Here is a 72,089-nt window from a genome sequence, read left to right on the forward strand (position 1 = left end):
AGGGAGTAGAGGAATCCAAGGGAGGTGATGGATGACCCCATAGTCCTTGGTCATCTAAAAGTCTTGAGGCTTTCACCTTGTGATCCCTGGCTCTACTATAGCTCTGTATGAAGCAAAAATGGAAAGTGCAGTGCCTCAGAGCCCCACAGTAGCACTTCTTAGGCTATCTAATGTGAGGGACCAGTGGGGGAGTTTCTCCCAATAATGGATGGGGTTTGGCACCATATATTTACCCATTGACTACAGAAATACAATTGCATAGGGTATGACTTTCAAATAAACCCTCCCCCAAAGTCTAACAAAGGAAGAAAATGCATATTTTTCAAGGCAGTGTTTTCACCTTGAGATTCCTCATCATTACCCTGAGGACTGGGGGAGAGAAACCAGGCCCTGAAATCTGGCAATCCTACTGTGATTGAGTATTTCTCATAGTTGTATTTTACATGCATATTTCTCCCTGCTAAGTGACCCCTACAGAATCCTGTAAAATCATCCCTTCCACATGCAAAAGGAAACTCCCTACTTCCAAAACTTATTGTGTATGTGTGAAATTTTATCTTTGTTATTAATACCTGACGTGCTTTCCAGTGATGCATTTGGTATCTTATCTAGTTTAGCCAGAAAGATAAAAAAGATATGAAAACAGTGGAACTTGGTTCTTGAATTCACAAGAACTAGGGGAATACAAGGTGGGGGGGGGAGCCTTCCAAAAATAGCTACATTGGCCATAATTAAAATGTGATGATCCATATTCAGTTAACTACCTTTATTAGACCAATTGATAGTGTACAAAATGTTTGCAAGGTTTTGAGACCTCCAGATCACTTCATCAGCTAATATGTTACAAAATTAAAACAGGGTATAGGATTGACTTGATGTTACTGTTAAGTTATCTGCATGGTAACCTGAGATGTGACAGATGAGAGAAGGTCTGCAGGTGTTCACATCAGACTTTCTATTTGTTTCTAACTGTTGACATGATGCCTAAAGGAGGCCCTCCCTCAGCATGCTAGGAGGAAGGAAAGGAGAAAACTCTGAACCTCCATTTTTGAAAATATAAAGTCCTACTGTTAATTCAGAACTCTTTGCAACTTGAGTGAAGCACACACTCCTTCACTAGTAGAAAACAGAGAACAACTGGGGAGTCTTTACAGGTAAAGTTTGCATTGACAAATTTGTAGATAATTGTAGATTTTGGATGTCATGGTCATCATGAGCCTGTGTCTGAAGCAGGGGTGGGAACATGTGGTGCTGTGGATGCTGTTGGACTGTAACTCCCAGCAGCTCTAGCCAGGAGAACTAGTGGTAAGAAATGTTGGGAGCTGCAGTTCATCTTCGTCTGGACAGTTTCATGATTCCCATTGGTGACTAAGGCTCAAATTTCCCAATGTGAAGCAGCTTTAAGAAACCAAATCAATCAAAGGAGGAGGTAAAAAATTAAATCATATATAGAGAAATGTATAGAAATATATATTTGGGCTGAATTTCAAGTAAAACTAAGTTTTACATTTCTGTATACCTGAGGTAAGAGTCAATTTAATCAAATTTAAGTGTCAATTTGATCGATCAAGCCACTTTTTCTGGAACAAAAAATACTTTCAAAAGTTAATAAACTCTCTTTAGATCAAAACAATAGACACAATCTGGTATTTTTCCTCTATGGAACAGTATGTGGTATACTGAAATAGAGAAAATCCTTTGATTTGATGATGTTTGGCAGAAACAAAATCTTTAGAAGTAAGAGACATCCAAGTAATTAGCTGGAAAGAAGCCTGAGGCCTAAGCTGAATTACAACACTTGCTTTGTAGGTACAAGAGTTCCGATTAAAGTTCTCTGAGTTGTCTGAGGCATAATGTCAATAACCTTCTGATTTCCTGCAGTACTAAGTGTATCATTTATCATGAAACACGTTACTGTTAGAAAGGTTAATGGTGTATTTATCACTATGTTCATTTTGATTTCATAGACTAAACATACATTTTTGCAAAATGGTCTTATTTTGAGATGGAGAATATCATTGATAGAAAATCTTATCAAATTTTCACTCATGGAGATAACATGGCACAAACTGTTTATGGAAGGGATGGTTCATTGCCAGTCCTGCCATGTTGCAGAATGTAGTCAGCATGTGAGGACGGGGAGCAGGGAAGATTTTTTAAAACATGGGTGGCGAAGCTCTGGCTCATGGACTGATTTTGGGCAGTTCTCAGAGCCTAATTCTGACTTCTGTTCTTTTACTTCCCTATTGCAGAGTTCTTCCCAGTCTTCATATCATTAGACTCAGTCTTCATGAATCAGCTCTATGTGTGTACAACTGTGCATGATGTGAATGTGGAGGTGGATGAATGGGTAGGTACTGATGCTACTGCTTTTTTAAAAAATGATACTAAGACAGCTTGAAACATGTAGTGAAAAGAAAGTATTTCATTTTTTAAAAGTACAGTGGACCCTTGTTATATGCTGGGATTTGGTTCCAAGATCCCCCGTGTTTAACAAAATCTGTGTATGCTCAAGTCCCATTAAATATAATGGCATAGCAAAATGGTGTCCCTTATAAAAAATGAAAAATCAAGGTTTGATGTTTGAAATGTATACTTTTTTTGAACATGTTCAAACCATGGATGCTTGAATCAATGTATTAAAAAACCATGTATAAGAAGGGCCAACTCACTGTATAGTGAGAGACAACTTTAGTAGCAGTAGGGCATTTTCATCTGGGATTCTCCAATTTATTACCACCATTGCAAATACATGGAGTAGTATCCAGCCTTCTTTTTTCATTCACAGAATCCACAATCCTAGATAAAGAGGTGAATTTCCTTATTGCTGTTGTTATAGTCTCTGATATTCAGATACACCATAAACTCATTCATTCTTTACCCCCATCCATGAAAATGATGTAGAAATGTATGGTAATGATAGTTGAAAGTCTGAGCTGTCAGAACATCCCTGGTTAATCTTGTTTCTGCCATAAACTCATTAAGTTGCCCCTTTTCTCAGCCATTTCCCCCACCCCACCCATCTGCAATATAGGGATAAATTAAAAACACTGACTTATTTTGCAGGAGTGTTGTAAGGAGCTGTACTAAATTCATGTGAGAGCATTTGCAGTATATGAATACTCCCCCCATTCTTCTTCCTCCTTTGACAAAATGTATAATAAAGCAGTGATCCTAGAACTTACTGTTAAGTGCTGAATAAACCTTCCATCTGCTTGTAACACACAATTGAATCTGAATGAGGAGCTGCCTAATTTGAGAAATAATCTACACAAACATAAAGTCAATATGCTTTTATTAAATAATTCCCATTAGAACCAGGTACATGAATACTGAATACACTGAAAAAGTATGTCACATATTTCCTTCAGTGGATGTGCATTAAAATGTGGCTGTTGATTACTGTTAGCAACAGTTGAAACTCTTCTGTGATATTCTGCATGTTAAGGAATCACTGGTGGTTAGAGCAGAAGAAATTAAAATATTATGCTTGGAACAGGAACATTAAGATCGCCTCTGGAAGAATTAAAAGTTTACATCTGGAATAATGAAAGTGTTGATATTGTCTATCTAATTAATTTAGATACAAATCTTAAAACAGTCAGCACATTGATTTATGGACATGGGTATGTAATATAAACAGCTAGATCTCTTTGTTTTTTTTAAATAGTCTTACAACAACATGAACACTAACATAACATTTCAAATAAAATGTACAACATCGTTGTAATAAAAACAAAGGCATTTTGAACACCATTGTCTAATTTTTCTATGTCTTACATATAATTTGTTGAGGGCATAAGTAAATGATATTAAAATGGATATTACCAGCACATCAGATTCTCTGATTGCCATGTGAAGACAATTCTTTTTCAGGAAACACAATAAAGCAGTACCTAAAAATAAGAAAAATCAATAATTCAGTTATAGACATGTAAGATTCAAAATTATATGTGACACATAGTCTGCAATCCTGCATTGCTCTGCATAGCTCGTATACATGGCTCATAAACAGATCCATTTTCCAAATCCTTGGACCTACCATGGAATCTCTGTAGCTCCCTGCTCCATGGCCTTCTGTCCCTGTTGACAAACAGAGGAGATTACCAAAGTCTCTATACCCCTGAAGCCAATCATAAAGTGATTACATCAGACACTGAGGTCTGCTGTGGTTCTTGGGAGGTTTTTAATGGCTGCTATAATCATTGCATGGCTGGCTTTAAGAACATAGCCCAATGCTTCTCCAGCCCCTTTTCTTTCCACTTGGCACAGAACGGTGGGTAGGGGGCTTCGGTGGCTGCACGGTAGGTTAAGATGGTGGTTTCACCACTGTAGATGAAGGAAAGAAATCTCCTTCTCCTCATTAATCAAAAATAGGGACACACAGTTGCAAGATTGACTTACACTTGCATGCGGTACTAATGAAAGCCAGTGTGGTGTAGTGGTTTGAGTGTTGGACTACGACTCTGGAAACCAGGGTTCAATTCCTTCCTCAGGAATGGAAATGCCACTGGGTAAATTTGACTGAGTCATACACTCTCAGCACCAGAAAACCATGTGGCAGGTTTGCCTTGGGTCACCATAAGTCAGAAACGACTTGAAGACACACAACAATGACACTAACATGATGACAGCCATATTTCTTCAAATTTTGTAATCAGTCTAAGGGATCTCAACTTTTCCAAAAATCAAGTTTTGTTGCCAAATTTAATACCTAATAAATATATATTTGGTGAACCTCTCTGAAACAAATCAAGAATAGTGTGGATTCTTATAAACTTGTCATTCTCAAATTGTTCTCCCTTGTCCACAAAAGAGAACTCTGGATGATTAATAAAGAGGCATATGGGAGAAAGATGTGGTGACAGTTTTTCAGCCCAGCATTTCCATATCTTCAGAGTAGCTAATGCATTATCAATTGTTTACTTGTGCAGTGAACAGAAGGGCACTGAATCATTATAATTTGTCTCACTGCAAATGTCCTTATTTACCCATTGCAGCAAGTCATGTGTACCATATGTAAAAGCATCAACATTTAATTTTAAATTTGGAATTGCCAGCCATCCACTGTCCTTAATACTGTGTTGGACCTTTTTGTAGGGAGGAGGAAATCTACCTTTTCCCCAACAAAAACAAAGGCGGGATACAGACCGCCCCTTTGGGACAGCCTGCAGGCGCCGCAATCCACGCCGGAACAGGGCCTGGGCAGCCACAGTGGCAGCCCTGGAGGTCCCAATCCGCTGCTTTTCCAGGTCTCGTGGAAGTGGCAAAACACAGCTTCCCTGCAGCCTGGAAAGGGGTGTTCTTGGGGCTTCATGCCCCAAGGACACCCCGACAGCTGTGGGGAAAGAGAGAAAGGGGCTGCTCAGCCCCTTTCTCTTCTGCATTGCTGGCGTGGCTGTTTAAAGGCCACGCCAGTGATCTCTCTGGCTTTGCTTTGCAAACGAAGATTCAGGAAAGACCCATCCCGCGCTGGTGACTGAAAAGGCCAATTCGGGATAAACAGGTCCAGTTGCAGAAAGCACAGCAGAAAGTCTCCTTGGGTGATGTTTCCAGGTTGCGGTTCTTTCTGCGTTGTTGTTTCTCTTCAAGGCTCGTTCAGCGTGAGCTTTCGAAGAAGGCTGCAGCGTCATGGATAGTGTGTCTCCATGCCTCCCGATGCGAGTCCAGGGTTGGTGATCTATCTGGCCAAGCTTGAGATATTGTTTCAGGGAGTCCTTTTATCTCTTCTTTGAGGTGCCCCTTTTACGCTGACCCTTGGTGAGTTCACCGTAGAATACTATTTTGGGGAGGCGATGGTCCTGCATCCTAGAAACGTGTTCTGCCCAGCGCAGCTGCGTCCTCAATAGCATGGCCTCAATGCTGGTGATCCCTGCTTGCTCAAGGACAGCAACATTTGTCACATAGTCAGTCCAGTGTATATTTAGAATTGTGTGTAAACAGCGCTGATGAAAGCGTTCAAGGAGTCATAGGTGTTGGCGATAGGTGACCCATGTTTCAGACCCATAGAGGAGAATAGCCCCTTTCTCTTCTGCATTGCTGGCGTGGCTGCTTAAAGGCCACGCCAGTGGCATGGCAAAAAGGAGCTCCGTTTAGGAGCTCTTTTGCGTGCCGCTGCCAGGCCGCCATAAGCAGCCTGAGGTGGTGTGCATACATCACACCTCCGCCACATTGTTTGAACGTGGTGCAGTTGTGACATCCTAATGGTGATGCCCGTGTATACAGGGCACTGTCATTGTGCTGCCGCAGTTATATGCTAGGGTTGCAGGACATCAGGATGCCCCGAGGCAACCCTAGCACGTATTCAGGCTGGCGCAAAGCGCTGGTCTGTATCCCACCAAAAATCACTGACCATTTTTGCCACTTAGTAAATTTGGCCTGGTATTAATGGAATTATCTGGGGGGAAAAAGACTGGACAGAAGCTGCATCTTGATAGTTGCAATTTCTCTTACCAATGGCAGTTTTGTATTTGACTATTTAGATGTTCTACATCTAATTCCTTTAATTATTGGTAAATAATTGTAGTGGAGATATTGGCCAATATCCTTGGTCAAAATGGCCCCCAAATAGCTAGTTCTCATGTGGGATACTTACCTGTAAGGGTGATAAAATGCTGAAAATGAATAAACACAAGGACTAATTAATGGCCCCTTTATTTCCTCATGTTGGGTTTCCTCTTACTTTGCATTGATCAACAACTGCTGCACCAGCTCACTACTAAACAATGTTTAACCCTGTATTATCCTGGCTTCTGTGTCTGATTTTTAGTTTACCACTTTCATGCTAGTGGTACTTGAGCAATTCAGTCTATGTCCTCAACATTAAAATTAGATGAATCAGACATCAGGGTATCCTCTTCAATCTGTATAACATTGCTCTTCTACAAAAGTACTTAATTTTGGCTTTAGGGATTCTAAGCCTCTCTTCAGCACCACAACTCGAATATTTAGGTGGGTCAACCTCCCTTATGGAATCCCACAGTTGCATAACCTGACCAACCATTGTCACATGTTTCATAGTGCAGGTATTCAAGCAGATATTTGTATATATGTGGTCATTTTTTTCATATTCCCTCTGGAGAGTCCACTGTAGGAATGGAAAAAAATGTTTGAAGATTCAGTGGGGAAAATAAAAAAAGGGGTTCCTCAAGTTTCAGGATAAAGAAAATCCTAGCCAAAGCCCCCATCCCCACAAGAAGCCCACACCTTGAGATTTTGCATTGAGAAGATGTAGTATCACATTCCCTCTCTCACATTCTCCAGAGGCCCCCCATTTTGCTGCACTCCTCACCATGGCCATGTAGTGGCCGAGGTAGAGTAGGGCTAGTTGACGATCATCTGTCTAGGTTCTGATATCTGGCTATAAAACACCACCAATGTCATCATCAACTATGTCATCAAGAGGAGCCTCGGGAGTTTAAAGTGGATGCCTGAAGTATTGTGAGTCCAGTTCTCTGAACATAGCTGGATGAACCTTGGCTGAACCCAAGGGTGATATGATCACACTCTTTAAATACTTCAAAGTCTGTCACAAAGAGGATGATGTAGGCTTGTTCTGTCCTGCCTCTGAGAATAGAACTAGATCTAATGTTTTTATGTTACAGGAGGGTAGATTTCAATTGAACATTAGCAGGAACTTCTTGACAGTGGGGTTTATCACACGGGAGGAATTTCTCTTAATTTTGAATGAAAGGAAAGTGGGGCCAGAACACATTCATGTGAATTCACTAGCTCAGCGAATTTATGTGAATTCAAATTGCGTTCGAACTGACTTCCCATTGCCCGAAATTGTGTGTGGTAGTCTATCACACAATAACGTTAAACCCCATGATTGTGTTCGGATTGCCATTGGATTATACTTCCAATTTCCCTTGTCTGATAACATCCAGTGAGAACAGTTTGGGAATGGAAGCAATTGCTGAGAGAAGTGGTGAGGTTTCCGTTTCTGGATGTCTTCAAAATGAGGCTGTACAGCTACCCATCAGCTGAAGAACCACTCTGTGGTTCTGTGATTCAGTGATCCCCCCGCCCCTTGCCACTATATGGCCATGATGAGAAATGAGGAGAAGCATAGGAAAACAATGTTTGTCTGGGGGAGAGACTTGGCTAATTTGCCAACCAATTTTATTCCTGCTATGCTAACCATAGAATCATTACAGAATTGGAAGGGGCTTCATAACCCATCTAGTCCACCATCATACTCAACGAAGGAACTCTAGCTTGAGTAGCTGCACAGTTTTCAAAGGGAGAGAAAGCTGAATAAATTATTTTTTCCTCCACAGTGTGAACAAAATTATTGAAGAATTGCATCCCAGTCTATACTAACTGCTCCAAAGCAGCCAGCAGCAGTGGAGGACACCAGGGCATAGCAAGATACCTCTGTCTACATGCACATACATGCTCACTTGCAGTGTCACAGTGCTCATGCTCTCTTTTTCAAGGCACTGGCCTCACCCTGACATTCCTCCAGCTTGATATGAGGAATGGAGAAAGGGGTTCAGGCATTCAGGTCTGGGAATCACCTTGCAACCTTGTGAAGTCTGGTTTAATGGTAGTGGACCTTTTCCAATTAAGATGGACACCCCCAGAGAATTATGGAATCTAAAAGATCCCTGAATACCCTGGGACATTTTCTGATGTTTGTAATTTAGTTTGCCATATTTGTCAGGTACTTAATTGACTTCTGGTGTGATGGCCAAAATCAATGTTGTAGCATCCTTAGTTCAATGCCAACTATGAAAAATCAGATAATAGTTCTCCTGGGAGAAGGAAGCAAATGAATAAGAGATCTTATTTCCCTTATGAAAAAGCAGCAGCTGGACAGTACTTGATTTCTGCTGTATAAATGTTCCAAGTAGTTTATATATACATATTGGAATTATTATAAAGTGTTGAGACTATTAATTGCCATTAGATGAACTGATCAGATACTTTTTATGATGATAATATTTCTCTACATGGATAGGACCCCAAGGATTAAATCAACCTCCTGCATTACTGACATTTCACATATATTTACTCCACGCTTTACTGCTACAGTTCTAAAGCAGCTGGAGGATAATGATTGCCTTACAAAACAGTATCAAAACAAACAATATTTAAGAAACTGAACTACTGCTCCAAAAAACATGGAGCATAAGCAGAGGCCATTCTATTCTATTTTAGAGAGACTTTTCACCTTCTTCCAACTTCATTCATCTCGCAGGTATTATGCCAAAAAGTACTCAAAATGTGGCAGAAGCTATCCATTGTATTATTTATGTGTTCTGAAGGACACCTGAGGACTCAAAGTGGGGATATGGCCCAGAAAAAAAACAACACAGGAAAAACATGGTGGGGCATTGAAAAACTGAAAAAAAAAGAAGAAAAATAATTGTGGAATATTTTCTTTTGGAATGATAAAATATTTAAGACAAGGTGTTCATATATTTACTCTCACAAAATTATTTCTAAAAGCTTTTAGAGAAAGATTTTAAGTAAAATTGTGTATAATATCATGTAATTGCATTTCTTGGACTTGGTTTCATTTTTATCAGTTTATGTAAACAAGTGCTTTATGTCTCCCTGATGTTATGGAGAACTATGGGAGACAAAATAGTTTTCTTTGTTTTACAGATGTTGATAGTTTTTTCTGCTTTATTGAGGCTTAGTGCTTGCTCCTTATAAACTGTAAAAATCAAAGAGGTTCCTTATAACTCAGGTGCTCCTTTCAGTTCTATACTTTATAGCTCTATTTGTAACAACAAAAATAAAAAAAATTGAAAAGGAAATTCAATTTGTAATTACTGTTTGAACAGACTATGCTTTTAATATTCCAGATATGATATTTTTATGCCAACCCAATGTATACACATTGTATTTTATGTTCCTAAAGTAACAAAATTATAGTAATATCACATTTTCCCAATTTTCTAAAATTTTATGGTTTTCTTAAAACACACATGGCTCTGGGGAGAAAAACAGAGTAGATTTCTCTTGGCTTCAAAGTTTTGACAATTTTCCATTTCTAGATAAGGCTCTTCCCCAAAGGTTTCTATGTGTATTACACCCTACTTCATCAGCTTTAGACCTCTCCAAATGGATCAAAGATGTCTGAAGTGGAGTCTTCTTTGTGCTCAAGTTCTCTGTGACTGATGAAACTAATAAACCAGACTCTTTGAAAGGGACTCTAAACTTATTTCATTTTCATGTGCAAAATAAAAATGTGCTAAAAAATCTAATTGGCATATTCCCCCCCCCCCCCTTTTAAAAGATGGCAGTGAATTGCTTGGTCCATCTGGAAGACTATTGCCATCCTGCATGATAGATTTTTGCATCTTTCTTTAAGTCCACAAAATAGAAAATGATCATGACTCCTGCTTTGTGCATGGAATATTAAAAAGTGGAAGTGTTGGATGGATTGTTTCCATCTTAGTGGATGAATAACCGATTTATTCTGTTATTTGGCTGGATGAAGTTTTCAGTAAATGAAAACTTTTAGAAAACAATTCAACTTGCATTCCCCTTGTGACACAGCTCCTTGATGAGATGTTCAGTAAATGCAGACTTGTAGAAAACAGTGTTCGATGCATCCCTCCCTCTTATTCTACTCTGACCTCTGCTTCTGTTCTACTTGTGCACACATAGCTATAAGATTTGGATGAGCAATGCATACAAAATCTCTTTTGGCTCTCTTGAGAAATCTTTCACTTTTTAAAACTATGAAGATTGAAATGTGTTTCTATTCTTTGTTGGATATACTTGATGGGATGGAGCAAAATTACCTTAGGGGAAACTAAACATTCTAATGAGGGGAAACCGATTGCACAAATTAATATTAAAGCATTGCAATATGGAATAGTGAGAGAGATGTGGTTGTGCACTTACTAGGTCTCTGGGATACTATTGAAAAACAGTCAGCCCTCCACATTTCCTGTTTTGGCTTTTGCAGATTTGATTATTCACAGATTTGATTAATATCTCTCTAGGAATCTCTAGGTCCTCCATTGTGATTCTATTGTCAGCTTCTGCCAAAGGTCATGCAGGAGGTTAGGTGTAGGAGATTCCTGGAGCAAACACTTCTCTAGGCATTTGTAGGTTCTCCAGTGCAATTCATGGTCAACTTCTTGCAGATCTTTATGACGGAATTGCTCTGGACGACCTAGAGATTCCTAGAAAGGTGTTCTCTCAGATAAAAAATAGTGGTTTTTAATTTGCAGTTTTCCCACTTTTACGGGGGTCCTGTGCCCCTAACTCCAGCGAATGTGGAGGGTCCATTGTACATCTTATGACCCTAACCTTTGGAATAGCTAGTGTGCTACTCCTGTACTACCCCAAAACTGTGTAGCAGAATAAAAAAGCACATGGTGAGAATCAAGCTTTATTAAAAAAAAAATCTGTACATGATACAAAGTTCCAAAAGGGAACCAGTAATTTTTAGAAACTACTGCAGTACTCAAAAGGTGTTCAGTAGATGGAAGGCTTCATCCACCCAGCCCCCTTCCAGTTATGTTTTCCTGCTTCTGGTTCACATCCCATAAATCTCAAAAGGCAAGAAAATTCAGCCAATACTTGCAGTTTCTGCCACTGTGTCAACATACTGTTCTTGTATGCACTGCACTATGGTAGCCAAGTTGGGACCTTCACTGTTTCATATGTATATCCCAGGTAGCTGAGGGCAGTGCTATAACCCAACATCTGGATCACAGCACCCCATGCTGAGATTTGTGGCCAACCAGTGAGGCATGTAATCCTCTGGTCCCACAGCCGTCTCTACTACCTGAGCTCTCCTGCTTCAGGTTCATATCCAATAATTCTCATAAGGCAGTCAAGAAAATTCAGCCCTTCCACCCCAGTGGGGAGAGTAGGGTAACAAGACTGGTGTGGTTTAAATTATGTTCAAAGCTTTGCTCTTAATGCCTACTTTATGCAGTGTTAAATGCAGGGATATAGTTCCCTTACTGCCACAATGACTTTTAACAGAGTGCCTACAAATCCTCCACCACCTTCTCTCTTCATGACATTATCTTTTATGATAATGTCAAAGAAATGTGTAATTTTAAAAGTAAAAAAGAAAAGAAAAGTTCTGAGCTGCCACCCAAACCTGGCAGAAGGCAAAATAGAATTCTAAAATATGATAATATGATGAAAAACTGTATGGATAGAGGGCAGGATGCCCCAGAATATGCTCAGGCAGAAAAGCCACCTAATAGAAAACTCAAATGTGTAACTTGAATTTTTAAAATAAGTGAAATATAACGTGAAATGAAAATTAATTAAATTAAGCAAACTAAAATCTCAGGGCTCTTCCAGACAGGATCATTTTGAGTGAATTGTGTTACATTGTTTAAATAAATAAAAATAAAATAAATGTAACTTCTTGACATGTCATGTCACCTCTTGTCACTTCCCCTGCCAAGTGCTCATCTCACTTTCTCAAAAACTTCAATAAAAAGATGGCACATATTGGTTCATTTGTGGATGCTTGTGATATTTGTTGTGACATTAGTTGTAGGTATGAACGATTCCTCTCCTGCCCATCCCATTTTGCCTCCAGATGTATTTCTGCTTTGCATTCCACACACGGTCCTTTCATCCCCCCCAATGCCAATTCACATTTAAAAAATGATTTTTAAATCTCTCTAGAATTTAATCTCTCAGTGTGTGTATGTGGGAGAGGTCAGTGGGGTGATTTTGCTTTGAGGAAAAATTACAAAGATACTACCGTAGCAGCTTGAAGAATTATCCTTAGTCTTGCAGAGATTTGCTTTTGAAAAAATGAGTTCAAAATGAGAGTTAAAATTAGAGCAATGCATTGCAGCAGATGGCTACTCTTTCTGTAAGGGCAGGTTGTGCTGAGCTGACGTAGTTTGAACTGGGAGGCTGGATGTGGAGAACCCATAATGTGATCTTATTTTGGGAGGCACGTCCCATGGTCCAATTTACATACACCCCTGGACAAAAAAAACAACAACCCCTAAGACAGAATCCTCAGTGAACTGCAGTGCTGTGCAACTACTGTAGTTACATAGCTATGTAATGAATCCCAGATCAACCCCCAAGCCCCTCTTATCAGGCAATAGCTGTTATGATGGATGGGGTCTCTATCCCTTTTACTCAGGAAGCAGATGAATACCGTTCCCATCCATTTTTGTGAACGATTTTCATTGCAACAGGCAGAAACAGCATCACCCTTGCAATCCCCCCCTTGCACCCAAGATTGTTCACATGAGAGGGGAGCATTGAGAATGTCAGTCAGCCATTTCCTCAGCAACAGGGAAAGAGGTCCCCACCAATCACAATGGCTGGGAATTGGGGGCCTTTTTTGTTCCTATATATCTACAGTAGTGTTGTGTAGTGGTTTTGAGCATTGGAGTACAACTCTGGAAATCAGGGTTCAATTTCTGCTCGAGCATAGAAACCCACTGGGTGATCTTGATCAAGTCACACTCTCTGAACTTCAAAGGATGGCAGTGGCCATCCTTTGTGTAACTCCCAGTTATGCCTCCATAACTATCTAATAGGATTCCAGCCATGTATTGTTTTTATGAGCAAAAATGTATGCAAATAATTAATCAGGGGATTTCATGGAGGAAAGCAATTGATAGCAGAATGTAGTCCCTTATCTCCATGATACCTGTAGCAGTGGTTGCAGAGTGTGGGCTGCCATTTGCCATCTTGGAAGAAGGCAAGAGGCAGAATTCAGATGGAGAGGGAAGAGTACTATAATGCTCAACTCCTCTCCTTCTCCCTCTTTTTTTCATTATGGAGTTTTCTCCCTCAGTTGGAGAAAAGGGACTGCTTCTGTTCTGTGGCTACTGCATTGTTTTTTGGGATGCTTGACAGATGTAGGCAAAGGATGTGAATTCGCATTTGTAGCTCAATAATCTAACAATAAGTTAAGAAAAAAGACCTTGGCTTGGCAGCATTTTCTTCCACTGCTGTTTGAGAAGTCCCTGTTATTCTGCTTGGGTGGAAATTATCTGGATTTATTATGGAAGAAAGTCTTTATCTTGTAGGCATTAGAAGATATGTGTGAGATAAAGAGGCTTTGGCATTCTATGGAGGTGATTTGGTCAGCAATTTGGCCCCAAAGGGTCCATGGAGTGGAGAAGGAGACCCCAGATGCCTTGATTGTGCCAGACATAAAATCAACAGGGAGATTTGTAATGTCATAAAGGCAGAACTGAGTCATTTTCTAGCACATGCTTCAGTTCTCTAATTTGTACTAGCAATTGGATTTAGTTTTTTCTTCCTGTGCTGGGGAAAAATAACTTGAGGTGAGGGTGATTTTGAGCAGTCATACAACAGAAGGAAAAGAGTTAAATATCCTCACCTTCCCTGTTACTTTCCTACTCAGCCTGGAAGTGTTGCTGCTGTTCAGTTAAGAGAAAACAAAACACAAAACAATACATCAGGAGAATCTTATCTCCTGTGTATTGTCTAATATGAAACCTGTGATATAGCTCATCATGCAAACAATTAAATGATATTTAAGTTCTTACAGCTTTTCTCAAATATACCTCCCCCTTTCTCTCACACAGATATTCTATATTAGTAGGATCCTTTTTAAAAAGGATGCTGTTAATGCTAAATCCAGATGAGAAAGGCTTTAATTTTCTTTTGATGGGGAGCATTCTTTATGCAAATAGGATAGCCTATGGGCAAATGGTCTGGTTTTTTTTTTTTTTTTTTAGCATTGCTCTTTCTTTTTCTCTTTTAGTTGTTGAAGAATAGAAGTGCATAATGGAAACTTTCATACTGAAGTTAGTAATTCATTTAACCACAGCTTTCAGGGTATATTAAAAAGAGAAACAATCCCAACTGCCAGAGAACAAGAAGATATTAATCTGATAGATAAATCTAAATGAAGCATGGATGGGTCACTGGGAAAGTGGAGGAAAATAAACCTAATTAATTTCAGTTGTTTGCCTTTAAAGTGGTAGTGGTAATATAATTTGTCATATGCTTGATGGCCTCTATTCTCTATAAAGATGAAGTTCTAGAGAAAAGTCTATTCCAGAGGTAACATGTTACCAGTGAAGGTCCATGATCATTGACACTGGTTTTAGAGACAGATTCCATGCACATATATCACATAGCCAGATTCTGATATAAGCTTTTCTAAGAATTTGTTTATACAGAGGGATAACTGTTGCACAATTCCAGTTAATGTTCAAGATCCATATAGAAACAGATCCATAGTGCCTTCAATATATATGCCATGACTTCTCTTAATATGAACCATATGTCTCCCTGAAACCATCACATGGGATTCTGTGAAGTGCCACCTGATGTCATGTGCAGAGATTCAATGGAAAGGGGAGGTCAGCAGATTGTTAACACAAGGAACAGGAACATGCCAAATTTCCTCTTGTCATATATTGGTGTGGGAAGGAAGGAAGGGAGAGGGGGAGAGAGGAAGGGGGTAAGAAAGCTTTGTCTGTCCTCTTTATATGTTGGCCAATGCCTCTAACTAGTCTAGAAAGATGATGGATATATGAGTTTGTTATTTCAAAAATGTAGTGAAGTGAGTTCTCCAAAGTAACTAGATATTCCTAGAGTACAGTTGGCCCTCCACATTCGCTGGTTTCAGATTTGTGGTTTTTACTATTTGTGACATTGTAGCTACTGCTTAACAAGGTCACAAAGGTTCACTCCTCCCTCCTCAATCTTCTTCTCAGCTAGCCAAAACCAACATGCTTTGCCAAACTTTGCATCCCCCTTATTTCCAAAGACCTTCTCTTTAAAACCGATGTTTGCAGCCATCCCCAGGAGAATCCAGGTTCTCTCTCTCCTCCTCCTCTCCATCTCTCTCAGCCAGACAAAAGCAACACTGTACCTTCTCTATGTGGTGATGGCTGCAAACATTGAATTCAGAGTGGAAAGACTTTGGAAATGAGGAGAGTGCAAAGTTTGTCAAAGTGAGGAAAATATTATGTCTCTTTTGTCTGGCCAGGAGAAAGGAGGAGGAGGAGAGAAGGTGGATCCTTCGCAGCTGTGGCTGTTGACATCAGATTTAAAGTTGAATGACTTTGGAAATGTGGGGCAAGTGGTGTGTTTCAAAGTTCAAAGAGATGGGTGATGCTCTTGGTGGGAGAGGACTCTATCATTCATGTTGGGGGACACAATATATTAATGGTTTTTCCACTTTTCTGGGGGTTCTTGGTACCTAACCCTTGAAATGTGGAGGGGTGATTGTGTAGTCATGATCATATATGCCTTTTTATAACTACTGGCCTTTTCTTAGGATGCATAGTGAAAAGAACTCTTTACTTCTCTTTCCACCTGCTACATCAGGTCTTGACAGCCTTAAGCCCTCCAAATATTTTAGAGGACAAATCCCACAATGCTTTTCCTCTGGCTATATTAAAAGGATGGGAGAGTTATGGATGTTGAAGTTCAAACTGTCCATAGTGTTGAAGACTGTGAACTCTGGTGCCACATTATAGCATGCCAAGAGAAGCAGTTCCTCTTCTATGGCTCAATAACTTTTGTAAAGTTGTTGAAGTGGTTCAGGGGACAGCTGGGAAAAAGTGATCACAAACATTGTTGCAGCACAGAAACACATTTGAGAAGAGTAAAATTGTTCCATAAAGGAGGCATATTACAGAAGGCAGGCAGCTTGATGATAGGAGAGCAGGTGGCTCGTATCCGCTGTGTGTGAGACTCACTGTCATTTTACTTCCCTGGGGAGGTTGCCAATAGCACAAAATAGTACAGTTGTGGAAGAAAAGTCAGTGTAAATTCTGTCTGGATTGGTTGAGAAAGAAGCCCACCAGCTGTGGTAAGACACCTCATTATCTTTGAAAAATGTTTTCCTATGAAGAGCAAAAGAATGGGCTTGTTGAAGCAGGATGCTGAGGAATGTACAGTGAGATATGTCCACAAGGCTTCTTAAGATATTTACATCCAAACTGTAACTGAGCATGTCAGAATGTGAATAGTTGCAGTACTTGTGGGCAAGCAGTTTGATTAGAAATATATAAATCACCAGTCAGAATTTGTGGAACTAAAGTAGCTCACATATTAAGACTAGACATCTATTGCTGATTTACACAGGTGTAAATGCCATTATGGATTAATAAATGTTCTGTGAATTCATAAACTATACTAAAAGATGTGACTGTACAATAATCAAAACTGTTCATAAAGCCTCAGAAATGACCAATTGTTCGTGTTTGAAAAGAAACATACAACACACAATATGGTATACAATTACAAAATCAGAACAAAATATTCCACTACTGAATGTACTAGTACAAGGCATTGGGGTCCCCGGGCTGAGTGTCACATGGTGCACAAATGGTGGTGATCAAAAGTGCACGCTCTTCCATCCGTGGGTTTCCTCTCTGGGAGGAAGCCTGGGGCCTGAGCAGTGGCAAGAATACACACTTGCCCCTCCTGCTTCTCTGGCCCTGGGCTCTGAGTTATCTTCTTCCTGTTAGCTTTCTTCATTGACCATCAGTACCATTGCTACTAATAGGATCTCTCACATTAGACAGGATTTTGCTGAAGGATCAAACTAAATGTGTCAAACAGCTGTTAGGTATGTTATCAAGTATGGTTTTATATAAATTTTGGGTGCCATGCGGTCTGAAGCCATGACCCCTGACTGACCCCATCACTAGCCGCCATTATCCCCAAAGCGAGCAGACCACATAGCCAGCAACCCTTGCTAGGCATGGTCACAAGAAAAATGTAGATTTAAACCTTTCAGCAGCAGTTTTGGGAGTTGCTAGACCGGATTCGCAAGCTACTTGAAACAGGAAGACAATAGCTATAGCTTCCTTATTAATGAGCCAGTGATTAAATGAACGGCTCGACCATCAAGGTATTCACTCCCCCTGAAAAAGTGCCAGACCTATGCTTTGTGTATCCATTGTGTAAGATTCAGCTTAGACAAAGATAAGCCATCAAGCCTTTTGTCCGCCATGCTGCCATAGCCTGAGGTTATGTTTAAGGGTATAAAAGGACCTCGTTTCCAGCCCTTTCTTTGGCTTGTAGAGCAGAAGTTCTGAGCCTGATTTCCAAGCTGGGCTTGTAGAGTAGACGTCCCGAGCCTGAGTTCCTTGCTTGTAAAGCATTTTACTCTGAGCTTGCGTTCCTGGAGCCTTGTGCTCTGCTGAAATCACTTGAGCGAAGCCAAGCTCACTGTCTTTTCGGGCCTCTAGTTAGCTTTGCCCTCCGGAACTCAGCGCCTAGCCACCGCAGCCATCGCTTTCTTTTCCTGCTCCCGCAGCCGTGTCTCACCATCCACCATTCCTCACATCCAACGTCTTGGAGAAGACTTCGAAGGTAAATATTCCCAACAGTGCCTCTATACTTTTCCTTTACTCCCGAACTCACCCCTCCCTTGCTTTAGCATTGAGTGTGTGTGTGTGTGATCCCTATTGCTGTGTGGCTTTAATAAATGTTCATATTTTAATTGCACCTCCTTTGGCATCCGAGTCTCTTTTTCCCCGGGGTTGGACTAGATGACCTCTGGTATACACATAGGGACATGATCCTGCTGCATGCGTTGTTAGGACATGTCTCTCATATAATTCCCCTAATTCGATCCTTCCTAACAGGTAGCAGGAGTAATGGGGGTGTGTGACACTGGAAAAGGATCTCTTAGACCACAGCAGTAGCAGTTTAGTTAATTCTTGTACACTGATGATGAGACAATCTGAAGTGAAGCAACATCACAATGTAGTGGATCATGATAATTTTTTCTCTGATTGGCTGTGAGATATGCATATGAGCCTAAAAAAAGGTTTTACCTCTGATACCCAAGGGAAATGTCATCCTCATGTCCGCTAGAAGTGAGTGTCAAAATATAGCTAAGAAAGAAATATTTAACAAGGCATGCATAAAGAAGTGATGTGGTCAGGGAGAGTAATCCATCTTTATTCATCTGCGGAAGTTATTCCAGGAACCTATCCACTTATAGTAGAATCCCATAGTGTTTAGGGTGAGATGAACTATTGAAAGTTCTTTAGGACTAGCACATCTTGGTAACTATGCCAAGAGACTGTTTCATTGCTGTTATTGTTGCTAGTGAGTAATATGTTGGTTTTCTTGCAGTCTGTAGTAGTATATTTCAGACACAGCTTTATCTCCTGGTACCTGGAAACCCAGCTGACTGTGTAGCAGTTTGTGGCCTGGTTCAAATACAAGTGGTCAGCCACGTTATCCCCCAGTGAAGATTCACATGAAAAATACATATGTAAATTTCTATGAAAAATGGAAAACTCTGTGTCAGATATAAGAGTTCTAGCTTTACCTTATTCTGACTGGTTTGTTTTCTATGTGTTAACAGTGTATTTTGATGGAGCTGAGCTTAAAAAGTTACTTTAGAAGTTAAATGACCATGCAGCTTTTTGGAAAGACCTAAGAGTAATTCATTACTGCTACACTACAGAATTAATTTTTGTAAACTGCATTGCATTATTTACTACTTTTCTGATACTTTTATATTTTTGATGTAATTATTCAACATATGGCTATTGTCCAGTTAAATGGCAACCTGCAAAATAGGTTTAATTGTAAATGAAATACTTTTTAAAGAAAAAGAAATTCTATGGATTTCTTTGAAATCATGGATGGATGAAACCATGGACAATATTCCAAGGGTAGATGTGTTAGTCCATTGAACCTAAAACACCCAAGAGCTATGTGGCACCTTAAATATTAGCAAATTTATTTCAGCATGAACTTTTGTAAGCTAGACAATAGTCCATGACAGCTCATGCTATAATAAAAATAATGTCAAAAAATCTCCCCCCCCCCAACAATACAGCATAGGATCAAGTCCCCTACCGAGGAATAATAAATAAATATTTGAACAGGGAGCTCTGATATCTATAGGAATGGAGGGTTAGGAGGCGATGGTAGCAAAAAAGACACAAAACCTTTTTGAACCTCAAATGCTAGATCTGTGTGCTTTTGTACCTGCTCAGGAGTAGGGGCTGTGGTAGCAGGGCTTTATTTATTTATAGCTGAGTGAGAGTGAAGAACATTTTTATGTTATAATATATCATTTATGAAAGCTTTAATAGAAACCAGGACATGCTTCTGACATTTTAAAATATAAAGACCTGTTCCTTTTTTGCACAGCAATATTCTGTTGGTTCAAAACAGCCATCTTTTACTGGAATTGCACCTACATATGAGAGGAATCAAGCATCGAGTCTGTTTTCCCATGAATGAAACCAACTCATTTGGAAGAACCATGTAAAATCTTTTGTTTCCCAGTGTTATATCATATTGAGAATATACTATTTACTGAGCGAGTAGAGGTGTTCTGGAGGAAGGGTTTGCTTTAACTGATGGATGTAAAATGAATTAAAGAGAATATTAAAACTATGCCACAGTTTAGTAGTATAGCTGGAACTGAACATTAAGGTATGATAAATTACTATTCTTAGTATGAGCAAATCTCTCATTCCTGGACAGATTATATGATAGTGGTTTGGAATTCATACCTCCTGGAGATCAGCTGCCATCTTTATTGGAATAAATGCATCGGTTTGTATGAGGCCATATAACAGGAAATGAGTATGGAGAAACTAATGTGGGCAACCTGATGATCATTATCTTTCCTAAATCTGGATAGATCTACTGTTGTGTTTATACCAAATTTATATCAGTGTTTTTAGTGGGTCCAGCACAATAGTTCCTTTCTTGTTGTTAATCATATTAGAGAAATGAGAAAATGTATTGGAGCACAAGAAATACATGTGGAATTCTCTGACTTTTCTATAAACTTGGGAGTTACTTCATTCCATTCTGCTGGTTCACAATCATGGTGAAGCAGCAGCAGCAATAACAGAACAAAATAACCACTCACAGCAGCTTGATGCTGCATAGTGTGTACAGCCTGTGGGTGTTTGGCCCATCTTAGGATTGGGCCATGTGGAAGCAAGGTTTTGACCTGCTGTCAGAAAATCCAGGATCAAGCCACTTTTCCTGCTGTGGCCCTATGTTTCGATCATGAATCTAATCCCAACAGGTTTTAGTGGTGCTTTCTATATTGTATTTACCTTCCTGTATTCATGTTCATCGTGTTTATTCCTCATAAAGGCATCTAAAATCATGAGTCATTCTGTCCAGCCTTCTTGTTTTTTAATGTCTACTGTTGGGGTCCTGTATTGGCATACAAATTCTCTGTGTCATTGAGGCTATTCCCCCTAGTACTTGGTGTCTCCTTGCCCTCTGGAATACTGACTCCTTCCCTCATATTACTCAGTTCAAAGCCCTCCTGATCAGGCTTCTGAGACTCCTGCAAATACATTCTTGTATTTGTGAGAGACAACCCATCTCTTACCAGACATCCTTCACAAAAGTGCAGACCATGGTCCAAGAAGCAAAATCTTTCTTGGTGACATCATCTAAGGTTGTTCACTTCTAGTTTTGTTCATTCTATTCCTAGGTTATGTGTTTCAGTAGGAAGGGTTCAGAAAATAACACCTTGTGCCCAAACGTCCTTTAGCTTCCTATTCATAGCTTCATAGTCACTTTTAATATGTCAAAGGCTGTGACTTGCAGTATCATTTTTGCCCATATGGATAGGTCTAGATTGGGGGGGGATTGGGGGGGGGGTGCCACTCTATTCTGCTTTGGCCAGACTTCACCTGGAACACTGTGTCCACTTCTGGGCAGCACAAATCAAGAAGGATGTGGACAAGCTGGAGTGTGTCCAGAAGAGGGGGACCAAAATGGTGAAAGGTCTAGAATCCATGCCCTATGAGGAGTGGCTTAGGGGTTAAGTATGATTATACTGGAGAAGAGTAGGTTAACAGTGGACATGATTGCGATGTTTAAATATTTGAAAGGATATCATATTGAAGACGGAGCAAGCTTGTTTTCTGCTGCTCCAGAGACTAGAACATGGAACAATGAGTTCAAACTATAGGAAAGAGATTTCACCTCAAAATTAGGAAGAACTTCCTGACAATAAGAGATGTTTGATAGTGGAATACATTGCCTCAGAGAGTGACGGAGTCTGGATGGTAATCTGTCAGAAGTACTTTGTGTATCCCTGTATGGCAGGGTGTTGGACTGGATGGCCCTTGCAGTCTCTTCAAACTCTGATTTTGTGATTCCACAAGGAAGCATTATCTGTATTACATTGCAAAGATTCAAGTGAGGTGACCAATTTCCTTCTTAAAAGATGAAGTGGTGTCAGACATCTTTGACACAATTTTTCTGAACCAAATGTAGTTTTAAGCTTAAAAGTTAGTGCAATAGGTTAATTTGCTCAAGGCAATCTCCCCCCTAATTCTACTGAACAGTTTTAGATATTTAGATATATTGATTCCACAAGTTATCTGAAATGATTAGCTGAATCTGGCTTCACTGATGGCTAAAATGCACCTTGTCTGTGGGTAAGGTTCCAGATCCTGTCTGATCTGGGAAGTAAAGTAGGATTGGTCCTGGTTAATATTTGGTTGGGAAATTGCCAACCAGGTGAATACCAGGTGCCAATGAATACCAGGTGCTGTAGGTTGTATTTCAGAGGAAGGAACTGGCAAAACCAGCTCTGAGTATTACTTACCTAAGAAAAAACTATAACATTTCATGGAGTCATCATATGTTGACAGGCAACTTGAAGGTTCGTACTCACACACACACACTTGAGATATTTAAGATGAATGTTTTGTCATCACTACTGTATGTTACTTCAACCATCTCACTGTATATCCTGCAAATTCCAGAAACCCCTGCTATATGTAGGAAATTTATATGAGAGCTTTTACTAGCCTGTTTTTACTTTAAAATGCCCTTCGAAAGGATAGATGTAATTTTCTGCAGCCAAGATGACCTGACATGTGATTTCCCATCAATTATAATATTACTTATATGCCCATGCTAAACTAAGGAGTTCAATAGACTGGCATTATATGCCAGTGTGGGGGTGGCATGGGGGCATGGTGTACACACACCGCCCTCTTCCATGTGCCCAAACATATGGCAGGGGCATCAGAGTGCTCCATAGGTACAGTGTTTAAACCAAAAAAGCCACAGCAGTGGCGTCAAGGGCATCCGTTCCCTGGCACAAAAGGAGCCACTTTTTGTGGCTTCGTTTTGCACCGCAGAAAGGCCAGATTGGGGCTGCAGTGAGTATTTGCCACAGTCCCAATCCGGCGAAGGAAAGGGATGGATGCAGGACATTCCAAAGGGTGGTCTGTTGAGCCCCTCACTCTGTGGAATTATCCCAAAGTGAAAACTGAGTCACAATTCTTCTTGTGGAAGAAATTGTCTGGTTCTAGAATTTAAATATTATATAAATTGATTTTCACTGTTGTGGTCTAATACAATTTTCACTGGTGGAATATTTTCAATTGCAATATCTGCAATTACTCCTTATCATCAGCTCTGAGTATCTCATCCACTCCTGCTGGGTTCAGAGCACTAATTGTATCCTCAGAGAAATTGAATCCAGTAATTGTAGTTTAAAAACGATTGCTGGAAAGCACAACATTTAAAGTCAGTGAGGTTATATGTTCCCTGAGTAAGCAATTGGTCTGCAAATATATAACAATGCAGGGTGTATGACGGAAATAGTCTTTCTTCAGGTCATGTGGACACAGAAAGGCAGGCAGATGGAGACTTTTTGAGACTTCAGATAAGATGGCTGCATAAGATCTCATGGAATCTGCTGCCTCCTGGAGAGACTCACCTTCATTTAAGATCTACATCAGTGCTGTAATTATTGGTGTGGGGAAGCTTAATGGAACCACAAACCCAGTTCAAATCATGAGATCCCACTTCAGCCTACAAGTAGTCTACTAAAAAGAAGTAGCCACAAAAGGCAAGGGGACCAACCCTTTATTGGGTTTTACATAATTTTGGCACTTCTCTGTATATTAACAGTAACTTTAAATAAAGCAAATACTACATTGATTCCATCAGAAATCAGAAATAATTAATTACATCTAGCGATGTGCTAATTAGTTACCTCAACCAGCCTTACCAAATTAATTTGTTGGTTCACAGGAGCTCATTATTGGAGTGCAGATACAACTAGTATCTAGTTGTATCTAGGTCCGGGGAAGGAAATTGTTCCACCTGTCCTGAATGGGGTCACGCTCCCTGTGAAGGACTCTGTTTGCAGCCTGGGGGTGCTCCTGGACTCGTCGCTCCACCTCACATCTCAGGTGGATGCGACGGTCAGGAGCACCTGTTTTCAGCTTCAGCTGATACGCCAGCTGCATCCCTACCTGGGCTAGGCTGACCTTGAAACCGTGGTACATGCTCTGGTAACCTCTCGTTTGGACTTCTGTAATGCGCTCTACATGGGGCAACCCTTGTACCAAACTCGGAAGCTACAATTGGTGCAGAACATGGCTGCTAGACTGGTCACTGGATGCTCCAGGGCCAGTCATTTTACACCAGTATTGAAAGACCTCCATTGGCTGTCCTTTCGCTTCCGAGCACAATACAAGGTGTTGGTTATTACCTATAAAGCCCTAAATGGCTTGGGCCCAGGGTACTTGGAGGACCGCCTCTCCCCGTACAATCCGCCCCGCACTCTCAGGTCGGGCGGGAAACATCTTTTGTCTATTCCAAGTGCTCATTATAGTGCAACACAGAAGGCATTTTCAATCTCAGCCCCAAGATTATGGAATACCCTGCCCGACGAGCTCTGCACAGCCTCATCCCTTGATGGATTTAAGAGGATGCTAAAAACTTTCCTTTTCCGTCAAGCTTTCCCCCCATGAGTTGATGTTTTATTATCTGTTTTTAGATTGTTATTTGATGTTTTAACACTGTTTTTTGCTGTTTTTATATTGTCTTTTAACGTGTACACCGCTATGATCTTGAAAAAGGAATAGCGGTATATAAGAATAAAGTATTATTATTATTAGTAGTAAAATTTAATTCATTTTCCCCCTTCCATAACATGGTTTAACTTATATATTTTTGATTTAATTATGGTCACCTTGGGGCCTGTAGAAGGTGGAAAATGTGGGGACAACTAAAAACTATAGTTAAAGCAGCTTCCTATTTAGTGCAATGAAGAGGAAGGCATAGGCAAGCTGCTGCTGAACAAATCTTGCCAAGAAAACCCCATGATATGGCATTAGAGTCTCCATAAGTTGGAAATGACTTAAAGGCACACGACAACATGTGGTGCAATGAATAAGACATCTCCCCTTGTTATTCATTGCTGATATTCATCACAGAAGTAGGATGATAAGAAACCACAGGGCTTTTTAAAAGCTAGGGTTGGCAGGGAGTGATCATGAGACTCTGTGCCTGTATGGAAGACATGTGCTGTAGCACTGGGTTTTTGAAGCCACTCATTATAGGTGAGTGAGACAGAGATTGCTGTTATTCTGTAATGCAGATTTTTTTTTCTGAGTATGCTCACAGGCACTGAAAAGATTTCTGATTAAGAAGTTTCCATTCCTGATTCATCAAATGATCATTCCCTTACTACTGCACTTCAATATTGCAACTAAAACCAAAAATTTAATTATCAAGCTTTCACACTATATATAAAAACAATCCACAGTCTAAAGGATGAGTGGATGGAAAGAAGTGATATGCAGATCAATCATAAAACAAAACTTAACTCGTTGTTAGACTCCATGCTTTATGACAGTTTTTCTTAACCTGGCAGCTTTCAGGTACTTTGCACCAGGAATCTCACCACCTCCAGCCATTTGTAGTGAAACACATCTGGAAAGTGCCAGGTTTGACAAGACAACTCTAAAAAGACAGAAAGATCCCTGCTCAAAATGCTTTTCTATTGGCAACTTAAAATGTGCCATTAGGGGTCAATGATGATTACCCTTCCTCTGAAAATTCTGGGTCTGTTTTGAAAGATAGCAAATTATATAACAAAGAAGAAGCCAACAATATGTTTTTTGTAATTAAACCCTCTTAACAGGAGGACCAGCACTTTATGCAGAGCTTGCAACTGGTTTCCCTTTGGATTATAACGCTTTCAGTCTCCATTCAGTGCAGCTTAGGGCCATGGTGGCTTGGAGAGTCTGAAAATAATATTCCAAAAAAGAAAGAAAGAAAGAAAGAAAGAAAGAAAGAAAGAAAGAAAAAGAGATCACAATTTGAAGCACTGATATTATGTCTTGCCCAAGGCTTTCAAAACATCTCCAGGTAAAGCACACTAGAGGTAGCAAAGTATTTGCATGTGTGATGAAGATTATGCAAATATGGATGAATTACACAAATATGTAAATATTTAAATATATAGATCCAGCCATCTATGTACCTGATGCTATGTATCTTTTATCTAGACTAAGCTGCTATTTGTTTTCTTACTTGCCACTACCATAAAAATGATTCATTCTGAGCAAGAGTTGAAAAATCAGGCACTGTCAGATCTCCCTCGCTTAGCTTGACTTCCATGTAATTAATAATACTTGATGTACCAATGTTGGTGTGGATGCATATTTGAAAATGGAATTTGAATAGAAACACACTTTCAGCTCAGCTACTTAAAAACTGACAGAGCTATCCAAGTTTGCACATTTGTGACACATTGTACAGAATGCTCCCAGATGTGCATGGATAAATGAAAACTGATGAAAAAGGAAAAACAAGTTATTGATGTGGAGAGGAAGCTGTCTCCTGGCAAGTGTCAATTGGTACTTGATCAGTTCATCTCAACTTTAGAGTAACAAATGCATAAGGTGAATAAATTCTAGGAGAATCTGAACATTTAAAATGTAATGATGAGGTACTTTAGAAACAATGCTTATTCTCTTCCTTTCTAACACTAATGCTGCTTTGTATAAAAATAGAAACAGAGATGTGTTCAGGCTCTTACTTGCTAAAACAGTTGAGTGAGGTTATTTTTCAATCCATTTTGAGTTGAAATGATACATTTTCATTTCAAGAGCAACCATGTAAGTCAAATATCATTCAGTTGAAATCTAAGCATTTTAATTTGATTTCTTTTAAACTGTCTCTCTCTATTTTTTCGAAACCAAGTTTTGGCTTGAATCTCTTTTGATGTGCTCTTTTCAGAGGCTGTTTTGTATTTCTTGCTAAACTGAAAGAACATGAGGCAGACATGCATTCAGGTTTGTAAGTGATTTCATAATCTTGTCAATTTATGTTACAATAGATCAAGCTTTTTGAGAGTCAATAAAAAACAAAATTCTTTTTTCTAGAGGCTCCATGGCTATGACTGTGGTTTTCTTCTATTCCAGGTCCTATATTACTTGCGGTGCTTCACCATGTTAACTCAAGACCAGACCACCTTTGAGCTCTGGGGTTGACCTTGGAGAAGGTGGAATTATCTATTCTATTACAGCTTGGAGACATTTGGTTCTCATTATATTTGACACCTGACAATTCTTGTATTTCTTGAATAAAACTCTGCCAAAACCTATGCAATGTTTGGGTCAGCATCTGAGTCAGTACAGCTTTATGTACTGACAATAATGATTAATGATTTTCCTGAACTGACCTAATATAACAGTGTTTTTTAAAAGAAAGTTTACCATCTTATGACAGTGTTTGAGCTTGCTTGGAGCAGGCTTTATTGACTGATTTATTTAATTAATTTGTATGCCACCTTTCTCCTAGAGTGGGACCCAAGGCAGCTCCCAAAGACTGCTGTTTAAAAAAAAGCATTAATTAAAAAAAAAAAAAACAAATGCATTGACAATAGAAAATCATTTAAAAACATACAAAATTAAACAAGAAGAACACGTGTCCCAGTCAAAAGCTCCGCTTAACCTGTAATGGAAGGGAGTCCTAGAGGGTTGGTTGATGCCAATGCAAGAAATTTATAGCTAGCACGGCAGAATTTTGGCTATTTACTTTTTACTGTAAATGGAAAACTCTAGCCCTAGTTGAGTATAGCCAAGAAAAGCTGTGAATATGTTTGGTAGGATCCACTTTATATCTCTGTATTGCCCACCAGGATAATAGAGTGGATCCTACCATCAATGGGGTCACCACATATGCACCCATCTAGATGATTGCTGCAAGTAATCATCTTCCTGGGATATCATTGCTTTGTTCCTTGACATTTATACAATCGTGTTCCAAAGAGCTCTGTCCCCCCCCTCCCCTTTGCCATTTAACACCTGAAAGGTTGCTTTGAGACATGCTGATGATACTCAGCTCAGATTCTCTTTTTCATCAAATTCAGATGAACCTGTTGAAGAGTCTAATCATTTGCAGTATTGTAATTACTGGGTAGTGGCCAATAAACTGAAGTTCAGCGCAGTCAAGATGAAGTGTGTCTGGACTGGGTGAGAGTGGTGTTATTCAGCAATATTAAATTTCTCCTGAACAATCAGTTTGGGGATGCCGGTAGATCCAGTGTTACAACTGGAAGATCTTTCCTCAATTATCCTACACGGCAAGGAAGACACACCAGCACCTTGAAGTGGTGCACCAATTACAATGTCCCCTGGACAGCAATAGCCTAGGTTTGTAATATTATGATTCAGTTATTGCGCTCTACTATATGGAGAACTGCCTTTGAGAAGCATTCATAAATGACACCACCAAATAAAGCAGCATATCTGGATGTACAGAACATATCTTGACCATTCCTAAAATTACATTGATTTTGGTCCATTTCTGGATGCAGATGAACATGTTGCCTTTAACTCACCCCCCACCCCCACCCCCCATAGCATAAAAGTAATTCCATTTATTCGTTGTAAGCTGCTTTGAATCTGGGAAAAAGGCATGATTGAAACAACAACATGATACTAATGATGATGATAATAATAATAATAGCAGGGTGGCAACTGTTTGCCAAATTGGCAATTATGGGAAGCTATAGTTAGTAAAATGAGGATCAGGGAGAGTGGGGAAAAAAGATCTTTTGAGCACCCCTGGTTGCAGTCCACAATTTCAGGTTATATCTGAATTCACTGCATGATTATACATGTTTGTAATGCATTTGTAATAATGAATACATCAGAGGTGTTACAAAAATATCTAATAATAATAATAATAATAATAATAATAATAAATTTTTATTTCTACCCCGCCCTTCCATGGATATGATCAGGGCAGCTTACAAAATTTATAAAAACATTTCAATACAAAGTTAAAATCCAATATAACAGTTAAAAACATTACTACAAAAAACAGGAACAGGAAAACAGTAAAATAGGAAAATACACATGTCAGGGGCAGAAAAAAAAATTAAAAAGTTACATCGATCCAGGGTCAAAAGGAAAAAAAGGAAAAAAGGGGGCAGGAAAAATAAATAGACAAATTAAGGTGGGAAGGCCAGCCAGAATAGATATGTTTTCAACTGTTTTTTAAAAACAGCTAATGAGGCGGCGGAGCGAAGCTCTACAGGGAGCTTATTCCAAAGGGAAGGGGCAGCAGTAGTAAAAGCCCTCTGTGAGGTCCGTATATGGTTGGACCTAGGGACCTCCAACAATTTAGTCCCGGAAGTTCTGAGTGTGCGAGGCGGATTATATGGGGAGAGGCGGTCCTCCAAGTACCCTGGGCCCAAGCCATTTAGGGCTTTATAGGTCAAAACCAACACCTTGTATTGGGCTCGGAAGCGAATAGGCAGCCAGTGAAGGTCTTTTAGAATAGGTGTTATATGGTCCGACCTGGAGCTACCAGCGACCAATCTAGCTGCCATGTTCTGCACCAATTGCAGCTTCCGGGTTTGGTACAAGGGTTGCCCCATGTAGAGCGCGTTGCAGAAATCCAATCGAGAGGTTACCAAAGCATGTACATCAGATTCTAGGTCCTTTCGGTCCAGGTAGGGACGCAGCTGGCGTATCAGCCGAAGCTGATAACAGGCACTCCTGACCATCACATCCACCTGAGAAGTCAGCTGGAGCGACGAGTCGAGGAGTACTCCCAAGCTGCGCATCGAGTCCTTCAGGGGGAGCGTGACCCCGTTCAGGACTGGGTGACAGATCTCACCACCAGAAACCGGGGAACCTATCACCAGTACTTCCGTTTTCCCTGGATTCACGCTGAGTTTGTTCTCCCTCATCCAGCCCATTACCGACGCCAAGCAGGCATCTAGAGGAGAGATGCCATCCTTAGTTACTGCATCAGTCGGAGACATAGAGAAAATTATCTGGGTGTCATCAGCGTACTGATAACACCGCGCCCCATGTCTCCGGATGATCTCTCCCAGCGGCTTCATGTAAATGTTGAATAGCATAGGGGACAAAATCGCTCCCTGAGGGACACCAGATGTCAGGGCCCTCCTATCGGAGCGACAGTCCCCCAGCTCCACCTTCTGGGACCTGCCCGAGAGGTAGGAATGGAACCACTGCAAAGCAGTGCCCCCAATTCCCAACTCCCTCAGGCGTCCCAGAAGGATACCATGTTCAATGGTATCGAAGGCCGCTGAGATGTCCAAGAGCACCAACAGGGACACGCTCCCCCTGTCCATGCCCAGACGGAGATCATCAACTAAGGCGACCATGGCAGTCTCAACTCCATAGCCCGCCCGGAAGCCGGTTTGAAATGGGTCCAGAAAATCAGTGTCGTCCAAGATCGACTGAAGCTGGAAGGCGACTGCTCTCTCGATCACCTTCCCCAAGAAAGGTAACAGCGAGATGGGTCTATAATTGTTATGAAGCAGGGGGTCTAAGGAGGGCTTCTTTAGCAGGGGTTTAACCACTGCTAATTTTAATTTAGATGGAAACTGACTCTCACTTAGAGATGTATTGATTATGTGATGTAACATTAGTCGCACCACATCTCCCCCCTGAGCTGTCAACCATGAGGGACAGGGATCAAGAGAGCAAGTCGTCTTCCTAACACTTTGGAGGATCTTGTCCACTTTATCGGTACTAACAAACTCAAAGTGATCCAGTATAACAGGGACCACGGACGCTTCGGACACCTCTCCTGTAGGATCTGCACAAAAACTGGCGTTGAGATCAGCCCTTACCCGAGAGATTTTATCCGCAAAGAAGTTGTTAAAATTGTCGCAGCAGGCTTTAGATGGCTCCAGAATAGGGCTCAGGGTGGGAGGGAGCCGAGTTAGCTCCCTCACAACCCTGAACAGCTCTGCCGGACGCGACTCTGCGGACGCAATATGTGCAGCATAGAAAGAATTCTTTGCTGCACGTATTGCCACTCCATAAGCTCTCAAATGAGAGCGAAGGAGTGTCCTGTCAGACAAGCGCTGATGTCTTCGCCATTTGTGCTCTAGTCGTTGCGCGACCCGCTTCCTTGCCCTGAGATCTTCCGTATACCAGGGTTGTTTGTTGGAAGCAGGCCGGAAAGGACGCTTGGGAGCGATACTGTGTATAGCCCTGGAGAGATTAGTATCCCAGATGTCGGTTAGGGCATCAACAGAATTGCCGTCAGAGCCAGTCGTATACCCCTCTAGGGCTTCTTGGAACCTTATGGGTTCCATCAGCCTTCGAGGGTTGACCATCCTAATGGGTCCGCCACCCCCGGGAGGGTTAATGGTAGAAGCCTTGATTCTAGCCTCAACCAATCTAGCTTTTGGTTAATGACCCTTTGAAAAATGAATGTGCATGCTCACTTTCACTTTTTATTTTGAACAAGCAGATCTTTAGCCATCATGACAGAAGAAAATTAAAAATGTTCAGGCAGTATGTGTGAATAATGGGATGGCCACATGAATCGACAGTTTGTCTGTGCTAAATCTTGCTTGAGAACTGATGCATAGGTTGGTGGACAGGCAGGACATCTATTTAGGGTTTATTCTGGGGAGGGTGTGCCCATTAGCACAACTGAAACCATCCATGTGAATTGCTAGACTTTGTTCTTAGTGCCTGAATCATTTTTCAGGTATAAAGGTGGCTGGGATGTTCACAAAGTTACATGATTCAGTCTTCTAATAGTCTTATTCCATGCCAAAAGACAACTTTTTTCTGCCATATCAGTTTTCCATATCTACAGAACTTACTATTCATTATTGCATTGAAGTGAGCAATACCATGTATGCATCCACAAAAATCTGGTCATCTACCTACTTCTTTCTCAATACCTATACATAGTTACATCTTCTGGGTTGCATCCACAGTACCCAATTATAGCATTTTGTTAGTGCTTTAACAGCTGTGGGTCCATCCAATCTGGTCTGGTTTTTTTTTACACATACCAACACTAATATCCGTTCAACATCTTACAATCTTACAATCATATTGGGAAGCGGTATGATACATAAAGATTTATGGGAGTTGTTCATCTTACAGTCAGAGATATCACTTTCAATAATTTCTGTCATTCCATTCCTCATCTCATCTTTGAGATTAGCTACCCGCTCCTTTTAGCTTTCTTATCTCATCTCACATCCAAATCTGAAAACCCACTCTACATCTCCCTCTCATCTACTTACTCTAACCTTCTTCACGTGCTCGCTTTGGCAGCACATATACTAAAATTGGAATGATACAGAGAAGATTAGCAATCTGAAGTCTGTTGAAGGATATTTAGAATTCTTTTCCAGAGAGTTCTAGTATTGCAGTTCATGAGACTGGACTAAAACTCTCTGACACAGAATTCAAAGCACCTCTTCAGACTGCAAACCCAAAGATTCCATTGGACACAGCAGTCAAAATGGCATGAAACTGTTATAATCTTGCATTATGGATATTAACTTCCTGCCAGGAAAAAAAAACCTAATGCATTTTGCCAAGAAAAAAAAATGCTAAGAATGATTTGGTACATTGCTATATTGGATTTCTACTGGATTTTCAGAATTCACTGTAATATTGATCTAAATTGTGACATGACAGTATATTAATCTAGGTTGTACTAAATATGCTGTGGCCAAATCCATAACACCCGTTGGTTCCAAGGACAAATATCATTTGAATTTGATTTGGTCAGATTTGGAAAAATTACTTTTTTGAACTACTGAATGGAGAATTCTGGGAATTATACTAATTCACCCCCCCCCTCCCCCCGAATTCTGGGTTTGGCTTGATGCCTTTCTCCCAGAACAGGGACTTTAGGTTGCTTTCAGCATTAAAACAATACAGTAGAGTTTGACGCCTGTATCTGCTGGATCGATAATTGTGGTTTCAGTTACACATGTCTGGAAAAAAGGTCTTCTAGGCATCTGGAATTCCTTCAGGTCAACTCTATGGTCAACCTCTGCCAGAGGCTGAACATAGAGTCAGGCTGAAGGACCTCCAGATGCCTAGAGGTTCTCCAGCCTGACTCTCTAGGCATCTGAAGGACCCCAGGTCAACTCTATGGTCAGCTTCTGGCAGAAATATAGCTTTCATTTTATCCATGGTTCTTGCTATCCATAGTAAGTCTGGGGTTGGACTGTATAGATAAAGACATACATAATATATAATTAAAATGTGATTAAACTATCAGTAACATTAAAATCAATTGAAAACATGCATTAAATTGATATTTATCTTTACACTGTGCGAAAGGCCATGACACTCAAAGGAAGAGCCAAATTTCTTATTGCACAAGGTCACCTGCTGTGATGGAAATTAGATTTTAAATGCAATATAAACTTTGCTTGGATTCAATATCTCTTGTCTGAAAAATTAACAAGACAACCTAATGCACAGTTGCTCAGAATTAAGTCCTACTGATTGCAGTGGAGCTTACTTTCAGGTAAGTCTGTACAGGATTGTGGCCGTAGTTCCAAAATATCCATTAGTGTTGTTAATTTAATCTTGGCAGTCCTAAGAGATAATCTTCTGGGAACAGCATATCTAGCAAAGCCAGCTCACAAACTGAAATGCTGTAAGGAACACAGTATTCTAGTACTTACATAAAAATAAATACGGAACACTTCAGCTGCAGCTCAATAGGTGGGAAGTTGAGATAATGGCATAATGTTAGGCCTTCAGTTCCTGCAGGGAGATGAAGCAAATGCCTTGCATAGAATGCACTTTGCTCATGTTGTAGTCACTGACTCAGAACTTTGCTTTGTTCCTATAAATGTGATGTTTCTATAAAAAATGTTTTTGAACAGGATGTTTTAACAAAGGGTCATGGTCAAGAAAATGTTGGGCAAAATAGAGTGATATACTTCTATAATTTCCCATTGTTGGGATTATCTGATTTATGCTTACTTTAATGGGATTTATTTTATTTCATTTTATTTTTTTCTCCTAGGGACGTTATCAGATGGGGGAAATTGGAAGGTCAGTGCAGTGTGATCCCGGATGCAATCATGGGGTTTCATGTTTTTGCGTGAGAGGTTATCACATGTAATCAAAGTCAATGTTAAATCAATTTGAACCCAATCCAGGGTCAACTGAGAGATGTGTAAATTCAGGGAAATATAGAATTTACAAATCCTGGTCCACTCCAAGGTTGCATTCAATCTGAATTTGACAGGTATGGAACGCATGTCTCGGTCACCCTTGGATTGCCTTCGAATCAGACTACAGTTCCCAAACTCCTTTGCTGGCTGAAATTTTCTCTCCTGTGCTCCCTGGCTGCTCCCTCTGGGAGCAAAGGGGCAGGAAAAGTGAAGGCGATTGTGCTGCCCAGAGGGGGGGATGCTCTAGCCTCCTCAAAAAATTAAAAGACCGGCACCAAAGTCCGTCTTTCCTCCCTCCTTCCAGGTGTGGTGGGCTTTTCTCTCAGCCTCGCAAAGTTCCTCTTGGAGTTCTGGAACTGTTTTGGGGATGAAGCAGCCCTCCCCACAGAGACACACACACACTGCCTCTCTCCTCCTCTCAGCCCTTTCCAACTCTTTCCTTTTGCAAACTCATCCTTTCCAACTTGAGGGAAGAGATTGGCCAGGGTGCTCTCTCTCTCTCTCTCTCTCTCGTGACCCTGTCACAGGGTTTTCTTGGCAGGTTTATTCAGATGGGGTTTGCTATTGCCATTTTCTGAGGAGGCTGAGAGAGTGTGACTTGCACCGGGTCACCCAGTGGGATTCGATCTCTGCCTTCTAGAGTCATAGTCCAATGCTCAAACCAAGTGCAAGGATGCTTTGGAGTGATTTTGAATTGGTGAATTGCCTAAATAATGTGAAATAAGAAGTAATGAATTCACAAATAACATGAATTGCCTAAATAACATGAAATAAAGAGTAATAAATGAACAAATAACATGAATTGCCTAAATAACGTGAAATAAAGAATGAACAAGTAACATGAAACAAGGCAAAACCACAGGAACTGGAAGCAAGCCTCGCCGGAAGTGTAAAAAGGTCATAATCTGATTCTGCCCTCACTGCACATGTGCAGGGATGTTAATTTGAATTCTAGACTATGAAGTGGGCATACTCATGTGATAATTTCTTTTGCATTCACACTACTTTGGCTTTGGGATGGGCACTGTGTTCTTCTGTGGTGTGATAACCATCCACGTATTTGTGTTCATTTCCGAATTGTCCCTACTTTCTTTTCTTTCGGAATTGAGAGACATTCCTCCCATGTGATAACGTCCCTAGAAAATGTCTGCGAACAGTTGTCTTTTTGGAACCAATGGAAACTAAAAGAAGAAATCACTAAAACGGTGTTTACTCTCCTTCAGTCCATTTTTCATGAAAGACATGTAATTGTGTTTGAATTTGTATCATCAGCTTTTATGTGGAGTGAGTGAACTGAGTAGACATAGAGATGTCCCTGCCATTGGACAGGGTTAGGTAACTGTCTCCATCAACAGATCAGGGACAGGCTGGCAAAAAGGTGGGGACCTGCCTGATGAGTGGATATAAAAAGGAGGAGGAGCTGTTAAGAGGAGAGAGCTGAGTATTACAAGCCTGGTGAGGCAGGAGGGTGTTCTAGAATTGCCAGGAGGTGCAGTTAGGAATAGGGGTTCAGCCTGAATGGGATTCAGACTCTCATATCAGAGCAAAGAACTTTAAAATGACAAGAGAAGTCCAATGTTATTAAAGGAGTGTGTTCTGTGTGAACCAAGTCCGTGAGAAAACTTAAACATAGTAAATTTGTAACAACTGAAGTAATATACTGTAACAACAAGCCTGAGAACCAATTTCTAAGAAAGATACTATCAGAAGTTCTTCATGTAAATAAAAGTTATTTTCTTCATGCTCACCAAGCAGTGCCCTGAAGTAATTCTTAGATAACATCAAACCTACTACCAAGAGTAATAAGAACAATCAATAATAAAGACACTTAAATTAGTGAGAGATCCAAGGATTAGGAAGATAGATCTGCAGGGAAAGAAGCCTTGAAATATTTAGGATCAGGCAGGGTAAGAATCCTTTGGAACCCAGTGGTCATTGCATAATTTGGACCTAGTGTGGTGGGATCTGAGAGGCACAATGCGAGGGGATCTAAGAGATCTAGGAGCTTATCACTTTAAACTCTTAAAATGGGGCTAGGTCATTTTAAATGTGGTTGGTGCCTCCTGTTGCATTCTAGGTTTTGTAGTTCAGTGAGACTTAAGAGTTCTCTGGCCAAACATTCTAAATGCCCCTTCCTAAACTACAACCCCCAAAATGCAACAGGAGGTAGGGACTGCATTTAAAGGGACCTAGTCGTGTTTTAAGAGTGTAAAGCGATAAACTCACTAGTGTGAGAGATCTAAGAGATCGGTAGTGTCACAAGGTAATACACTGGAGTACAGATCAGTGCATATCATGTGGGTGCGACTTATCTTGCACCCACAAATTATCCTGGTACGTCGCACACAGTGGAGAGCATTGCCAGTGTTGGCATACAATTAAACCATGTAGTTGGTTTCTTTGACTATGTCTGCATGGGTCAAATAAAATCCCCCCCCTCCTCTCTGTGAGGAGTAAGGATGACAAAGGGTCTAATCCCCAAGTCAGGTGCAAGCAGTCGAAGACATCCATAATTGTTTGTGTTTTTTTGGGGCTATGTGGCCATATTCTAGAAGAATTTATTCCCCACGTTTCACCTGCATCTGTGGTTGACATCTTCAGAGAATGGTGGCATGGAGGTGTGTGGGGTATATATACTGTGTGACCCTTGGTTGAGAGGAAGTGATTTACATGTTAATCTGTGTGTTAGTCTGTTGGTGAATGGCAAGACCTCAGGGTGGTAGGATATGGGAGGATGATTTCTGTCTATTTAATCAGTGATCCATTGTCTACTGGGAAACCCCTTGACCCTGGGTGATGTTCATTTGCATGTGCTGAGTCTTGATTTTGTTGTTTTTCAGGACTGGTAGCCAAACTTTGGCGCGTTACAGACCGCCCGTTTGGGGCGGCCTGTAACCAGCCCTTTCCCCGCCGGATCGGGGCCTCAGCTGCCACAACTGCAGCCTCTGAGGCCCCGATCCGCCGCTTTCCAGGCCGCTTCCCCACGGCCTGGAAAGGGGTGTCCTCGGGGCTTCAAGCCCCGAGGACACCCGATGGCGGCGGGGAGGAGGAGAAAGGGGCCACTTGGCCCCTTTCTCCCGTGCGTCCCTGGCGCAGCTGTCTAAAGGCTGCGCCAGCGATGCAAACCGCAAAAGGAGCTCCATTTTGGAGCTCCTTATCACGCCACAGAAAGGGCGCTCTATGCGTCCTTGTGCGGCATGACGCCGTCACGTCCGCGCCACCCCGTTTGGAGGCAGCGCGTTCGTGACGTTGTAATGGCGGCACCATGTACATAGGGCACCGCCATTTTGTACGTCCTGGGGACGTACTAGGGTTAGATGCGTGAGTAAGGCACGCACTTTGCCTAACCCTAGTACGTCCCCAGGACGTACTTTACGCCCGTGCGGAACGGGCCATAGTTTACTTTCAGGGTTTCTTCTTTCCTGTTGAAGTTGTCCACCTTCCCTATGCATTCTGACATGATAGTTATTGGCATGGTCCAGAATTTCAGTATTTTCAAATAGCATTTTATGCCAAGGTTGGTTTATAAAGTGTTGTGCTACTGCTGATTTTTCTGGCTGGCCCAGTCTGCAGTTTCTCTTGTGTTACTTGATTCGTGTTTGAACACTGCATTTGGTGGTCCCAATGTAGACTTGTCCATAGCTGCAAGGTATGCAGTAAACTCCTGTGGCTCTGAGAAGTCTCTCCTGTTCTTCACTGAACACAGCATTTACTGGATTTTTTTGGTCAGTCTGTAGAACATTTGGAAGTTGTGTTTCCTCACCTGTTTCTGACTCTTGATGGTAAAAAAAACTTGCCCTTTGGGTGGTTATTTGGTTTTTTCTGGGTCTGGCAGCTCTTCTGATGTCTCAGTTAGAGTAACCATTAGCCTGTAGAGCCCAGTTTAGGTTTATCTTCCAGGAAGTGGGGTTCTCAGATCCTTTTCATGTGGTCTACCAATATTTTTATTGTGCTTTTTTTGTCCTGGATGATGGTTGGAGTTCTTATCTGTCCATGTGTGTAGGTTTTCTGTATACCGTGTGGCCCAATTCTTGCTTCGGTTTGTGGATGACCAGGACATCCAAGAATGGCAATGTTCTTTCTTTCCTTTTTCCATTGTGAACTGGATGTTTGGGTGGCTATTGTTCAGATGGTTCAAAAACATGCTCAGATCTTCTTCTCCGTGGCTCCAAATGGTGACTGCATCATCCACATATCAGAACCATGTTGTAGGCCCAGAAAAAAAACCACAGGAGTGAAGGAAAACAACCACCTAAAGAGAAGGTATTTTTACATACATCAAATTCTGTTCCAACTATCACTTTCTAATCAAGCCGTTGCTTCAGCAATGCATACAGACAAACAGAGAGCAACAGTTTAATAGATCTAAGTACACATTTCAAAATACATTGAGTCAGCCATTCCTCTGCCATAATGTATGTAAGCCATGGTAACTGGATTTTCTTGGGGTTTAATTGTCACAGTATGCTTCCCTTAATGATGTAGAAGTTACTTTGGTGTGAAATCCCTTCCATAGTTTGAGACAGTAGGACTCCAGGGAAGTTTCCAGATGGAGGGCTCCCCATGCTAACAGTTAGAAAGCACAGTGCAGTTCTTCCTTCATTTTCTTCTTAATGGATTTTCCACAGTAAGTGAAAAGACAGAACTGAATAGAGAAAGAAGAAAGAAAGTTTACATGTGGAGGCTGATGACATCTGGAGTCTCCATAAAATTTAGTGAGGCAGGGCAATGGTGTGAAAACAGCTTCATCTGGAACCACACCAGTATTTCAGAAAAGTTGATTACCATTTTGAACATGCTTCTATAAGTGCACAGCATGGATAATAAGTGATAAAATAAAATAAAATAAAATAAAATAAAATAAAATAAAATAAAATAAAGCACTTAAACTCTGTTGGGGAATAAACAAGGAAGTAAAACAGACTCCAGCAACCCAATGAATCACTGAAATATATCAGATCAGAAATGGGAGAAGATCAATTCTAGCCCTGGCCATCAAGTTGAAAGTGTGCTAAAGATAGCCAGCACTGTCCTTTGCCTGACCAGGAAACATGACATGACTAAGAAAGTGAAATAAGTAATTCTTAAATGGAAGAGTAATTGTTTCATACAATACATACATACATACATACATATTGTTCCTTCCAATGTTTACTGTAGTCTCCTTTGTTGTCATTTGAATCCATTTTTTCTGGGACTTATTCTTGGGAGAATCAGCAAACAAGCTTGCTCTGTCTTTCATGTGAAATCCTTCAGATATTTCAAAATGATTCGCATAGTAGTCTCTTCCCTAGGCTATACATATGCAGCTCCTTCAAGCTTTCAGTGGGCTTTGTTTCCAAACTTTCAGCACCCCTCCTAGACATCTTCCAGCTTATATATATCCTTCCTGAAATGAAGTGTCCTGGACTAACTAAAGCAGAAAGAAGTAGCAGCATTACTTCCCTTTATTGAGAACTATGGGCCCAGACAGACAGGCCAAAATAAAGCTGCTTCGGGTCACTTTGGAGGTATGCTGTTTAAATGACACACACATCTTAAGAGGTCAGAAGCTGCGCCAAAGCCGCACTTCAACTGGAGTGTGGCTTTGGTGCGACTTTTGGACTCTTGGGATGCATGCATCATTTAAAGAGCATACCTCCAAAGTGACCTGAAGCAGCTTTAATTTGGCCTGTCTGTTTTGGCCCTATACTTCACTTGAAGAAGCAAAGAATTATGTCTGCTTTTTTTTTTTTTTTTTTGCTGCTGCTGCTGCTGCTGCTGCTGCTGCACCACCCTTTGATTCATGGCTTGCAGTCTACTAAGACCTCTAGATCCTTTTCACATATAATTCTTTCAAGGCAGGTTTCACCTATCTTATATTTGTGCAGCTTGTTTTCTTGGCTAAATGTAGAAACTTACATTTATCTTTGCTGAAATTCACTTTATTAGTTTTGGTGCAGTTTATATATATATTCCAATAAGAAGCTGAGTTCAGGAGCCCATTCACACTCCAGAATTATAGTGCTATTATTCCACTTTAATCCCCATTTCCCCATTTTATGGAATCATTGGATTTCCAGTTTAAAGAGGGACATTTAAAGAGCTCTTGTACCTCACCAAAGCATAAACCCCAGTATTCCATAGGACGGAACCAGGGCAATTAAAGTGGAATGACAGCACTATAATTCTGGAGTGTGGATGAGCCCCTGAACTGAGCCTCACAGGAAAAAAGTGAGATTCGCTTCCAAATGCTCAATGTAATTGCGTAATGTGAATGGGTAACAGGTCATATTTAAGGACTGTTATGCAACCAAATCACATTAAAGTACTCTCAAATGACTAGGGCGGTCTGCTGCCAGCGCCGCTTGCAGTGTCTGGGAGCCACAGCTTCTAAACCGCGGGACTCCCAGACGCTGCGAGGAAGGAGCGTGGAAATCGCGCTCCTTCCTGGGCCCCGGAAGTGGCGCCGCAAAGCGAAAGGCGCGCTTTCGTGGCATCACTTCCGCCGCAACATGTCTGGACGCTAGGCGTCCAAGACGTCAAAATGGCGGCGGCTGTGTGGAAACGGACAGAGTCCGTAACAGGAGTAGGGGCGTCTAGAAGAGACGCCCCTTTTTTAAACTGGGATGTCCTAAGGATGTCTCAAATGGCGGTCTGGAACCCACCTATGTGACCATAGAATCATAGAATCTATGGTCCATCCATCCATAGAATCACAAGGGTCATCCAGTCCAATCCCCTGCCATGCAGGAAATCTCAATCAAAGCATCCAGCCTCTGTTTAAAAACATCTAAGGAAGGAGACTCCACCATACTCTGAGGGAGTGTGCTCCACTGTCAAACAGCCCTTACTGTCAGGAAGGGCTTCCTAATGTTAAGGTGGGGTCTCTTTTCCTGGAGCATGCATCCATTGTTCTGGGTCCTGTTCTCTCGAGCAGCAGAAAACAAGCTTGCTCCCTTCTCAATATGACATCCCTTCAAGTATTTAATCAGGGTTATCATATCACCTCTTAACCTTCTCTTCTTCAGGTTAAACATCCTCAGCTCCCTAAGTCGATCCCCATAGGGCATGGTTTCCAGACACTTTACCATTTCAGTCAACCGTCCTTTGGACACAGTCCAGTTTCTCAACATCCTTTTTGAATTGTGGTGCCCAGAACTGGACACAATATTCCAGGTGGGGCTTGACCAAAGCAGAATACAGTGGTACTATTACTTCCTGTGATCTAGACACTAAACTTCAATTGACAGAGCCTAAAATAGCGTTGGCCTTATTAGCTGCCGTATCACACTGTTGACTCATGTTCAACTTGTGGTCTACTTGGATTCCTAGATCCCTTTCACACATTGTTTCCTCAAGCCAGGTGTCCCCCATCCTATATCTATGAATTTCATTTATCTGCCATAAGCGCAGTACCTTACATTTCTCTGTGTTGAATTTTGTTAGCTTTGGCCCAGCTTTTTAGTCTATTCAGGTCATTTTGAATTTTGATCCTGTTCTCTGGGGTATTAGGTACTACTCCTAATTTGGAACTCCTCCTAATTTGATCATTTCATCAAAGCTTAAAAATTTTTGAGGGGGGAGTTATAGCTCTCAGAATCCCCCAGCATAAACAGCCACCAGCACAAAGTACCTTTTCTATAAGCTCTGTGTTTCTTTGTTTTTTAAAAAATAAACTTTGGAAGTCATGGGTTGGTTTTTTTCTTTTTTTGCTTAATTGATTCTAATGGGAAAGTTAAGAAAGGAAAGGAGCTTTTTCTTCTGAGCATACTTTCAGTAAGTGCCCTCTCCAGAGATTATTAATGAGAATAAAGGTTGTTAAAGTAGAAAATTAACCAGACTGAGAAAAAAACAACCCAACAACATAGTGCCTGCATCCAAAATGTGGAGCTCAGTGAAAAGAAACCCATCATTGCATTTTAAAATTAATTACCTTATTAGGTGGAAAATTACACATATAGAATTATTTCCCCAATAATTGAGACAATCTTTTCATAATAGTCTATCCTCAGTCTCCCTGCTGCACACAGTATGAAGTAAAATCTTTCTGTGAAACAAAGCATATTCACAGCACTGTAATTACTACGACAATGGCATATAAGCAGAGCAGGTAATAATCCTAAAATTCTAGGGTGGTCACAGATGTCTTCTAAACTGTCTTTTGACCAAAAAGGAAACCTGGACTGATTTAGTATGGTAGGAAGGTAAGTTTGTCCCGGTTCAGGATTGTGAACCGAAGATTGTCTATTGTTTCATATGATATGCTGATTTGTAATAGGTGATGGACCTTACCACATTGCCCCCAGGGACGTGATGGAGCGTGATGAAAGGGAGCAGGATGAGCACAGAATGGGTGCTATCACCCATTTTATCACATAGCAGAATGCCGCTACCACTGGAAGTTCCCATCGCATTTCAGATCTGTCCCAGAGGAGGCAATTTTCAGGAACTGTTTAGAAGCGTTCCTGAAAATCGCCTCCTCTGGGTTGGATCCGGAATGTGATGGGAACTTGCGGTGGCAGCAGCGGTGCCTTTCTGCTGTGCGCTAAAATGGGTGATAGAACCCATTCTTTTCTCTTCCTGCTCCTTTTCATCATGCCCCCATCACGTCCCAGGGGGCAATGCGGTAAGGTCCGATGTATGATGTGTTTAGTTGGTTTGTGAGATGATTTAATAAAATTTCTATTAAAAAAAAAGAAGTAAGCCTTATCTGAGCCAGCATCACAGGTTCCTGGGCAGTCTTCTGCTGGCAACTGAGTGGAAAGGATATTGGTAGGCCTGCTCTGAGGAATGGGCCTTCTTTCTTCTCTCTCTGCTTTTACATTGCATCATGGATTTCAACTATCTTGTATTACTATTTAGAAAACTTGGAAGCCCTCATTCAATATGCGGTAAACTTTGTCAGAGATCTGTTTCAGTTTTATTTTTTATAGCATCTATCAAAGTTGGGTGCTCTATAAATAAATATGGCTGGCACCCTATTAGTAAATTACAATACTGTGAGCATGCAATGCAACTCACTTTTTCAGGACCTTATTGCACACAGAAATGTAAACGTTCTAGGGACTGGAGGAGGACTCTCGTGTGCGCGCGCGACCGCCCAAAAATGGATTTTATCGCACACGCAGATGTCCTCCAAGAGGCCCCGTTCTGTCCCCCAGCACTCATCCGTTTGCATCCAGTCCTGACGGGTGCCATTTTTTGCCGACGGAAGGTAATCCGTCAGGCAAAAATCACGCCCATCAGGACTGGACGCGAACGGGTGCGCGCCGGGGGACGGAACGGGGCCTCTTGGAGGACGTCTGCGTGTGCGATAAAATCCGTTTTTGGGTGGTCGCGCGCGCACACGAGAGTCCTCCTCCAGTCCCTAGAACGTTTACATTTGTGTGTGCGATAAGGTCCTCAGTCATTGCATAGATCAGAACTGTTCACAGTTCAGTAGTATATTCCATTGGCTTTCAAACTTTCACCATTTAAGGGATCCTTTCCATTATGAATTGCCAACATGGAATGACCAAAGCCCCTCAACCCACCTTTTAAGGAATGCAGCTCCTCCCCATATATGACAATTTCTGGATTGTTGGAGAACAAGGGTATCAATGGTGATTTACTTTTAGCAGAACATGCTACAAGGACATCCTCTACAGAGATCTCCCAAAAATGTAAAGTTGAAGGCTTTCATGGCCGGCATCCATAGTTTTTTGTGGGGTTTTCGGGCTATGTGGCCATGTTCCAGAAAAGTTTCTTTCTGACGTTTCGCCAGCATCTAACCTCACAGATGCTGACAAAATGTCAGGAAGAAACTTTTCTGGAACATGACCACATAGCCCGAAAAACCCACTAAAAACTATCTCCCAAGAATCCTTGGATGTCCTTGCCAGTGCCTGTCACAGAACACCTAGCCTAAAGAAAATAACTGAATGCATTGCTGCCAATCCCTCTGCTCTTTAAGTCTATAAATTTAGCTGATTTATAGTACCAGTTACTTGCAGGGAGCCTTCATATAGATGTGTATGCACTTTATTTTAACTTTGGTATGCTTTTTAATGATTTTATACTGTTTATGAACTATTGCTTTATGTGTTCATTTTTAATTGGGTTTAAAATTTTATTGTTAGTTTTTAACTGATTTGTTTTGTGAGCTGCTTGGCATTCCACTCTGGAAGAAAGGCAATATATAAATAAAATAACTAACTAACTAAACTAAGGCACTATACATACCGGCCTAAAGTGCACCCTCGTCACATGCTAGGGGTTGGCCTAGGGCACACCGCCCATAAATGCCTCACCCCTAGCATGTGATGAGGGTGTCAAAATGGCGGTGCCCTGTACACACAGGTGCCACCATTTTGACGCAATGGACAGTTAGCGTCCGCACGTCCCGGCATCATTGTGATGCCACGAGTGCACCATTGGTGTACTTTGGCATCACAATCGCGCCTCAAGAAGAACCCACTTTTTGCGGGTTCTTTTAGCTGCGTGAGGGAGCCATGCGGTTTGTCCGCTGCGGCTCCCTCGCACAGCAAAACAATTTGTGGATAGACCTCCCTTTTTGGGTGGTCTATATCCCGCCTAACTCACTAAATAATATTGTAGAAACTTATAGGCATAGGCCCTGTATCACAGGTGCAAACAATGTTTCCATGTGACTACTATGGTCTTCCCCCAGCAGCTGCCAAGCCACAGGGGCCAGTACTATGGACATTAAATGGCCATGGAGGGGGAATAAGGAGGCAATCAAGTAGCTGGGACTTCCTTTCATTCCCATTACATTTCTCCTTTCCTCTCATCTTTGTGAACTACAGTGGGGGTGGAAGGAAGCACCATTGTTTGGTTGCATCCCTCAGTCATTTAATGGCTATAGCAGCACCATGCAGGGCTTGACAGAAGTTTTGGATAGTTTTCTGTGGGTTTTCTGGGCTGTGTGGCTGCTTTCTGGAAAAAATTATTCCTGACATTTCGCCTGCAACTGTGGCTGGCATCTTGAGAGGGTGGTGGTATGGAAGAATGTGGATTATATATACCTGCGCGACCCTTGCTTTGGGAGGAAGTGGTTTTACATGTTAATGGTGGAATTAGTTTCTGTGTTGTACTGTGTTGAATGGTGCAACCTGGAGATGCATTGTGTGGAGGATTGAGAGACGGATTTGTGTCTATTCAATTGGTAATCCATTGTCCGCCTTGAGCCTGGGTGGTGTTCATTTGCTTGTCTTGAATCTTGATGTTGGTGTTTTTCAGGCTCAAGGGGTTTCCCACAAACAATGGATTACCAATTAAATAGACACAAATCTCCCTCACATATCCCCCACACAACACACCTCCAGACTGCTCCATTCAACACAGTACAACACACCTCCAGGTTGAATCGTTCAACACAGTACAACACACAAACTAACTCCACCATTAACGTGCAAAACCACTTTCTCCCAAAGCAAGAGGTATATATACCCCACACATTTCCATGCCACCACCCTCTGAAGATGCCAGCCACAGTTGCAGGCAAAATATCAGGAATAATTTTTTCTGAAATGTGGCCACGCAGCCTGAAAAATCCACAGAAAATTATGGATGCTGGCATGAAAGCCTTTGACTTCACACGTTTGGAATGGTTCACTGGTGAATAAGCCTTTAAGCCTGGTTGCAAAGAAGACACACACACATGACCTGGAGTTACATGTGCATATGACACAAACAAGGATTCCAGCCATTATCATGTTTTGATGGCTAGTTATCTCCAAACATAGTACTAGAATTTTGAACTAATCTTACCACATGCAATATCCTTTGCGTGCTTAATAAAAAGAAAAACAATGTAGCATAACATTAGCATTTGTTTGGTGGCCACCAGTTGGCTACCTTCCTTACTTGGAGGCTTGTTGCTCCATAAACAATTTAAAATGTCAGCGATCCCCAGCTGAGACTGAATTCCTCCTTCATGGGTTCTTTTGAGGCATTAGTAGAGTGTTCTCAGGTTGTCAGGCGTGCATGATAAAGAAGCATCCTCCTTGGCTCCTGTCAGACATTCTTTAAAAGATACAAAACTGCTGCTGAGTTATTTACATTTGATATACTCTGCAATTCTAAGCACAATAACTAGGAATTACATTTGATGGAACCTAGACTCATTGAATTTAGGTTCATGAATAAATCATGCTAAACATAATTAGGATAATATTTTGTGAGTTGTGTTGCTTGCTGGATACCATGTAAATCAGAAGACATGGCTGGCTGAGCCAAACTTGCAATCCAAACTTGCAAGGATTTATTGGGGGTGCTAAACCCTAAGTAGCTTAGATAGCTCCTTTGAAGTTCAGACAAAATCCCAGAGCATACTTATCATCCTATTGGCATGGATGTCAATGACCAGCACTCTTGGGAAACATCTTACTTCAGTGGGCTTGTTAACATCATTAGTTATTTTTTATTTTGCCCAAGTGTGGTCCACAATACACTGCAGAAATAATCCAGCTTGAGACTGCTTTAACTGTCCTGGGTCTGTGCTAGAGAATCATGGGAATTATAGTTTATATGCCACCAGAGCTCTCTCACAGAGAAGGCCAAATGTTTGACAAAACTACACCTCCCAGAATTATCTAGCATTGATCCAGGGCAGTTAAAATGGTTTCAAACTGGATTTTTTTCTGCAGTGTGTATTGCACGTTTGAAAGGATGTCATATTGAAGAAGGAGCAAGTTTGTTTTCTGCTGCTCCAGAGACATTTTATGCCCAGGATGTTTTATAACATGTTCTGCTACTGCTGATTTTTCTGGCTGACTCAGGCTCTTTACAGAGCGCCCAAAAAGGGCATGCTGGTGGCCATGTTTGCTGCGCCAGGGAGCCGCAGCGGACAAACCCACAAAAAGTGGGTTCTTCTTGTGGCGTAGTTGTGATGCCGCAAGGCACCAATGGTGCACTTGCTGCATCACAACAGCGCTGCGACGTGCGGACGCTAAGCATCCGTCACTTCAAAATGGCAGCACCCATGTGTATAGGGCGCCGCCATTTTGACGTCCCCAGTACATACTAGGGGTGAGGCCTGACGCTGCGTCCTTGGCCAAGGCCCGTCTGTAACGGGCCTCAGTCTGCATTTTTTCTCATGTTCCTTGATTTGTGTTTGAACACTGCATTTGGTGGTCTCAAGTTATTTTAGCTCATGAGACAGAAAACCCCACACAGCCTTTCCCCATCCTTGGGAATAAAAACAGAACAGTACCAAACCATTCCCAATTTACTATCCTTTAATGAAAACTCAAATCTACTGTGTGAGACAGCTGCCTCATTCTACCTGATGCTAGAAATGGATGTGCCCTGTGCTTTGGAGGGTCTGACTTAAGAAATCTAAATATCAATTATTTTGATATTTTTGTGCCCTGCAATTGGTACCAAAATTGTCCAAAATATATTGCACTTTCCTATTGGGATACTGTTTAGTTCCACACCATGTCATCGATTGGGATAAACAAAAAATCTAAAAAGTGATGTGATTGCTTGAATGAGAAACACCCTCTGTGTTTGCTTAAAATGTAGAACAAGGCGGGAGGCATTTTTGCCAGCAGAGACTATTTTGTTATTGGGATAGAAAACTACCCAATGATACCATTAACTCTAGGCCTTCCTGCAAATAAATAAAAACAGCTGCTTACCTTAACACTTTATATCCATTCCCTAATTTTCTGGTTTTACAGAAACTCAACATGGCTTATTATGGGTTTTTCAAAAACAAGTCACACCAGACTAATCTTATCTGTTTATTTGATAGAGTTACAAGCTGGACAGATGAAGGGAATGCAGCATATCTTGATTTCAGTAAGGCCTTTGACAGGGTCACCCATGATATTCTTGTAAACAAGCTAGTAAAATGTGGGCTATACAATGCTACCGTTAAGTGGATTTGTAATTGGTTGACTGACCAAACCTAAAGGTACTCACAAATGGCTCCTCTTCATCCAGGAAAGACATGACTAGTAGAGTGCCACAAAGTTCTTCCCCAGGCACAGTGCTATTCAACATATGTATAATGACTTGGATGATGGAAAAGAGAAAATGCTTATCAAATTTACAGATGACACCAAATTAGAACATGAGAATGGAGGCCTGGCAATTCCTAATCTAAAACTCTATTTCTACGTGTGCTGTTTAGAATGGCTAAGGGACTGGTGTACACTTGATAATAAGCCCCTATTACAATTGGAAGGATACAACAATGTCTTCGGCTGGCACGCTTATCTTTTTTATGAGAAATTAAAAGCAAATCAGGACTTTAAAAATCATTGTATAAGAAAAGCCTTAATAACAACTTGGCAAAAACGCAAACCTAGACTATTTCCTAAAATCCCTCTTTGGGTTTCAATTATTGAAGCATTCCATTTAAATTATGATCTCATACCAAAAGGTTGGGCTAACTACCACCACCTTTTGACAATAGATAAATCAACAAACAATATAAGCTTGAAAACTCTGGAAACACTAACTAAAGAAGGGTTGAACATAGGCTGGTTCACCTATAGGCAAATAAAAGAAAGATTTTGTATAGATAAAATTAATCCTGGCTTGGACATTGGTAAAACGGAACTAGATGACATTCTTTTGTTGAACAAACCTAAAAAAATAGCTAAATCTTATAAACTATTACTGGCCCAAGAGATGGAAGAAGAACACATTAAAGTTGCGATGTCTAAATGGGCCCAGGATTTTCAACACACACTGCCTCTAGCCCAATGGGAGAAAAACTGGAGAACAAGAGTTAAGTATACAACTAGCTACACCCTAAGAGAAAACTACTATAAGATGCAATTTCGTTGGTGTTTGACCCCTACGAAATTGGCAAAAATATACAAAGGTGCTGACTCAAATTGTTGGAAATGTAGAAAAGCGCCTGGCTCCTTGTTCCATCTTTGGTGGAATTGTGTTTATGCAAAAGTATTCTGGAAACAGATACACCAATGGATTCAACTAATACTGGATCATAAATTTAAGCAAGAACCAGAAATCTACCTTTTGGATATGATAATAGATGATAGTTTAGATAAAAAATACGGGAGATTATTATTTCATTTAATAATAGCAGCTAGATTAATTTTTGCAGCAAACTGGAAAAACCAAGAGAAAATTGACTGTAATCAATGGATATTAAAGGTATTAGACCTAATAGAAATGGATAAACTTACCTGTTTGGTGCATGGAGATTCATGGGAAAATTGTAGGAAAATCTGGAATCCTTTCCTTGGCCTGTTACAGACAGCCAAAATAAAGCTGCTTTGAGTCACAGTGGAGGTATGGTGTTTCAATGATGCATGCGTCCTAAGAGTCCAGAACTCGCACCAAAGCCACACTCCAGCCCTAAGGACTGGAGCGTGGCTTTGGTGTGGCTTCTGGACTCTTAGGACGCATGCATCATTGAAACACCATACCTCCACTGTGACTCAAAGCAGCTTTATTTTGGCTGTCTGTAACAGTTCCTTGAGTTCCTAGAAAAGAAGAAAAATATTAAATGTGACATAGATTAATGCGATTCAGAATTTCAACAATCATTTATCATCATAAAGGGTATTATCTATGCTCTTGATATTAATTCTATGTTTCTTTACTTTATACTAGAAGATCTATCAACCGTACAAGGAAACGGAAGAAATTTGGATTAAATTATACAATGTTATGCATATATATATATATATATATATATATATATAAAATTAAAAATAATAATTGGGATTTAATTTTTATCGCATTATCATATTATATATACCTGCAGATATGTTTCAGGGCAGAGTTTCAGTTTGTATAAATTTATATGTTAACCTGATGTAAAAGCAAAAGCTAATTCCTTTATTAATCAAAAAAAAGTAGTAGAAAAATTATCTTTAAATACCTGCAAACTGATAAGAATGAGTGTATTGGTAAACTCTAGGAAGTCAATTTTTATGTTAATTGTTGTTTGATTTTAAATTGTTGTCTAAGGAACAAGTGTACTGTTTGTTATTTAGGGATATATGTATAAATATTTGTATCATTTGTACTGTACGTGTGTATTATGTGTAATTTACGGTTTGTATGGTATGTAAATTGTTTTTTTTAATTCAATAAATTTTTTTTTTTAAAAAAAGAACATGATCAAATTTCAAAAAGACCCTAACAGATTCGAGAGGTGGGCCAAACTAAGAAACTGAATTTCACCAAGAGAATTGAAAGGTACTAAACATAGGCAGAAAAAGTGAAATACACAGATGTAGGATGGGCAAAATGTGGTTTGACAAGACTACATGTGAAAAGAGTCTAGGAATCTTAGACCACAAGCTGAACATGAGTCAACAGTGTGGTGAGACAGCTAAAAAAGCCAATGTGATTTTAGACTGCATCAATAGGAATATAGTATCTAGACTGAGGGAAGTAACAGTGCCACTCTATTCTGCGTTGGTCAGCCCTCACCTGGAATATTGTGTCCAGTTCTGGGCAGCAGAATTCAAGAAATATATTGACAAGCTGGAAATATTCAGAGGAGGGTGACCAAAATGGTAAAAGGTGTGGAAATCATGTCCTATGAGGAATGGCTTAGGGAGCTGGGCATGTTTAGCCTGGAGAAGAGAAGATTAAGAGATGATATGACAGCCATATTGAAATATTTGAACATATTCAAATATTGAAGATGGAGCAATTTTGCTTTCTGCTATTCCAGAAATTAGAACACAAGCAATCGATTCAAACTACAGGAAAATATATTCCACCTAAACATTAGGAGGAACTTCCTGACAGTAAGAGTTGTTTGACAGAGGAACACACTCCCTTGGAGTGTGGTGGAGACTCCTTCTTTGAAGGTTTTTCAAGAGAGACTAGATGGCCATCTGTTGGGAGTGCTCTGATTGCTCTGATTGGGATTGGACTAGATGCCCCTTTTGTTTTCTTCCAACTTTATGATTCTATGACCCCCACCCCCAGTCTGAAGCAATAGTGGTAATATTTTTGGGACAGAGAAATTTTGTTGGTTCAATTTGTGCAAAAAAGACAGTTTTTCTTCTACTCATAGTAAACATGTAAACCTGTTTTTACTCCGGGTGTTTGGGTAGTGTAGATTTCTCTTTATCTTACAGCAACACCCACAGGCACAAATCATTTTTCTCCTCTGAGCCACATTAAAATTCAGTGGGTCAGAAAATAGATAAGTTGATATTTTAAAAAATCCATCTGTATGAGGATTAAAATAATGTGCAATATAGACCTAAAACAATAGAACCTTAGGAAGAACAATATACATCAATTTTTCACTGTATGTATGTAACATTAAGGATAATTCCAATAATAATAGAGTGCTATTATATTTTATTATTGGGGAATTTGGGGTGCCCATTTACTTAACTCAGTCCTTTCCAAATATTTTCCCAGAGAAATACCAGCTATTTAACAGCTATTTCTCTGTCGTACTCTTACTAGAAAGTTTCTAAATGTATGAAAGACATTTTAGCATGAACCTGGTCTACTTCCTTGGATCGTCAAGTCTATGAAAGCTCATGCTACAACTCCTTTCACATAGATAATCTCAAAGGTGATGTAAGATCCCATGACATACTGATATTCCAGGCCAACATGGCTATGACTCTGAATTCTACCCCACAGAAAGTTTCTATTTTAATGGTTGCTGTTATTGGCCTAAATACAATTGTGAATTTCAACTAAAGCAGATCCTTTGAATCAACTGAACGTACATCAATGTTGACTTAAGTTCTTATTGATTTAATGGGTCTACTTTAGTCTGGACCAACAATTGGAATTAGCTGATTTTCTCTAGTAATCACTGGGAGTAAGTTAGGAATCATTTAACAGACTTTCATGATCATTTTAACAGAACCTATGGATTTGAAGTGATGTCTCGAATGAGAGATCCATTTTAATTGCTATGGATATCTTGTATGTAGCAAGTACATAAGAATATCAGGCTGACCAAAATAATTTCATGGTCTGAGACACAATGGAGCTCATGTAAATTTTAAACAAAATTATAATAGCAAAATTATAATAGCAAGACCAGGTGGGGTTTATTTTTAAACAATCTTGAGCAATTCTAAGGATAGTTCCATAGTTGTGATACATAACATGAGACAATTATGTCTCTTTTTATTCTAGATGTTTCAGTTCATCACACCAAATTTGGCCATCTAGCAGGATGACACACATGTTGGATGTCTTATTGTTTGTCCCATCTATGAACCCAAGCAACTTGGATTATTGTTGACTTACTAAATAACTATTTTTTAGGATGGAAGCGTAATGCTGAGTATACTGGTTCCCAAACATTTTTTTCAGTCCAATCAGCCCAAATAGATATGCTTCCAAGGAGCCTCAAATTGGCTTTCATCCACATTAAACAAAAAGATGCAGACAAGCCATCATTCATTAATTTTTGGCATCTGTCAGGAACAACAACTTAAAGAGCAGTAACTGGATTGTAAATCAAGGTTGTTTTACTGAGACTTTGTTAGCTTTCCTGGAAATGAAAAATGTTTTCATTTGGAAACAACTACTTGCTAGGCAGGTTGGAAACTATACTAGGAAGAAATATGTCTATGATTAGCAAGGACAATAGAGATGCAGACAGACTTTTGACTCAGAGGGTTATGTGGACCCATACCTGAATATTTTATGATTAGCCATCCTTGGCAAAAAGCTTTATGCTGTAGGTGGTTGTCATTATGGCACGCATTGCATGAAAGCTGGATCAAAAAACACAGTGGCTTGCTTGCTTGCTTAGGTTAGAGGCAATTGAGGAAATTAGATGAAAATGAATGGATTGTCATATGGTTAGTTCTGCCTTGTCAAATCCTGTATCTGTTGCCAGATGGCCGATCTATTATAACCCTTACCAAAAAATTATAAAACCATTATTGTTATAGTCCTTACTTCCTTCTAAAGACATGTCAGCCTATACAGAATTTATATTCAAAAATGTATTTTCTTTTTCCTTGACTCACTTGAAAGCTAGGTTCACATCATTATAGTCCTAGTATCTCTTCATTGCACTGCACAGAAGCTGGAATATGATAGGAACAGGCTGTGTAATATGTATACCAACCTAGGACCCCCTGCTTGAGTTGTTAGAAGAGCAAAATGTGGGTTTACTTCTGTATCCTGGAGATCTAAATATATTATTACATCCGTAGTAGAAGAACAGTAGGGGATACAGGTGTGCACAAAGGGGACAAAGAGGGGGAGTGGATTTTTTTATTGGAGTTTATCAAACAGGAGGAATTTCTCTTAAATTCGAATGAAAAGAAAGTAGGGCCAGAATGGATTCACTTAAAGTCGCTAGTTTCGCGCAATTACATGAATGTGCATTGCATCTGAACTGGCTTTCCATTGATCGAAAATAACATGCCATTGCCCGAATTTGCGTGTGGCAGTTCATCACGCAATAACGTGAAATCACATGATTGCGTTTGGATTGACTTCCCATTGACCGAATTTGCATGTAGTGGGTTATCACACAATGTTAAACCCCATGATTGCATTCAGATTGCCATTGGATTATACTTCCAATTTCCCTTGTCTGATAAACAAGATTGTTATGCGCTTGGCTAGAGAAAAAAATTAGTTAATTAAGAAGACCAGATAATGGGTGGGCCCTGCCCTCAGGCTTACAATCTAAAAGACACAAAACAAAAGGAGAAGGGAATGGTGGAGGGAAAGGGGATGAGGTCCACTAGTTCTTCTCTCCCTCTGAGGCCTGGACCAAGGCAGATGGATTGGAGCGGGGGCTCTTCCTTCTTCCAGGCTAGCCTTGATGGAGCTGGACCTGCCTGGTGAACTCCCTCTCAGGCCGGCGGATGGCAGTTATGGAGGGCGGAGTCTCCTTCCTTCAGGCTAGCCCTGATGGAGCTGGACCTGCCTGGTGAACTCCCTCTCAGGCCGGCGGATGGCAGTTATGGAGGGCGGAGTCTCCTTCCTTCAGGCTAGCCCTGATGGAGCTGGACCTGCCTGGTGAACTCCCTCTCAGGCCGGCGGATGGCATTTATGGAGGGCGGAGTCTCCTTCCTTCAGGCTAGTCCTGATGGAGCTGGACCTGCCTGGTGAACTCCCTCTCAGGCCGGCGGATGGCATTTATGGAGGGCGGAGTCTCCTTCCTTCAGGCTAGTCCTGATGGAGCTGGACCTGCCTGGTGAACTCCCTCTCAGGCCGGCGGATGGCATTTATGGAGGGCGGAGTCTCCTTCCTTCAGGCTAGTCCTGATGGAGCTGGACCTGCCTGGTGAACTCCCTCTCAGGTCGGCGGATGGCAGTTATGGAGGGCGGAGTCTCCTTCCTTCAGGCTAGTCCTGATGGAGCTGGACCTGCCTGGTGAACTCCCTCTCAGGCCGGCGGATGGCAGTTATGGAGGGCGGAATCTCCTTCCTTCAGGCTAGCACTGATGGAGCTGTATTTTTGTATTTTGTATAATTGTATTTTGGCTCCTCAGTTGCCCTAAATTCCCCCACCCCCGCACCATCCAGATAATTTTAAATGATGAAGATGCTGAATTTTAAATGTAGATTGTTTTAAAATAAGTATGTCTTATTTGCCCTTTTAAACTGTTGCATGTTTTAATTGATGTGTTTTAATTTATATTGTTAATTGTTCATTTGTTGTTGTTCCCTGACTCAATCTGTGGAGAGAGGTGGGTAAGAAATATGATAATGATGATGAAGATAATGATGATGATGATGATGTCAGACCAATGCAAGAGCTAGGGGAAAGCCAGTTTTAATGGCTTGTATACACATGGACAATATATGTTGCAGATTGTGGAGAATCATAATGTCCTAAGGGCAAAGGTCTGGTAAATGGAGGACTGAAAATTGAACAGAAGTCCCCAAACCTATTGTTGTTCTTTGCTATCAAGTCACTTTCAACCTCTGGAATACCATCACTCCTTGGCAATCTGTCTCTGATTTATGGCTTTCTTGACTGTTTTGACACCAGAAAACTCTTGCTTTCATGACTAAGGAGAATATCACAGGAGACTTGGACATGACTATTCCTGAAGGGATAGACATGTGTTTAATCCTCAATGATGGGTCTTACCACAGTTTCCTGTGTTGGGGCCATAAGCAGCCTGTATGTAACCTGAGTTTATCCTGTAGTTTTTGAAGAACTGGAAAATCCCATTCTTGAAAAGCTATAGGACAAGCATGGGCTGCATTTGGGTTGCCTATGGCCTGACCATGGGAACGTGCAGTAACAGCCATTACTGAGAGTTAAATGTACATTTATCCCATCAAGGACAGTTCCATCCAAGTCCCATGCGACAATCTCCATAGGTCCAAAGCACATAGCAGAAATAATCCCAGTTTGAGATCATTTTAACTGCTCTGGATCAGTGCTAGGGAATCCTGGGAATTGTAGTTTATTGTGACAGAGTATTGTAGTTTATCTGACAGAGAAGGCTTAATGTCTCACAAACTATGGTTCCCAGATTTCCCTAGTATCGATCCAGGACAGTTAAAGTGGTCTCAAAGTGGATTATTTCTGCAGTGTGCTTTGGACTTTGCTGATTTGGGTACGCTGTATTTTGATGTTGAGAGCAGGACTGCCAGGATTCACCAGAACTGAGTTAAAAAGACCCATGAAGAGCATTAAAAAGAAAAGGTGAATAAAAGACAGGGAAGAAGGAAAGAATCTAGAATTGAGAACTTCAAAAAACCAGAAGGGATAATAGTGAAAGCAAACAGTGGCTGCCTAGGCGACGATGAGAAAGCAGAAAGTAGCCAATGATGAGCTGTAATCATAGTAAAGGTGGTAAGAAGGAGCTCTAAGAGAAAGGAAGATTTCTGAAACAGTTCTCCAAAAGAGCTATATCTCTGTCTTGTCAACTAGAAACATTTGGACTGAAGAAGCACTGGTGTCTTCAGGGAACAATACCAGAAATGCATTCTGTGCTATATCTTCACGGATGAGACTGTGACCAGAAAGGAGACTTCTAAACTAATCTGTAAATGCTAACTGGGGAGGGTATTAGCAAGAAGGCAGTTGTTTTAATTGGGTAGCTTTTGCCCGAAATAGAAGATAGAAGGAAAAAGGAACGAATGATAACATCTTCAACTATTTGAAGGACAACTACACAGAAGAAGACAAGCATAAGGAGGAAGGAGAGGGAATAGAATATATCTAATGGGTCTAAGCTACAGGGTGGTAAATTTATGTGGGACATTAGGACAAATTCTTGATGTGAGAGCAATTTGACAATGGGTGAAATCATCACATTGGTAGAGCTGACTTCTGTTGTGCATTTGTCATTGCCCATCATGAATCAGTAGGATTAGAGAGGTAGAAGCTGAAATACATTTTGGCCTTTTAAGTTACTGGAGTCATATTTTTGTGGCATGAAATCAGACTGAAAGGTGTGATGAAACCACACTGGACAGATTCTTTGACCTAATAACCTATAAAAGTACCTGAAGTCCTTTCATTCTGTTTTGCTATTGCATTCTGCAGACCCTAGGAAATTAATGCCAGTAGGTTGATGCACACCTAGACATTTAACAATGTCTAGAAATTGTGCAACATGAACACCATCTGAATATTGTAATTCAAGTTATTAATGTGCATTCTAAGGCATCAGCATGAATACTTGGGTAATTTTCAATCATGATTACTTTTGCCAAATGACTTATTATTGTTGAGAGGTTCACTTCTTTAACTTCCAGCTGAGCTGAACACATTCCCATGCACATGTAAACTGGAAAGCATGCTTAAAATGTACACAGTCCTGATGAAAAGATAATTGTCCTTTTAGAATCTTGCTCAGAAAGCATTGACAAACTATAAAAAAGAGGAAGGAAAAAGTTATATGGTACCTATCATAGAAACATAGAGCTGGAAGAGACCACAAGGGCCATCCAGTCCAATCCCCGCCATGCAGGAACTCTCAATCACAAGCTTGCTCCCTCCTCAATATGACATCCCTTCAAATATTTAAACAGGGCTATTATATCACCTCTTAACCTTCTATTCTCCAGGCTAAACATCCCCAGCTCTCTAATGTCGTTCCTCATAGGGCATGGTTTCCAGACCCCTCACCATTTTAATGTTAATCAATTTATTTTGGCATAAGCTTTTGCAAACCATATATTCAGTTATGAAGTAATCATAATAAAAATAACTAAGCTGTCATTAGTACATGAATATTCAGTAACTGGAGCCAGAACTTGGAAAAGTTACTTTTTGGATTTCAGTTCTCATAACCACCTGACCAGCTAGGAATTTCTGAGAGTTGCAGTCCAAAGAGAGTTCCCCCCCCAATCTCTTATCTTAGCTACAATTCAATTGTGCTTAGTTGCAAAAGTTCCTTTATGTACCAGGCCTGAAATGCTATATTATTTTCACTGGAACACAGAAGAGTTCCCTGTCATAAAAAGGAGAGCTGAATAATAAATCTGTCTAGAAACTGCACTAGACTGCTTTGCTGATTTACTAAAATCACTGAAAAGTTAGGATAAAAAAGCTTAAATTAGGACAAAAATGTAAGATAAAGGTACATGAACTTAATTAGCCCAATTAATCTAAGTAAAATTTAAATCAATAGTTCATTTATTTTTTGGCACTGCCTCTTAGGTTTCATAATCCCTGTGTTTGGTAACAAAGAAAGGCCTTTTATTCAATATAGCTGATTGGTGTTCTGCTTATTTTGTTACACAACAGCTCAGTTGAAAATGGGCATCCTGAATGGATTTTGGCACATTCATCCAGGTTACAGTTGTGTGATTCATATTCAAATACCAGCTGAACTCCTGTATTCATTTTCATATAGTGTGGAGAGAAAAGTGTATAATATAGTGTGTGACATGATAGCTACCTGACATGATATCAGAAGGAAATATTTTGTTAAATTGCTTTACTTGTTTTTAACTGTTCTGCATTTCAGTGTGAATCTTATCTTCTTAAAGATAGAAGGAGGTATTTTAACACCATTCTTGCTTTGTTGTTAAAAATACACCTTACTATTCTAATGCTTTTAACTTTATAAATTGTGTAATGGTTTTTTAAATGTTATACTTTTTAATGTTTTTGTATTCTTTTTAATTTACACTGTTTTAAAGTTGCTGTGAACTGCCTTGAGTCCCTATATTGGAGAAAGGCAGAATATAAATATACTACTACTACTACTACTACTTATTATTATTATTATTATCTCAAACTAAAATGTGCAGGTCCAGCTCTGATTGTAGATGCAAAGGCATGAGAAGGCAACTACCATGACTGAGGTCAAGACACAAGTGAAAGTCAATTCCATCACCATTACAAAAGGTTTGGAAGTCAATGCTTTGGGGGAAAGTGTGTTGTAATTTTATGATTTACAATGGGCAATGTAATGGGTATTGCTCATTCTTATGTTAACTTGATTAGCTCTACTTTTGCAGCATCTAGACAGCAATACAGTAAATATGAAGAATTGTTATGACTTTAAAATGTGAACACATAAAAAGGAGTAATGAGAAACAGTGTCAGCCTAGTGACTTCTATAGCTTTCCCCTTTTCAGGCTGATTTTCTTAAACTGCTGCCATTTTTCATTTAGCAGAAGACATTGTTTCCTTTCCATCACTGAATATATAGCTATATATCTACATCAGCAATATGGATTGGACCAGGGCATACTCCTTGTCTGTTTGCCAGTATGCAAAAGGCAATTCATGCTTTATTAATTTCCATCTGCCAAATCATTTTTTCATTAATAAGCCTTGGTTTCTGAAATCTAACTTGATTAAATATGAAGGAACTGTGGAAGTAATGTTATTTTCCTAGCCTATTGCTTATGCAGAATATGTGGGTGATGTTGATCATACAGTCTTTACTTCTTAGATCAAAAAGATGGAAGAGCTCCTGTCCTTTAAAGAGACTCCAAGAATAGCTGGGCAGCTGCATCTAATCATCTTTTAAATTTCCCATAATGATCCAGCTGCAACTTTGCTTTGGGGCACTGTGGAAAATTTAAGTGGTTCCCGGTCCCATGTATGCCAGATACTAACACTGATAAATCAGAGGTATTAAATGGAGGCCATTGAGATGTTTCTGAAGGATACTGTTTGATAGACTGATACAAGATTTATAATGGTTTGGATCAAAATGCTGAGGGCACTTACTTTATTATCTATATATTCTGTTCTAAGATTTATAGGTATTAATATGAAAATGACAGCACAGTAGAAATAAGTATAGAATTTGCATCATTATAAAGCAGCTTCTTATGTGCAAAGCATGTATGATAACCAGGATGTTCTACTAGCACCTGAAATTTTACTTTTAAAAATAGGTTTAAAGTTCAAGGAAAGCAAAAGTCATTAGTTGCAGCTTTAAAAAGGAGCTTTCTTACTATTCAAATCAATTAAGTCACATTTTAGTTTTTTTAAACAAAACAAAACAAAACAGTAGAGTGCTTAAATCCATGACATGTATGTGTATGTGCTTTCAAGTTAATGGTTTACTTATGGAGAGCCCATAAATTCCATAGAGTTTTCTTAAGCTAAGAATACTCATGGGTGGTTTTGCCAGTTCCTTCTTCTGAAGGAAGCACCAGGTATTCACTGGTGGTCTTCCATCCAAGTACTAACCAGAGCTTTGATGGGAGACTGGTGATGAATACCTGGTGCTATAGGCTATATTATATGATACTTGAAGCCCTAGAATGTTTTCATTGTACATGTGCCCTTTCAATAAGGATTACTTGGGGAGAGGGGGAATCAAGTCTCTTTCCAAATAATTACATTTGAGGAAAGAAGCAGAACAAGGCAATTTGCTTCTGAGTGTATATAATTCGTTTTGTCCATAGTTGGGAAAGATGAATACTAAGGGAGCCAATGAGTTGGATAATTTGAATAAAGTCAACTGTTACAGTCAGGAGAGCAGGAACTGAGTGCTTGTTCAGTGTCTCTTTCTTGATATTTAAAATGCAACAAATTTTTTTGCAATCACGAACAAGGAAGGAAGGAAGGAAAGAAGGAAGGAAACAAACTGGCAAGGAAAGAAGGAAGGAAGGAAAAACACAGGAAAAGAAGGGAGGAAGTTTCTGTCAAGCTAAACAACACATAACTCATTTATGATAAAATAATAATAATAATAATAATAATAATTTTTATTTATATCCTACCTCTCCCTCAGGATCGAGGTGGGTTACAACCAAAATACATAAATAAATTACAATTAAATACATAATAAAATACATAAAAACAGTCCACATAACATAACATAATACTCTCCATTCCACTTATTTTTTAAATGAAGCTTTACAAAATGGTCAAGATTCTTTCCAACTCAGCTACATAAATTGTGGGATACTGTGACAACTCCAGTTGATGTAAGGAACATAAAAATATATAGGGTCAGTATTCCTGTTTGACAAATGTGGATCTGCTTGCAAGCAACCATGCATATACTAAATAAATAAGTTGCTGTTGGTATTCTGTTACTTCTGTTTGTTGGTCTTTTGTTAATTATTGCACCATATATCTTAAAAGAAGGAAAAGAAGAAGAGAGCACACAGGGGGATAGGAGGGCTCCTGTCTTTTTCCTTTCTCTTTCTTGCTTTCAGGTTGTGTAGAGATTGTGTGTGTGTATGTGTGAAAGAGAGAGAGAGAGAGAGAGAACTGTAGTGGCTCAGCCTGTCTGGTCCAGCACCCTGTTCCCATAGTGGCTAGCTAGATGCCTATGGGAAGCTGATAAGCAGGACATAGGTGCAACAAGACTGTCCCACCCACCTTCCCAAGCAAGTGGTATTGTGATCAAGAGCCACTGTGATTTGAAGCCTCTTTGAATTTCCTCTAATTCCTCTTTAAAGTTCCTCTATAGTTTGTGATAATTTAACACTCTAGAGAGACACAGTTTCACACTTTATGCACCCTATCCATCTTTGAAGCACAAACATTTTCTGTACTTGAAAGGTGGTAGTTTCTGCTGTAAATTGTTCCTTTTCTTTCCCTTTAATGGAAGCACATTAAAGAAGCGATTTAATTATTATGGTCTTGACTCCTGTATTTATGCTATGTAACTGTTTTCACCAGCCTGTTTTTAATTCACCTGTCATCCTGAGATACAGTTCATGCATTTTATTACACTTTCAGAAGTGGGAAAAATAAAGTTAGAACTAAATGGGAACAGAGGTTTCAAAATATTTCTTAAATAGTTAAGCAGGCCAAGTGACGTTAAAGACTGACATAGGGGAATACGATTATTGATATAGGCGAGAAGGTCCTGAATGTGAGTCTTTCAATGGGTCACTGTGGGGTATGAGGAATCTCTTGAAAGATACCTTATTGAACACAGTGGCCTGTTACAGACTGCCAAAATAAAGCTGCTTTGGGTCTCTTTGGAGGTATGCTATTTAAATGATGCATGGGTCCTAAGAGTCCGGAGGTCGCACCAAGGCCATACTCCATTCCTAAGCACTGGAGTGCAGCTTTGGTGCAGCTTCCAGATTCTTAGGATGTATGCATCATTTAAACAGCATACCTCTAAAGAGACCCGAAGCAGCTTTATTTTGGCAGTCTGTAACAGGCCCAAGTATTTATTTATATAAGGTATATATCACCTCTCAGCCAACCAGGGCCCTGGGAGCAATCCACAAAACAATATGTAGATAATCTTTTTGTTTTGGAAAAAGACAAACTAAAAATTCTTCTTAAAAAATAATTTAAAACCGAACAATTTAAACAGCCAGGGCAGTTTCAAGGACCAAGGGTCATGAGGAACAATACTGCTTTAGCTGCCTGCTGGAAGCACAAGGAGATGGAAAGAACTGATTTTCTCTTAGAAGAGAAAGGGAAAAAAAACATAATAAGAAAATGTCATTAAGAAGAGAACTGTCATTATTATTTTTTAAAAATCTACTGAGAATGAAGTTTCATTAATTTGTAAATGAGCAAGACATGTACTGATCTCTAGAGACCACACTCTTTGATTTGGAGTGGGTAGGCAGAGATCATGAAGTGATTCAGTTGTGCTGAAAACATTTCTGATTAAGAATTCTTGTTTCACTGACTGATCCTTGTAGTCAGTCACTTTTTGCTAATCTTGGGGTGGATCACTGTCCCTGTGAAGCAGGAGTAGGAATATGAGCTTCTTCTGGGTTTGGTTGGTTTTCAAATCCCAACAACTCTAGCCAGAATAGGCAATGGTGAAGAATGATGGAGCTTGCCATTCAAAAACATCTGGAGATCTGCATTATTGCCACTTCTGTTTTAACTTAACTCCTTTTAAATCTTTATTAAACAAAATATTTAAACATGTTGACAAGGGTGGGAGAGGTGTTTTTTTTAAAGAGAGAGAGAGAGAGATAACTGGAAATACCATATTTTCCGGCATATAAGACGATCCCCAACTTTTCCAGTTAAAATATAGAGTTTGGTATATACTCACCGTATAAGACTACCCCAATGCACACCAAATAAATTAAAAAAAAAACAACCATTAGATTTGATTTCAGTATGATAATTTTAATTCCAATGCTTATGATATGCAGGTACTTAGCAGGAAAACTTGTTTTATACAAAGCCTGCTTGTATTGGTCAGCTCTCCCTGCCTGCCCTGCCCTGCCTGTCTCCAAGACTATCAGAGCAGTAACACAAACACAGCTATTTTTTCCATACCCCAGGCATCCTGGGCACCTGCAGCTTGCTCCGCCCTTCACTTACACCTTCCTGGTGAGGCCCCCCCCCCACCTTGTCATCAGGACCACTTTAAGTCACTTCTTTCCATGAATCCTAGTGAGTGGATTTTCTTCTACCATACTGGTACAGCGGTTGCTGCATACGGTGGGGATGCAGCCATGGTCGTTTTTGAGCTCCCCCACCATATGCGGCGATCGCAGATTCTCCAGTCCGGCTTGGAGGTTTCAGCACCTGCCCTATAAGACAGCACCCAGCAGATAAGACGACCCCTGACTTTTGAGAAGATTTTCCTGGGTTAAAAAGTAGTCTTATATGCCAGAAAATACAGTACTTGTGAGAGATCTTATCCTTTAGGACAGCTTTTTCTAACCTGACAGTTTCCTCTACTTCTGGGTGCTGCATCCAAATCACTTTATAGATATCATTGTACATCTAAGTCTTTAGTTCCCTTAGCTATCCAGAAGGTATTACAGTAGAGTCTCGGTTATCTGACATTTGTTTATCCGACATTCCAGATTATCCAACTGTCAGATAACTTGGGGGCGTGGCTATGGGCCTTTCTGCACCCCCCAGACATGCTCCAAAACAGAAATGTCCCCAAGCAGGTGGCGGCGGCGGCGGCTGTGAGTGCCACCAGGCCCCGCCACCAATTTCTGCCCGGTTTGTCCGCGGGGGGTGGAGTCTGCCACGAAGGAGAGGACTGGGTGCTTGGCCCAGGCCCCTCCTCTGCAGCTTGCTTTCCCTCAGCCTGAAGGAGTCCGTGGAGTGCCATTCAGGCTGAGGGAAACCAAGCTGTGAAGGAGAGGACTAGGCCAAGTGTCCAATCCTCTCCTTTGCGGCTTGAAGTCGGCCCTCTCAGCCCCGGCAGACTCCGCCACCCCCCCCCCCCCCCACAGCCAAGCCAGGGCAGAAGGTATTACCTTCATCTAGTACAGTGGTTCTAATCCCTGTGATCCCATGTTTTTCAACCAGCATAATGTGGGGTTGCCATTTCATCTTCTGGGGCAGTGGATGGTCTAATGACAAGGGGTGGAAAAACTATTCTAGATTTTGCGAGCACTTTTCCTGCTCCAAGTCCAAAGGAAGCTCTGTTAGTGCCGGACTCTAGATCTGATCCAGTTGCACCTCTTGCAGTTTACCTGTTATAGTGATTGATTCCTTGTTGAATTTGATCTCTCTGAGAAGTTGTTTGCATGAGGATGCCTGATTTACAGAGTGAACTCCCCCTCCCCCCGATCAAAGCAGTGTGGGTAAGGGACATCTGCTATCAAAGTTTGCAATCAAAAGAATTTGCATGACTTCTTTCTTTTAATGAATAAACTATTTGATGGGAATAAATAAGCAAGCAACTAATTAAGAAAAAGAACAAACTGAGAAACAAAAAAATAAAAATCAGTTCAGGTGGATGATAATGCTTGCATTGAGTTTATATTCCTTTCTCTACATTAGTGTCAGGACCCCTATGCTAATATAATTCCTTAAATTGCTTCAATTTCTAATTGTTTACCTCTTCAAAATATTGTTTTGCAGTGGAAGGAAATTACTTCCTGGTGAGTTTAGGGACCCTGATTTGCCTTTGTTTCACCTCTAGAGGAATAACACTAAGGTAATGTCACTGAAATAAGAATTTTTTAACAAAGTTTATTAGTTTTATCTCTTTATTTCTTTCTTTAAATTATGTATACCCTAATTCAAAAGACTCCCCCCCCCACCGCCAATCAGCATGGAAGAAAATAAAATATAGTTTTAGAGTAGTAATACACATATCATAATGGATAGAAACAAATACAAAACACAATAGCATTGACATCAAAGGGAAACCTAAGGAACAAATAAAACCACAGATAAAATAAAATCAAGTTCTCAAGCTCAAGTCCTCAAGTTTTCAGAACTCCATCTTGTAAACCAGTGTTCCTGACAGATGTACTGGCCATTGGTCATGCTGGTTGAAGAGATGGGAATTGTAGTCTGACACATCTGGAGGGCACCAGGCTGGGGAAGACTGTAAGAAATGTTTTAAAAAGCTGAACAGCAGCAAGAAGGGTGCTGGCTTTCTGGGTAGAGTGGTACCATTTACAAGAATGAAAGGACCTCAAAGACATTCTAGTATTTTCTCTGGAGTTCCATCCAGAGTGTTTCCCAAACTTTGATCCTTAGATGGTTTGGACTTCAGCTCCCAGAATTCCTGACTGTTGGCTAGTCTGGCTAGGGTTTCTGGGAGCTGAAGTCCAAAAACACTTGGAAGACCTAAGTTTGAGAATCACTGAGAGTTTATGCTTTTGATCAATAGGCATTTCTTAATTTTTTTTTTAAAAAACAAATGGTTAATCTCACACCAGTAAAACAACAACCCAATTTATTAACAGGATTTGCATCTTAAAAGCTGGTGTATCCTATTATTCAAATTTGTTTTTATGCACATGGAGACTTTTTCCAGCTCAGGCTGGTGTATCAAGCAAATTATGTGGTAAGTTCTTTGGAAATTAATGTGCTGCAGTGTGTAGAATTCCAGGGTTATGTGGACAGATGAATGGTACTGGAATGTGATTTTTTTTTTAGAACTCTAATGCTATAGGAGGCTTTTCAGCAACACAGGATTCTGGCTTGTAGGGGAAAAACACGCATTAGGGACCCTTTCACATCCCACAGTTTTACCACTATGATTCCACTGAATTTTGGGGTTCATAGTTTGGTGAGACATTAGAAGTCTTCTGTGACTAAAAATTCTAAATATCTCAGGCTAAATTGCAGATCAGAGGATTTTATAGGATGTTGCCATGGCAGTTCAAGTGGAATCACGGTGTTATAATAGTATAGGATGTCAAAGGGCCCTAAATCATAGCTTCAAACACAGGATTCAGACACCTACTGGCTATGCTGGCTAGGGGATTCTGGAAATTGTAAGAGATTAAAAAAACTTTCCTAAAATCTGCCTAAGAGACAGTGTAGGCAGAGTAGGAAAGATTACATTATTAGGGGTTCTCCCCCCCCCCCTCCAGTTAGTTCTTTTTACAGATTGCCTGCTGGAAGGTCTTGCTCACAGAGTGACAGTTGAGTGGCTCATTTAACTCATTGAGCTGGAGCTGATTGCAATAATAATTATTGCTGAAGATTTGGGAGCTGGGGGGAGCAGCCCTAATGCTTCAAGACACTGCTGCTGGAAGTGCATCATGCAGATACAACAAGGATTTGTTTACTGTATGCAAGGATGACACGCTGGGTGTTGAAAACAAGCTTCCAGCCTCCACTGTGAAAAATGATGCCTATCAATCATTCCATATTGTTTTAAGCCTCTCCAGAGCTCCACAGGATGGGATAGAAAATTGACCCCACTTTTAATATTGAATGCAAAGTATCTCAATAATATCTTATTAATCCACCATTTGAAGCCACTGAGAGATAATAGCTATTCTCTTTCATTTTTAATCAGGAACTTTCCCTCTAGTATCAATCAACAACATTTTCCCACTCCCTATTGGAGAACCAGTTATTGTTCATCTTCACAATTTGCACTAGCGATTCAAAGTTCTGATTTAGTTTATTTAGTTATTTAGCAAGGGTAGCTCGTGGATTGAGCAAGGTTGTTTTGTGTGTGTGCATGCATTCCTTATCACCATTTTAGGGTGAGAATTCCCTTTGCCAATTCTACACGGTACCACTGGTTTCTAACTCCATTAGGGCAAAGAATCTGAATTCATACTATGAAGGCAGACAATATAGATACTAAGTGGCACTGCGTCCCTGTATTACCTGCCCTCCCAAGATGTCATTATGTCTTTTCTTATTTCCAAAAAGTAAAACTAGAAGATGGATGTTGAGGAAGATACACTTTTTTCATGCCTGGTGATTTCTCTTTTAAAATTTAAGTGCTGTTATGGGAACCAGTCCTGATACACAGCAGTCTCACAATGAATGATCATTTAGTAGAGATGGTAGGAGAGAACCTTTGCCCTTCTGTCTTGCTTGTGGGAAACATCTGGCAGACCATTGTGAGAAACAGGGCTCTTTCTGCTAGAGGAGTTATAACTTAATCAAAATTTAATTGACATAGTAATTGGAAAAGAAATTCTTTAATGAAATGGCCTGCCTTCAGCTTTGTTTTGCTTTCTTGTTTGGTAGAATCTTCAGCACATTTACCCGAGAGTAAATCCTCCTGAATGTAATGGGTCTTACTTCCAATTAGATATAATACAATTGCATTGTTACCTCTGATTTATTGCATTGCATTGTTATCTCTGATCTTTTGACTAGGGGGTCGAGCAGATGGGGCAAAAGGAGAGGTTTTGGGCCTAGAGGTGAGGTGAAGTGAGATCTTAATCTGGAGTGGGAAGACAGGCAGGCATGAGGACCCACTTGGCAGCTTAGAACTGTTCTACTGTGGCCAGAAGATGTGGCATGCTTTGTGAACTGGAACCTAAGAGATCCAAGTTCACCTAGATATGAAACTAACTTGGTAACCTGGGCAAGTTGCTTCTCTTCAATTTGACCTACCTCACAGGGCTGTTGTGAACTAACGGGAGGAAAGGCAGGATCAAAATATTTTGAGATTTTTAGATAGTGGATGAGAAACAAATATTTTAATTCATAATAGATAAAAAAATAAATAATAAATAACTGCAAACTAAAATATCTGTCGTGGACAGTGAAAGTGATGTAGTGAGCTGTTTCTTTTAGGAGTCTTCTCTCAAGTAATGTATTATCCAATTGGACTTAGGTTTATTGTGAGGAATGTAATATGGAAACAGTGTGACGTTAAGGTGTGTGTGTGTGTGTGGGGGGGGTTTAGCAGAGTGATGTATTATTTCTAGTATATTTAAAAGAGGCAAAATAACCCTAAAGGACTTCAGTATGGAAGCACTCATTATCAACAATTATCTGTAGTTTTTACTATGAACCTTGCAAAGAACAGAGGCAGTATTAAAATGGGATTAAGAAAGTAATTCAATATATTTCCACCATTACTTAGCTTCCTTCATCCATTTGGTCCTTCTTTATTCATGTTGCCTTGAGTTTATGCACATCAACCCCCTTTTTTTAATGAAAAACCAGCTAGTGCAGTACAAATGTGACCTTTTCAGTATTCCAAAATTTAATAAGCAAGCTTGTTCTTCATGACACACTAGCAACAAGTACTAGCAGTAACACAAAAGACATTGCATGCAGAATCCAAAATCTACTGAGCTCATGTCTGCTAATGAGGTGTAAAGCTTTGCACTTATTGCTTATTTCTTTATCTTAGCTATTTGGGAAACCCATGCTCCACATCTTGTTTAAAAATAAAGAACAGAACAAACAGATTAATTTAATAAATAGCTAGATAAGAAGAAAGACCTGATCTGTGATCTGGAAGGCCTCACACCATTTTGTTCCAAGCAGCCTCACTTTATCTAGTGTTTTTCATTTAAAAACTGACCACAGGGATATTTGGAAGAACTTAAAGTGCAGCTAGCAGGTTTGGGGTAAAAGCAGTTTAAAGGAACACTTGGGTATACAGGCTGCATTCCACTTCTTGGTTTCATTTAAAAATGTTCTCAAGCCAGATTTCTGTTGTTTTGTGGAAGATTCAAGTTAACTCCAGAGTTTTAATGGGATCAGTTACTGAGCAAGAGACTCTGCAGACAGTAAAGATAGGCATTTTTTTCTATTTTGATTTAAGTTTTATTCTGTTCCTATTTTTAGCTTTTGCAGAACTTTCTGTGATTTTTCATTGTGAATACATGAAATTTGGAAAAGTTTATTCTAGATGCTATGAATGACATATTCTGTAGATTCTCTCATTGATGTTTTTGCTTCACTTTTTAAAGATTTAAGATAGAATCGTATGCATGCACAAGTCCTCCCCCCACCTCCTGTTAGCTAGATATTTTTATGAGACAAGCAATGATCACATTCTGTTCAAATTTGAGGTAATGAAGTTTCACTGTTCTACATGTGAATATGTCTTGTTGGCTGATGCATATCTGTTTGCCTTTAGTGGAGTTGGAAATAGATTTCATTGCTTCCATATTGGGGTGTGCATTGAATTATACATTTGTTTACACATTCAGTTACACAATGTCACCATTTAACACAAGGGTCACATATCACAATCAGTGTATAAGTCAGCATGTGGGGAGTTTTGATTGTGTGCTACTTTGATATGGCTACCACTCAGCTCATCTGAGATATGGTGATGGAGAAGATTACTAAGAATACCATGGATGATTAAAAAGACAAGCAAATGGATCCTTGAACAGATCCAGCCTGATCTCTCCCTGGAAGCCAAGATGGCTAAATTGAGGTTGTTGTATTTCAGACGCCTCAGGGGAAGACACGACTCATTAGACAAGACAATAATGCTAGGAAGGGTGCAGGGCTGCAGAAAAGAGAGGAAGAGCACATGCTAGATGGCTAGATTTAATTAGGGAAATCATGGGCCTGAACCTGCAAGAGTGAAGCAAAGCAGTTGAGGATAGGGGATCATGGGAATGTTTATTTCACCGGACTTACCTCCTATAGGACTGCTAGCCTTTGAACTCATGTGGTTTTAGAACATAGATGGGCAATGGGGCCAACTTCCACAGACTACACATGTCCATTAGTATCCCAAAATACATCCATTTTCAGCCATGTAGGAGTCAAGATGGTGACCAGAAGTCACATGACTTCTGGTATATGGCCAAACCCAGAGCTCTGAACTCTTATGCATTTGGGTGGTTAATAAGTGAAAGTAACCCCAGAACTGTGCAAAATAATAAAAATGGTGGTGTTTTAGTGGATTTGTGAAGGGCACTGATGGGAAGCCTTGAGGACTGTAAAATTGTGTTTTTGGAGCACATGTGTGTCCCACATTACATTTTCTCCATCACTATTCTAGAGTAATGACATTCACTGTTAACTTATCTAAAATGACCACTTGCCTTTAGATTTGGCTAAGGAGGAGCATTTCTCACACATTTCATCAAACATAGATATTGGGACTTCAGTTGAGCATTGTGTTCTTGTCTTGGCCACATCTATCCAATTTCATTTTATACTTAATTAAAATAGGTCATTTTTCATTTCACTCATGATGACTGGTTGTTTGATTGTTGTTGTTTTCAGTGCAATATATTTTGAAAAATCACACAACAGCCAAAGAGCTAGCAGTCTGGGAAGAGTTTTTCTTTAAATGTCTCTAGATAATGTGGCCATGATGGATTTTTCAGACTGAAAATGAATCACTCAATTCACAATTACAGTAACAAGCTCTTGTACATACAGCATTGTTTTCAGTGATGGGAATATAACAGCGTGTGGTTTTGTTGAGATAATTTATAATTCCCTTTACAGTTGTCCAGTGAGAAAGAACAGACAGCCAGTGCCTGAGGAGCACCATCCATCTGCAGATGTTTCAGAATAACCCACATTATACCTTGTAATCCCCTTCTGACATGTTAGAACACTAATGTTTTCTCTCATGCCACCCAAGATACAATTCTCTCTTATACTCCTCAGAAATTCTCTCTCATTTCCTTACATTTCTGCAGAGATGTGCAGCTGAAGTGCACAAAGGGAAATTGTTTAATGTTTGATTTGATTTAAAAGTCATCTACCAATTTCAGAGAATATAAGTTGATAATTTTTCCCCCCAAAATGGCCTCCAAAATCTTGAGTAGACTTATACTTGGGCCAATACACTTCAACCAAGCCTCTCCCTAGCTGGGCTTCATCCGCAAGGGATAGCCCAGCCAGGGAGATGATGGGAAAGGTGACCGATTGCCCCACAGTCTTTCCCCAGCTGGGTTGCCTCCATTAGACAAGGCCCAGCTGGGGACAGGCTTGAAAGGGCAAATGATCACCCTGGAGCCTCTCCCCAGCTGGGCTGCCCTCTTAAGTCCAACCCTTGACGTATCCATGGGTGACATAAAAATCCACATTTTTTGCCCCAAAAGCTGACCTCAACTTATACACAAGGTCAACTTATAGACGAGTAAATATATAAGCAAAGGAGTCTGCAAAAACCCTTGCTATGCTTTGTGGAAAGGAAAAAGAGGGGTACATAAGCCATTTCAGCTTATGTTAGTGTGACTCTGTAGCTAATAACAATGAGGTTGGTGCTTTAGTTTTTACTGATTAGGCTGCAGAGTCTGATTATGGCTCAAGGAAAAGGGATTCATATCCAGAAGGCAAATTAAGGTGGTTGGGCTCTGAAGCAGTTAACAAGAAGATTCATTTTGTGCACAGGTGTGAATTCTCCTTCTGGACCTAAGGGAAGGGACAATGCTAGGTATCCTTCCTAGGTCCCAGCAGGTATGACATAGGCTAGAATTTCAGTGTCAGTGAAGCCAAAACACTACCACCTTTTCACTTGCTCAGCAGCTGGAAAATGGGACAGGAGTGATGGTAGACACTGTTAGCCCAGGGTGAAGAGAGCTCACTGGGCTTCCACTCCTCAGAAGCCTTTCTCTCTTTATAAAACATAGAACTACAAAAAGTGTATGTGTCCGTGCATTCATATATGGTGTCAGCAACAACAGGGAGCTCTTAGTCACTTAAGTCCTTGGAACATTGTTTCCATTTGTACAATTAATGATCTGGGCTTCTTAGCATAAAACTGCCTTTGGTGCAGAGAAGGTGTTGCTGGTAGGGGACCGCTAACTTTTGTTAAGTCCAGTCTCTTATCACCAACTAGGTAACTTTGATCCTTTCCTCCGAACTGGTGCTGATGGGAACTGGCATCTACAAGCCTCTGGGAGAGAGACATGTTGCACTTTCTAATTCACTCCTAATTTTGTCACTATTGGTTAATTCTGTTGGCTCCCCTCTGTGTACTGAAGGTGTGCAGTGACAAAAACAAACTAGGCCCAAACAGAGGTGCCAACATTCAGCACTGTCTGAGGTGCTTGACCTCAACAGTAGCTCACAAACAGCACAGTGCAGAAGCACAACTTACTCTGCAGTATTTGGCAACCAGGCACTGACCAACCTGAAATAAGGCAAAGACACAGTTGACTTCTTCCAAAGTCCTTGGAGGCTTTTATCTTCCAGTTGCAATATGTACAACAAATGCTCTGACATATACCGTCTATTAGATTTACTATACTAAACCACACCCCAGCCAATCTCTCCAATTCACTATCCTCAGCCCACACCTGCCCTGGGTTTTAGAGCACTTATATACAGTGGTAATGACTAAGTGTTGAAACCTGGTGTTACTTCTCATTTATAGCCATACAAACTATTTTTCACTGGACAAATTCTGGTCTCGTGGGTAAGATTTCTGTGTGTCAGTGTATATGGAGGCTGGATATACAATGTATATTTAGAATTCAATATATATGGTGCATATGGGGATTTCAGGATAT

At 40.3% G+C, this 72,089-nt stretch overlaps 1 pseudogene; it reads left to right on the forward strand.

The window, feature by feature from the left end:
• The first annotated feature begins 32,275 nt into the window (after nt 1–32,275).
• On the forward strand, nt 32,276–32,367 carry LOC149318505 (U6 spliceosomal RNA; annotated as a pseudogene).
• Nucleotides 32,368–72,089: the final 39,722 nt, after the last annotated feature.

This window comes from Sceloporus occidentalis, unplaced genomic scaffold (assembly GCF_023333645.1).
Source record: "Sceloporus occidentalis isolate IW3139 unplaced genomic scaffold, rSceOcc1.0.p SCAF_2, whole genome shotgun sequence".
In the NCBI taxonomy this organism is placed as follows: Eukaryota; Metazoa; Chordata; class Lepidosauria; order Squamata; family Phrynosomatidae; genus Sceloporus; species Sceloporus occidentalis.